The following is a 64,574-nucleotide window of genomic DNA, read 5'->3' as shown; positions in this document are numbered from 1 at the left end:
ATCCTTTTCTATGTAGCTGACGGCTGGTAACTGTGCAGGGGCGGGTCTAGCAAAGTGTTGCCCGGGTCCATGTAGGGCATTAAAAGGGGGGCACAAGGAAATACTTTCTTATTCTCATTTAAAATGTCTCACTTTTAAAAAAAAAATTATCTGAGTCTTGCAACAAACAATTGATAGATTGATACATATATACCATCAGAACAGTGTACATCACTGTCACAACAGTGTTTATTTTCATTCAAAGGCTTTATGGTTTTTCCTATAATGGTGGTCAAAATGCCCGGGACGATTTTTTTGTCCCAGTCCAGCTCTGTATGCAGCTCATCTGCAGTCTGGTGTTACCTACATCTTCCTATTCAGAAGGCAGAATTTCTGAGTTCTGAGTACAATCGAAAGCACCACGACTGCAGTTTTTGTGTTGGATGTAAAAAGCAGGCTAGGATAGAATCAGGCGTGGGATTTCTCTCGTGGAAATGTGCACATTATTTTTTCCTTTCTATTGGTAGGTGGCACAGTGCACTTGTGGCAAGTAAGCAAGCTAGAAGACTGGCACTCTGGCTGGGTATCCAGTTACGGAAGCAACACATTAACAAGAGCATTCTGAGTAAAACCAAAGTTACTTTCCCTAGTAACTAGTTACTCTGAAAGTAACGAGTAACTTGAAGTAACTGAGTTACTTTTGATAGAAGTAACTAGTAATGTAACTAAGTTACTAATTTAAAGTAACTTACCCAACACTGGTCTCTACCAGCTTTGTACATCTAGAGACTGAAATCTTTGCCCATTCTTCTTTGCAAAACAGCTCCAGCACAGTCAGATTAGATGGACAGTGTTTGTGAACAGCAGTTTTCAGATCTTGCCACAGATTCTTGATTGGATTTAGATCTGGACTTTGACTGGGCCAGTCTAACACATGGATATGTTTTGTTTTAAACTATTCCATTGTTGCCCTGGCTTTATGTTTAGGGTCGTTGTCCTGCTGGAAGGTGAACCTCCGCCCCAGTCTCAAGTCTTTTGCAGACTCCAAGAGGTTTTCTTCCAAGATTGCCCTGTATTTGGCTCCATCCATCTTCCCATCAACTCTGACCAGCTTCCCTGTCCCTGCTGAAGAGAAGCACCCTCAGAGCATGATGCTGCCACCACCATATTTGACAGTGGGGATGGTGTGTTCAGAGTGATGTGCAGTGTTAGTTTTCCGCCACACATAGCATTTTGCATTTTGGCCAAAAAGTTCCATTTTGGTCTCATCTGACCAGAGGACCTTCTTCCACATGTTTGCTGTGTCCCCCACATGGCTTGTGGCAAACTGCAAACGGGACTTCTTATGGTTTTCTGTTAACAGTGGCTTTCTTCTTGCCACTCTTCCATAAAGGCCGACTTTGTGCAGTGCACGACTAATAGTTGTCCTATGGACAGATTCCCCCACCTGAGCTGTAGATCTCTGCAGCTCGTCCAGAGTCACCATGGGCCTCTTGGCTGCATTTCTGATCAGCGCTCTCCTTGTCTGGCCTGTGAGGTGAACGACCTTGTCTTGGTAGGTTTACAGTTGTGCCATACTCCTTCCATTTCTGAATGATCGCTTGAACAGTGCTCCGTGGGATGTTCAAGGCCTGGGAAATCTTTTTGTAGCCTAAGCCTGCTTTAAATTTCTCATTAACTTTACCCCTGACCTGTCTGGTGTGTTCTTTGGACTTCATGGTGTTGTTGCTCCCAATATTCTCTTAGACAACCTCTGAGCCGTCACAGAGCAGCTGTATTTGTACTGACATTAGATTACACACAGGTGCACTCTATTTAGTCATTAGCACTCACCAGGCAATAGGGCTGAACGATATATCGCATTTGCGATAATATCGCGACATGATCAAGTGCAATTTTCTAACCGCAAAGGCTGCGATTATACTCTGGACATGTCCAAATTCATGGGCTGCATCCTCCTGAGGCCGCATTTGTAGACCGATTACGTCACAGCGACGCGCCGAAGGCTGTCCAAATTACTACCATATCCCAGAATTCATAGCGTGGCCCAGCCAAACTCCAGTTTCCAGCAATGGCGGCCGCTACTAAGTTTTAAAATTACTCATACTAATCTTTCTGGGTCACAAAATAAACTTTTAACATATTTTCAGGCGAGAAAGTAGTTGTGTAAACATCAAATATCTGCTCGGTTTATCAAGATATCCCATATTTGCAAAAGTGCTTCGACATTTTCAGAGGCGTCTGCTACCCACCAGCTCGACAGCTAGCCGGGAGCTCGAGGGTTACTGATGCGGCCGAGAACGGCACAACTCCCGGCACATCATTTTCAGATCACCGCGGAGTTTCGCTGCTCGGGTTAAACGTAATATATAAGTCACTTAGACAACCTAAAAATGTTATTGTTGGGCTTTTTTCAGTGTTTTGTTTGTTCGTGAGTAAATCGGTTTGGCTGAGATTAAAGTTATTAGATTAGATAAAATAAAACTTTATTAATCCCCCGGGTGGGTTCCTCCTTGGTTTTCACACAGCTGACTAAACGTCAAACAGAAAACTTATTAAACAGAAGTATGAGACAGTCGAGAATTTACACCAGTGTCTGGTTATATTTTAGATAGCAAGAAGCAGACGGCCGAGTTTATTAAACTCCACCGAGACAGCGGTGACGCTAATCAGAACTAGACCGTCCAATTTCACGCCTTTAAACTTTAAAGGCGTGTTTGTGTGTGTGTTTATACAATTGCTATTATGTTTGCACTTTATGTGTAATGTTACTGACTGCAGAGATCAGTAAGATGTGTGTATTTTTTATTTATTAGTTTTATTTATTTAATATTATTTTTTAATTGAATGACTGTCTAGTAGTTCACAGATGTCGAAAAACTGAGTGTGGTAAAGCCACTGATTTTTTTTATGTATATTTCTGCAATCTGCACATTGTACTGACTTTCATTTTAATGTTTACACCAGGGTTCCTTGTCAGCACTTTATGCTCAGATGTTTGTAAGCTAAAAATAAACTATTGTGTATGTTCAAATATACTGTTGTGATTGAAGAAGTTAAATAAAAATGTCAGTCATCAATTCATGCATCACCTCATGTCATCATAACAGAGGTCTGTCTTCCAGGAAAGAACAGTTTAAAATTAATGTAATATAGTATTGGCCATACTATATGATGTATTGCTTGTCTTTGTTTAATAATACAGAAGACAAAGACCTTAAAAAATAATCGCATATCGCATCGCAATCGCAATATTGGGGCAAAAAATCGCAATTAGATTATTTTCCATAATCGTTCAGCCCTACCAGGCAATGTCTATGGGCAACTGACTGCACTCAGACCAAAGGGGGCTGAATAATTACGCACACCCCACTTTGCAGTTATTTATTTGTACAAAATGTTCGGAATCATGTATGATTTTTGTTCCACTTCTCAAGTGTACACCAATTTATTCATGTTTGTGGCTGTAATGTGACAAAATGTGGAAAAGTTCAAGGGGGCGAATACTTTTGCAAGCCACTGTTTCTTCAAATCCTCTAGTCAGTTTAGTAACTCTTTTCTCCCACCTGCTGGGCATGAGTGGGTACTGTAGAAGGGGCTTCAACTCCTGCACTATCAGAAATGGATAGAGACAGAAAGCAATTCCCTAATACAATTGTGCATAATGTCCAGAACTGTACTTTATGGATCTATGTAAACATGTAGTTATTCTGTTATAATTATTATGTTTGTCCTATTCTATAGATATAGATTTGCTTTACTGTATACATTATGTTCTTAGTTGATGATATTTAGTTTGCTGTCATAGAGAACAGTGAATTTTCACATTTGGAAACACAGCGAAGAACCTTTTAAAATATGATCTTAATTGCTACTCAGATGTTTTAAAGTTTTACATAAATCAATAAATTATATTATGGATATATCGATATATGCAGCTAACTCTGTTTCAGCTTCTACCTGTTGTAACTATATTCTGAAGGAATATAAAATGTACATAAAAAACATGTAATTGTTTGAAACAAATGCGATAGAATAAACTAGGAGCAGTGTAAATCATTAATAATCTGACTTATTAAGTAGCTGTTGCACTCAGCTTTGCTGAGTCTTTTATTGCAGCGGTTTACGGTGCATTAGCATTTAATGGTGATGTCGCATTCAACATAAATGTATGCATGAACTCAGTTTGCATATGGTTTTCTTTGCCTTCCACAATAAAATTTGCATAGCGCTGTGCTTTATAATGTGTTCATGTAAAAATGTTTGCATTTTTGGAGGGAAATCTGCCAAGCTGCTATTATTGCTTATATGCATATTTTCTTGACTGAACGCAGGAATGATAAAGGGCTTTGAGCTATGTTTTAGTCATTCATCATTATTCAAACAGGTGTGCTGACAAAATGTAAGCCTGGAGTGCTGTGCCTGACTAACAAGCTTTCTGTCACTCTCTCCGAGGTGTTGAGTATGTCCTGCTTGGTGTTGATGCGTCCCCAAACCTTAGCTTTCATTTATGACAGCTGTTCTATAAAGTTGAAAAAAAAAAAACCCTAACTCTAATTTCTTTAATAAGCAGGTCTTCTACACACACAGAGATTCACTAGGTAAATTCTCTTCAGTTGTGGCTTCTTCTTAATTTGCTGATATGTAAGATAAGCATTTGAACTAAATATGGATTTAACAAACGAGCAACCAGGTAATTATCTTTGAAATTTGAAAAACTAAAGTACAAAACTTCCAATATCCACACTGCATGCGAAAGAGTATGTCAGATGACTCAGGTGTTTATGTTTGGGATAGTCTGTCAACCTGTCTCGGATGTACTAGGCCTCTGTCCATATGAAGCTACGCTTCAGCTCCCCCCAACCCTAAACTGAATAAGTGGAACAAAATGTATGAATGAGTAGATGTCATGCATAGAGGGAGCACAGAGGTGCTGGAGGCATTGTTACTTCAAAAGAGAAATTGTGGTTTGAACATCTCATAGTCAAGTTATATGTATGTTATATGTAATTCCATAGGTGTGAATGTGAGCATGAATGATCCTGTGACAGACTGGTGACCTGAAGTGAACCCTGCCTTTGTAATTCTGTAGTTATTAGGCAATTAAAAAACAGATGTCATCATCTGATGTCCAAAAAATGCACAAAAAGTCTAAATTCAATTCAATTCCATTTTATTTATATAGCACCAGACCACAACAAAAGTCACCTCAAGGTGATTCACATTGAAAGGTAAATACCCTACAACAATAAAAAGACATCCCAACAATCAAACGATCCCTTTTGAATGAGTACTTGGCAACAGTGGGAAGGAAAAACTCCCTTTTAACAGGAAGAACCCTCTATCAGAAATAGGCTCAGGCAGGGGCAGCTATCTTCTGCAACCAGTTGGGGATGAGGGGAGGAAGACAAGGCAAACGACATACTGTGAAAGAGAGCCAGAGATGAATAATTACTAATGATTAAATGTAAAGTCATCAGTGAGTGAAAAAGGTAGAAATACTTAAAGCATTATGGGAAGCCCCCAGTTCCAACCTTGTTGCAACATAACTAAGGGAGGATTCAGGATCACCTGATCCGACCCTAACTATAAGCTTTAGCAAAAAGGAAAGTATTATGCCCAGCCTTAGAAGTACAGAGGGGGTCTGTCTCTCAAATCCACTCTGGAAGCTGGTTCCACATAATGGGAAAGTGTGTGAATTAATTTAGTTAATATTTTACTAAATACGTAAAAGCTTTTAGATGCTGCTTCCGCTCTCAAGGTTCTTTTTTTTTTTAAGATTCAGATTATATATTTTCTATTGTTCTATCACAGACTAAGGAATGGTGTAAAACATACAGTCCAAAAACCATCAGTCTGACCTAAGTAAACTCAAGTAAAATTAATGACAAAGATATTCAAACTGCAAACTAAATTACCTTTAAAAAAAAGTTTAATGTGTTTTTTAATATTTAATATGCATTAAAAAAATTCTTGTGTTACATGTTTATGTATTCTATGTGTGGATACGTGTGGTAGTCTCCTTGTCAGTCAAATAGATTAGGCTCTTGGGGAAATGAGGGACATGTAATGTCTTGGTTACTGTTAGTCATTTTCTTAAAGAGACATCACTTCTATTAAATAAAGCAAGCATTGCTTCTAAGCTCTCAAGGTTATCTCTGGTGATTATAATTCACACTACAAATACCGCCTTAATGTGGTGTGATGTGGAGAGATCACAGGTTTCACACATCCCTATTCATTGTTTTTTATTAATTTGACCTCACGCAACATTTAACATGATGGTGTAAAGTCATGAAAAAGAAAAGTCAGACTAAAGTGGGAATTGTCATGTTTGTTAAACAAGACTATCAAACCACATTACATCATATTCAAGACCATAAAATAAACCCCAGTCAATTGACTTGTCTCTTATGGAAATTTAACCATTACGCTCTCCTTTCTCTTCCATGTCATTTTTTCCATTTCTGCTCGGGGGAAAGCCGATATCTTCCATCTCTGCGGATTACTGCTGCTCTAAAACTCCTCTGGAGGACACTCGACCCTGAGAGGAGCAGTGAGCTTAAACCCCAATGTGCCCTTTTCTGCCCTATTCCACTCCTCATTGTCCCCAAGGAACACTGGCAGTGAGTCTCCACGTCAGAATGAGTCATTAGCTTACTCTGTGAATGAAACCGGCAGCAATGTTTCCATATATAGAGGAGAAACACAAGAGCCAGGGATATTTATCTTTGGTAAAACAGCAAATAGGCCACATTCTGATCAAACAATCTGATTTAAACAAATAAATAAGCAAATAAATGAAGACATATGAACTGAAATCAGCTTTACACTCTTATGGCTGATTGGAAACCTGGTGTAGTGATTTTTATTTTTGCTACATTTTGCATATTGTCCACACTTTGCATTTTGTCCACATATAATGAGGTCAAACTTACATTTTCTGAATGTAATTATATTACTGAACAACCCTAATGCTGTTTTAATGCATTTTAAGTGCATTAAGACGGCACTTAAAATTCAGCATGCAGTTTCTTGCGTACAGCCCTACTAATACAGATATTTACTAAATATTTACACTTAACACTTTCAAGTATAACAGCGAGGGCAGGAGTACCTCACTGTGTAAAACATCCTCATGATGACACTGTCAGAGTGAATATGCAAAAAAGAAGAAGCTGACATTCTTTTTAACATTAATTGTCAGTAGAGATATAGAAAGAGATTGAAAACTATGGCTAAAATGACTCAAAGTCTTCAAATTTAGGCCAGCTCAGTTTGACTAGATTTTGGAAAATACATTCATTATAGCATCCTGCAGGTGTAGAAATCCACCGCTCACTGTGCTGGAAAGAAAAACAACAGAGCAATTTGCACAGAATTTCAGTCTAAAAAATATCTGTCAGGGCACAGCAGCCTGCCCTGGGAGAAAAGCACTGCAGTGGAAATGATTGTCCTCTCTGAAACTGTCTCTCTTGGGACAGAATCCCTGCCTCCTAAAAAAACAAAAACAAAACACAACATGTTAAAACACAAAATATTAAAATCTTCACTTTTATTTCAAAAATTGCATGAATGGTAACTTTTTTTCTTATGTTCCTAAATTTCCTAAAAAGAAGGACCCTGCCTTCAAGCTATTTAGGAAAATAGCTTAATCTGTTACTCATGCTAATGTGTGCAAGTACTGTTTGTGCAGTAGTGTGCTCTTAAAAAATTAGCATATGTTATACTGGATTACAGTTTTTCTCAGTCGCTTTGGTGCATTTCTCACAACAGAATTAAACATTGCACAACAGTTAGTTCAACCACCACAACATGTAGTCGTTTTGGCACAACCCTGTGGCGGTTTCACGTTCACTGCGTCCAAAGGCAAATGCCTTTGGACATGAAGCAGTTGAGTGAGTACAAATATCTAAAGAATGGTCACGTTTGACTTCCTATTCATCACTATCTCCTTTCTTTCATCATGAATGTCACAATTATTCATACTTGTACCGGCTGAATAGTCATTGTCCTTACAACTAATAGTCTTCATTGCATTGCTTGTGTCAGTGCACTCAAAATTGCTGAACAGCTTGTCAAACGATTCATACACCCATTTTGAAAACCCTATTTTGGAGGAGTTCCCATGAAAATCTCCATAAACTACATGTCTCAGGTGAACCTTATCTCACACTAATGAAAATTGGTGTGTGTCACTCCTACTTGCAACCAATGAAAAGCCTCTCCTACCCAGTCACAGGTGAACCGCGGCACAGCATCCCCCACTCCACAAGTACATATATACTGTAATGTAAACCAACAGACAGGATTGGCATGAGGTGCATACTGAATCTACAAAACAGCAGAACATGGAACGTCAGCCTCGTGGAAGAGGAGTGAGGATCGGTGGAGGACGAGGACAAAACCGGGTGAGAAGAGGCCAACCACATAGACACGTTCCTGACGAAATCAGGGCAACACTTGTGGATCATGTGATAAACCATGGCCTCACAATGGCCGAGGCTGGTCGAAGGGTGCAGCCAAATGTTGGGAGAACTACTGTAAGTTCTATCATCCAGACATTTCGTCGGGAAAACAGGTGAGCACACCGTAATCTAGTTACAGTATGCAGCACAAACTAATTTGCTCTGCACTTTCATAGTCATACAGGAGACTTGCATTAGGACATGACCTTACAGATCCTTACACATAGACGTACTGTAACTGAAGCGCAGACTTGGCCCAGGTGTGGCATAGTGTGCTGTGGTACAATACAGTAATGCTGTAAAGAAAGGAGTTTTGAATGATAGTCCTGTGACAATCACTGTAAGCATGTTTGCGCTTACATGTGTGTGTTTTCCCATCTGCATCTCAAAAAGGACTGCCAGACAACCTAGAGCAGGTGGAAGAGGTCCACTTATGACTCCGCAGCAAGAGGAAAGAATTTGTGCAATGGTGGCTGCAAACAACGCTTTGAGACTGAGAGAAATACAAAGAACTGTCGTAAACGATGACACCATCTTCGGAAATATTCAGTCAATATCAATTTCCACCATAGACAGAGTCCTCAGACGGAATGAAATGTCCATGAAGCAATTGTACAGAGTGCCATTTGAACGGAACAGTGATCGAGTGAAGGAGCTCCGTCACCAGTATGTACAGGTAACACATGTTCGCATATGTACCTCTGTTCACTGTAACAGTTTAGGCCATGTACTCAACCTACATTTATGCATGTTACTGTAATCCTATGTACAATTCCAACTGTACAATCTGTTCTGCCAAATGCACCATTACAGACCTGTCTGATTCTCATCCTTTGTAAAGCATATCCTGGAGTTGGAGGCCAGGGAACCCCTGCACATGTTTGTATATCTTGACGAAGCGGGATTCAATCTCGCAAAAGGCAGACGGCGTGGACGGAATCACATTGGAGAAAGAGCCACCATTGATGTCCCAGGCCAACGAGGAGGGAATATTACAATGTGTGCCGCAATCTCAGAGAATGGTGTTCACACCCATATTCCTCGTATTGGTGCATACAATTCACAACACCTGTTGGCTTTTCTGGATGCTCTTCATAGGGACCTGATCCCACAAAATGGAAGGGATGATCCTGGTGACAATCGGACAATGTATGTAGTGGTTTGGGATAATGTAAGCTTCCATCACTCTGCTGTAGTCAGGCAGTGGTTTGCAGCACACGACAGGATGCTTATGGAGTTTCTTCCTCCTTACAGTCCATTCCTGAATCCAATTGAGGAGTTTTTCTCTTCCTGGAGGTGGAAGGTATATGACAGGCATCCACATACCCAAATGACCCTGCTAGCAGCTATGGATGCAGCTTGTGATGACATCACAGCAGAGTCCTGCAGAGGGTGGATTCGACACTCCAGAAGATACTTTCCCCGATGCATCGATAGAGCTGACATACGCTGTGATGTTGATGCAAATATGTGGGCAGACAGACGGGAGCGTCTAGATATCAATGATTGATATGCAGCAGTGTCTGTTTTTCAGTTTGTTTTTTTTGAGTCGTAACTACTGCAGTGAGGTTTACTGTCTAGGTGAGTTTGTTTGCTGTAAAATGTTTGATTTACTGTATTTCCCCAGTTTGCACAATGCTGTGAACAGTTTCAATTAAATATTATCAAGAGTGCATATGGAGTGTCTTGATTGTCCTTTACAATTTATGGTTTTCAACATGCCATGCATGCGGTCCGGACTTGACATGTCATTGGGAAGCACCTACAAAGACATCCGTCACAATGGGAACATGTTCAGACCATGTGATTTTGTGACCAAAGGTGCTGGTCTAATGACTTGTAATTGTGACAGCCCTGACACTTTGTTTGGTATCAGTACTTGCTTTTGATGAATGTATTGTCTGTTTTGCTCAAGGGATTTGTTGTTGATGCATTGACAACTTATTTTGGACACCTGACTTTTCTTTTTGATGGAGTGACTCACTTTTGCAAGTTATCCACCATGTTTTGCAGTTTGCACTAATTGTTTTGAGAAGTGCCTTAGTAGTGGTGGAGAGTTCAATTCTGTTGTGAGAAATGCACCAAAGCGACTGAGAAAAACTGTAAAAGCATTCATGAATCATTGGTGTCACATAGCACTCACAGCGCTGTAAAAATACAAGAAAATGTAAATCAGCACCAGCTTACCTCGGTGTGCTTATTTGTGGTACGCTTGCTTCCACTCTCAAGATCATACAGTAAATATTTTGGAGAAATCCATACAAATCGGGTGACAGATAAACATAGTCACAGATAAAGTCATACTTTTGTCAAAGAGTAATAAGGGAAAAACATAGTATGGCTTATGAATGCCATACTAATATATATATATATGTATATCTATATTCTATATATCTACATATATATATCTATATATCTATATTATGGAATGCCCTTTAGGAAAATATTATATATATATTCCAACCAAAGTCTGAATATATAGAATGATCTTTTGAATATATAGAATGAAGCTTGAATATATAGAATGAAACTTGAATATATAGAATGATCTTTTGAATATATAGAATGAAACTTGAATATATAGAATGATCTTTTGAATATATAGAATGAAACTTGAATATATAGAATGATCTTTTGAAAATATAGAATGAAACTTGAATATATAGAATGAAGCTTGAATATATAGAATGAAACTTGAATATATAGAATGATCTTTTGAATATATAGAATGAAACTTGAATATATAGAATGATCTTCTGAATATATAGAATGAAACTTGAATATATAGAATGAAACTTGAATATATAGAATGATCTTCTGAATATATAGAATGAAACTTGAATATATAGAATGAAACTTGAATATATAGAATGATCTTCTGAATATATAGAATGAAACTTGAATATATAGAATGAAACTTGAATATATAGAATGATCTCTTGAATATATAGAATGAAACTTGAATATATAGAATGATCTCTTGAATATATAGAATGAAACTTGAATATATAGAATGATCTTTTGAATATATAGAATGATCTTTTGAAAATATAGAATGAAACTTGAATATATAGAATGAAACTTGAATATATAGAATGATCTCTTGAATATATAGAATGAAACTTGAATATATAGAATGATCTTTTGAATATATAGAATGAAACTTGAATATATAGAATGAAACTTGAATATATAGAATGAAACTTGAATATATAGAATGATCTCTTGAATATATAGAATGAAACTTGAATATATAGAATGATCTCTTGAATATATAGAATGAAACTTGAATATATAGAATGATCTCTTGAATATGTAGAATGAAACTTGAATATATAGAATGATCTCTTGAATATATAGAATGAAACTTGAATATATAGAATGATCTTTTGAATATATAGAATGATCTTTTGAAAATATAGAATGAAACTTGAATATATAGAATGAAACTTGAATATATAGAATGAAACTTGAATATATAGAATGATCTCTTGAATATATAGAATGAAACTTGAATATATAGAATGATCTTTTGAATATATAGAATGAAACTTGAATATATAGAATGAAACTTGAATATATAGAATGAAACTTGAATATATAGAATGATCTTTTGAAAATATAGAATGAAACTTGAATATATAGAATGAAGCTTGAATATATAGAATGAAACTTGAATATATAGAATGATCTTTTGAATATATAGAATGAAACTTGAATATATAGAATGATCTTCTGAATATATAGAATGAAACTTGAATATATAGAATGAAACTTGAATATATAGAATGATCTTCTGAATATATAGAATGAAACTTGAATATATAGAATGAAACTTGAATATATAGAATGATCTTCTGAATATATAGAATGAAACTTGAATATATAGAATGAAACTTGAATATATAGAATGATCTCTTGAATATATAGAATGAAACTTGAATATATAGAATGATCTCTTGAATATATAGAATGAAACTTGAGTATATAGAATGATCTTTTGAATATATAGAATGATCTTTTGAAAATATAGAATGAAACTTGAATATATAGAATGAAACTTGAATATATAGAATGATCTCTTGAATATATAGAATGAAACTTGAATATATAGAATGATCTTTTGAATATATAGAATGAAACTTGAATATATAGAATGAAACTTGAATATATAGAATGAAACTTGAATATATAGAATGATCTCTTGAATATATAGAATGAAACTTGAATATATAGAATGATCTCTTGAATATATAGAATGAAACTTGAATATATAGAATGATCTCTTGAATATGTAGAATGAAACTTGAATATATAGAATGATCTCTTGAATATATAGAATGAAACTTGAATATATAGAATGATCTTTTGAATATATAGAATGATCTTTTGAAAATATAGAATGAAACTTGAATATATAGAATGAAACTTGAATATATAGAATGAAACTTGAATATATAGAATGATCTCTTGAATATATAGAATGAAACTTGAATATATAGAATGATCTTTTGAATATATAGAATGAAACTTGAATATATAGAATGAAACTTGAATATATAGAATGAAACTTGAATATATAGAATGATCTTTTGAAAATATAGAATGAAACTTGAATATATAGAATGAAGCTTGAATATATAGAATGAAACTTGAATATATAGAATGATCTTTTGAATATATAGAATGAAACTTGAATATATAGAATGATCTTCTGAATATATAGAATGAAACTTGAATATATAGAATGAAACTTGAATATATAGAATGATCTTCTGAATATATAGAATGAAACTTGAATATATAGAATGAAACTTGAATATATAGAATGATCTTCTGAATATATAGAATGAAACTTGAATATATAGAATGAAACTTGAATATATAGAATGATCTCTTGAATATATAGAATGAAACTTGAATATATAGAATGATCTCTTGAATATATAGAATGAAACTTGAGTATATAGAATGATCTTTTGAATATATAGAATGATCTTTTGAAAATATAGAATGAAACTTGAATATATAGAATGAAACTTGAATATATAGAATGATCTCTTGAATATATAGAATGAAACTTGAATATATAGAATGATCTTTTGAATATATAGAATGAAACTTGAATATATAGAATGAAACTTGAATATATAGAATGAAACTTGAATATATAGAATGATCTCTTGAATATATAGAATGAAACTTGAATATATAGAATGATCTCTTGAATATATAGAATGAAACTTGAATATATAGAATGATCTCTTGAATATATAGAATGAAACTTGAATATATAGAATGATCTCTTGAATATATAGAATGAAACTTGAATATATAGAATGATCTTTTGAATATATAGAATGATCTTTTGAAAATATAGAATGAAACTTGAATATATAGAATGAAACTTGAATATATAGAATGAAACTTGAATATATAGAATGATCTCTTGAATATATAGAATGAAACTTGAATATATAGAATGATCTTTTGAATATATAGAATGAAACTTGAATATATAGAATGAAACTTGAATATATAGAATGAAACTTGAATATATAGAATGATCTCTTGAATATATAGAATGAAACTTGAATATATAGAATGATCTCTTGAATATATAGAATGAAACTTGAATATATAGAATGATCTCTTGAATATATAGAATGAAACTTGAATATATAGAATGATCTCTTGAATATATAGAATGAAACTTGAATATATAGAATGATCTCTTGAATATATAGAATGAAACTTGAATATATAGAATGATCTTTTGAATATATAGAATGATCTTTTGAAAATATAGAATGAAACTTGAATATATAGAATGAAACTTGAATATATAGAATGAAACTTGAATATATAGAATGAAACTTGAATATATAGAATGATCTTTTGAAAATATAGAATGAAACTTGAATATATAGAATGAAACTTGAATATATAGAATGTATGAACCTCATTTTTAGAGATGATGTGTTTCTGAATTCTCTGCCTTTACAAAATAGCATCAGCTGAACTATTTCAGTACTTTTTAGAGCTTGACAACTGTTTTGCGACAGCTGTTCAAACTGCAAATGGTAGAAATAATTTGAATTTATACTACGTCACCTTGAAGAACACGTTTTCATTATTGCAACATTTCTAGTGCTCATGAATAATGTTCAACAAAATGTTTCTGGGAGAAGATTATGCACACTTCTTGAGGGAATTTATCAATCACTGATGGAGATGTCAACTGAGCTAACACTTCGAGCAGAAGCTGAAGCACATGTTATGGGCTCATTATATCATTCTACATCTCAAAGAGGAAGGTCAAGGTAAGTGATAAAAATGGAAACAAATTCATTCATAATGTGTATGGCACTTGAAAGAGTCAAGAGATGGCAAACAAGATAATGAATGCAAGAAATAAGAAAGAAGTTAACATATTTCTTCTTTTGTTTCTAACTCTTTTAGGTACAACATACCAGCTACTCAGCTGACTGACATGCGAGACTTGGGGTTTAGTTGGATGGCCATATCTCAAATGTTGTCAGTAAATGTTGGAACACTGTACAACCACAGGATACAACTAGTGGACTATGGAAATTTGCAATTTGAACAGCTGTCGCAAAACAGTTGTCAAGCTCTAAAAAGTACTGAAATAGTTCAGCTGATGCCATTTTGTAAAGGCAGAGAATTCAGAAACACATCATCTCTAAAAAAGAGGTTCATACATTCTATATATTCAAGTTTCATTCTATATATTCAAGCTTCATTCTATATATTCAAAAGATCATTCTATATATTCAAGTTTCATTCTATATATTCAAGTTTCATTCTATATATTCAGAAGATCACTCTATATATTCAAGTTTCATTCTATATATTTAAGTTTCATTCTATATATTCAAGTTTCATTCTATATATTCAAGTTTCATTCTATATATTCAGAAGATCATTCTATATATTCAAGTTTCATTCTATATATTTAAGTTTCATTCTATATATTCAAAAGATCAGTCTATATATTCAAGTTTCATTCTATATATTCAGAAGATCATTCTATATATTCAAGTTTCATTCTATATATTCAAGTTTCATTCTATATATTCAAAAGATCATTCTATATATTCAAGTTTCATTCTATATATTCAAGTTTCATTCTATATATTCAAAAGATCATTCTATATATTCAAGTTTCATTCTATATATTCAAGTTTCATTCTATACATTCAAAAGATCATTCTATATATTCAAGTTTCATTCTATATATTCAAAAGATCATTCTATATATTCAAGTTTCATTCTATATATTCAAAAGATCATTCTATATATTCAAGCTTCATTCTATATATTCAAAAGATCATTCTATATATTCAAGCTTCATTCTATATATTCAGAAGATCATTCTATATATTCAAGTTTCATTCTATATATTCAGACTTTGGTTGGAATATATATATATATAATATTTTCCTAAAGGGCATTCCATACTATATATATATCTATATATCTATATATATCTATATATCTATATATCTATCTCTCTCTCTCTCTCTCTCTCTATATATATATATATATATATATATATATATATATATATATATATATATATATATATATATATATATATTGAGCCATAGGATTGTGCAAGCAGTATCCTGTTGAAAGTCATCGGAGTTAAATGATTCCGAGTTTCACTTTCTTTCTTGGAAGTGTCCTTTTATCACAAGATGTGTGTGTAGCACATATTAGCATGAGAACTTGAGCTATGTTGTGTGTTTTGTGGATCTGACTCTCTGAAAATCAGCATATCAAGGCAAGTTGAGGCAAGTTACAAAAAGAAAGGAAACAAACATTAAAAACTAAAATTACTCTGACACAGCATCCTACACATCACTATGTTAGCTTGGGAATATTACCATGTTGCATTAACATTTATCTCAAGGCACTGGGTATTGCAGTTGATATTTCATTATTTATTTATTATTATTTTTTAAATAAAATCATTGATTATGAGAAAACTGGGGCTAAAGAAGGAATATCAGCATTTTCTCTGAAGTGGGGCAGCAAATTTTGGGGGGAGGCCACCCCCCACCCCCCCTGGTGGCACCCCTGCTAACTAATCTGGCTTTCACTATGCCTCATAATCAATGAGTTTTTCATAATTAATGAGGCTTTCTGCCTTTTTTCCACACAAAAAGGCACCAAAACAGGTAGCTCCGTATGTTTGAGCTGCCAGATTTAAACAAAAAAAAATATCTCAGAAATCCTTCATACAACACATGGATTTATAGGAAGAGATTTACTCCTCTTTGGGTCGAACCAGGAATCTTTTACCTTACTTGATTGTGTAGACCGTTAAGCAATGCATCTCATACAGTGATCATTGCCTGGGTACAGTGAAAATAATTACTTTGGCCCCATTTGACACAAGGTGGAAACCTATATTGTTACCAGTTCCCTTTAATCCTATATTAACTTTTTGGACTACAGTATTATTCATCTACACAATCCAGTCCCTGTTCTTGTCAGATATAAGTATATTCTATTGCCATAGCTCTTGGGAGGGTAGGGCTTAATATATGATCAACATTATTTACCAGTTGTAAAATCACTTAATCTGCTGTTCAATGCACAGGTATAGTCTACAGTATACAGTGTAACTTATCTGAGCCTGTGAGCTGGCTGCTACCCTTAGCTTTTTTTTTTCTTTAATGCTAGGGCTGATGGAAGTCACTGGACCTAATCCAGATGGACCATTGAACCAAAATAATGAAGTGGCTGAGGGATGCATGGACCTGCAGACCAGCTGCAGTGTTGTAATACTTCACCTGGAAGGCAGTAATCTGATTTGGAGGTAATATCATCTATTATATGATGCAGACTGAAGGTGGCGGACTTTTTTTTAGTATTGTAGCAACTATAAAAGGTCAATTAGCACTTTATATGTAAACCCGGTTTCTATTATTTGATTATGTGCAGCAAAATGATTTTTATATGCATATGTATACATATGCATGTATACATATACAAAAAATATGTATACATATGCATATACTGCAACGAATGTAAGCTGTGTGTTATTATATATTTCTGTGGTTTACAAGCTACGTTTTGTAGCTCTGACTATCCTCTTACAAATGTGGGAATATTGTTGAAAATCAGCGTATCAAGGCGAGTTACAAAAAAATCCACAAAAAACTTCTATTAAAATTCAAAAGAAGGAAGCATATATTAAAAACTGAAATGACGCTGACAAAGTATAATATGATTGGGGAATCTGGTGAAAATGGCTCACAGAAATGTTTGGAAACTAAACTCCTGACTGTGGGAAAGCAAATGAAGATAAATGCTGTTTTAAATGCATAAAAGCACGGGGGTTTAGATAAACAATCTCCACTTAAATAGAAAATGGCTTCTTAAAGAATTACTTAAAGACTTTATTTGTGCAGTTCCTCAGATATGTATGCTTTAAGTACAGCAGACATTTTAGCATTGATGATTTTTTTCCCCCAAATATCTGCCTCCAGCTCTACCCACTTCAAAAGCAGCAACAGTCATATTTTTTGCAGTGATTGTCTATGAGACACGTTAAATTGTTTTTCTTTGCCTCTTTGTGAGTTACACTAGTTGATTTACAAGCACAGTAAAGGTTGGAAATGACACTGTAGAACTACTTGTCGAACCGCTTTAAAATGTAGCACTTGAATTTGCACATAGATGACACTGGTTTAATTCACAGTGAAAGATAATCTCTGATGTGGATATCAATAAAAATGTAATATGTGGTCTGCCCTGTTTAAATTTATTTTATGGACCCATTCCTCTTGTCTTCTAGGGCGTGGACTGTGGCTGCAATATTATTCAGCAGTACCACTTTTCAAAATTAGCAGGCCCCAGATAAGTACACAAACTCAGCAGAATGCTCCTGCACAATTTCTATTAGCCAAAGTTTATAAACTTCTTTTGTGTATAGTAAATTTAAGTGCAAATCTCTCTTTGAAATGAATCAAATCACGTATTACATTTGACTTAAGTTTAACTTAATTTTGCTGAACTGGCTCATGGAGAAATACAAACATTCAGAAATACAAACTCTCCAAAGTGTCTCATTACATTAAAGCACTGACATAGTACAGACTCACACAGGAGCTTTCTTCATAACTGACATGAATTCTGAAAAGTTCTCCTCCTGCACAGCTTGTACCTACAATCCAACCTGACAGTCAGCAGCTATGTGAGGATTTCAGCATATTACGCTATCAACATGCAGGGGAAAAAAGGCTAAAGAAAAGGCTCCAAAAAAAATCAGTTCAGTCACTTACCGACCACGTTCTCATACCAGATGACAATGTAATCAAGATGTTTAGAGCTAAAGTGCGTTTTTAGGAAAGCCTACCACTAGCTCCAATAATGTTAGCTTATAACCAGCCGTTGTTGTTGTTTAGCTGGCTTATTGTCAGATGTCCCGAGATGAGAGAGGGCCACATGTCTAATTGCTGTGTTAAAGCCCTGAAGATGAAACTTGAGCTGAGGAGGTAGAACTGAGGGAAGCAAAACAGCAGTGGTGGAGGAGCCAGACATAATGAGAAATAAATGATGAAGGATACATGCGCAAATATATAGTTTGAAAGAGCTATTTGTAAAAGTAACTTCTTAGGCTGGTCTCTGGCCACATAAAATGTGATTACATGGAACAGTGATCTTGACCAGTGTATGTATATATTTTTCATATAGCATCAAATCACAACAACAGTTGCCTTAGGGTGTTTTGGACAATCATATATTTTATTTATATATTTAGTATTTTATACCTTTATGCATTTTTAAGTCTGCACCTAAAAGTCAATGCAGAATTTTTGGGACTTTAAGTGAAAATTGCACCTTTGCATGTCGCATTACTTACATTTAAATGTACTGAACAGGGCTACTCGTACGAGGCTTCAAGGCTTTCAGAGGTGCTTTGAGCCCTCATTCCTTGTAACAGTGTTACACGACTTTCATTTTCAGTGTGCTTTATTTCTTCTTAGAGGGGTTTTTAATTAAATCCCGAGTATCGCCTGCTAAGAAGGTAATATCACAATCTTTGTTTGACATACTGCTCAAATAAAAGTTGCACGCACTCTTATTCACAAGCTTTCATCCAAAATTCCCCTCACACTTTATGAACAGTTCTATGAAACTACAAGGGTCTGTTTCACGTTGCTAGTTTGCTTTTTATGTCCATAAGTGTGTGTCCATGAGTGTGCTCATGGGTGTGTGCATGCTTCATTGCAGCCTTTCGTCATTTCATTGTTTTACTCAGAGACCTTTTATGAAGTTCAGATTGTTCGGGGATTTGGAGACCATCAGCACAATTGGCAAAGGCATAATGAATGCTTCTGTATTTTGTGCACCCTTGTGGCCAGTTTGCAGTTGTGAAAAGGTTTAGATGCATTGAACGTACATGTCCTAAGTGAAAAAAAATCTTTATTTCATTCATAAATGACCAAAAACAGTTTAGCAATTAGAATGAATCAAATTAACTAATTTATAGACAAATAAACAGAGGTTATATCAAACTACTTAACGGTAATTAAAAGGTAAAGCGACATTAAGCGACATTTAAAACAGGGAATATAGAATCAAATGCTTTAATTATAACAGTGCAAACAGAACAGAATCTCATGTACAAAATTAGATACAGAAATCTACATTTTAATGCAAGCATATTGACAAGAAAACATATTTAACTTGAGAAAAAGTGAAAATACATTTCTTATGGATGGTACTAGTTGAAGGTCACAAAGATCAGGTTCAAATTTGAGAAAATCCTTCATATAGGCTTTGACAGTGTGCAGAAGAGTGGAACTTTACTTGGGAAGAACATAATTCAAAGCAATCTCATTCCACAGGAAGAAAGGGAATAGTAAGAGTTCTCTGCAAAAGGCTTCTGCTGGTCACTTGTAACACAGGATAATGGCTATTAAACTGCACACAGGTACTGAAAAGAGTTCTAGACTTTGTGAGTTTTTCTTGGAAGCCATTTGAACAGAGTCTTGCACAGCTTTTTGCTTTTCAGCTTTGTCTTTGTTAAGTTCTTAATGACGACATTTTGGAGCAGGCTGAAGGTTAAAGGCTGGGATAGGTGCGCAGTTGAACGATTCAGAACCTCCAAGAAGCGTCTTTCCTGCTGCCTGAAGTCATACTCTACACTGGAGAGACACACACACAGCCCCAAATTAGTTATTCTCCACCTGAAGAAAACACACATTACAAAAAACAAAAAGTGTGTCAAACCTGAAAGCTTTCTCCGAAGATGCAAATGAATGTTTTAGTGTGTCGTATCTGCATTTCCAGCTCATTTTTACATAATGCAAAAGCTTTTCATGCCTCAAAATCACTATAAACTGTGTTGCTACATTTCACTTTGCTTTGTGTGGTCTCCTCATGTGGGAAGCGCTGTACTTGTCAGGTTTCAAAGTGGCTGATTGGTTTGGGCAGGTAGACATTTCCCAGCAGGATATCCTCTTTTTTTGGAGGGTACACAAGTCTGGTTTAAATATTCTTATCTTCCCACTTGGCCTTTTAAGGACCAGATGCCCACACACACACTCCACACACACACTCCACACACACGCGCACACACACTGGTCAGCAAATCAACTTATGTAACACTCTTTTTGTCATACAAAAGGGGTTTTGGAAAATAAGGAGATCAACAGGAATGTTTTGAATATTTCACGATGAAGACAATTTAAGGTTTTGCTTTCTCGAGCTTGAGGCGTTTTTGTTTTCCGAAAAGATGATGAGAAGAATTTTAGATTTTCCTCAGCCCACTTAGTAATATTTTTTATTCTCCATTGCTTCCACTTGATGCAACATTTTAGTTATTAGGTGCAAACTATACCAGTGTTGGAATATGAGAACTAACCAATATTCCATGATAAGTCTTACAGGCAAGGGATGCGAAAGCTCTTCTCAGACAGCAGACAAACAATTCCTTTCACTGCTTTCTTTAATAAAGTTTGCAAAGCACTGAAATGCAACCGCTACTGCTGAATTGCTGTCATGAAAACTAAGACAGTAATAGCTCAGTTTGCAATAACTACTTTTGATATATTCTCCTGCTTCCTACGAGTCATCGAATCTTCTAAAACATTTCATTTTAATACAGCATAACATCAATTAGTCTACAATCCAACTGACAATGCAAATTTTGACTTCATAAATCAGTATAAATCAGTTTTGTAGGCTGCTTGGACCTGACTCAGTTCTGTCTGCCTGCTTACATTTCCAAATAGACTATGCTACATAAAGCAAGTGCTTAAATTTGGCAGTTTTTCCATAAGATTTATCGTGTTCTCTGACAGGAAAATATAATCCTTCTGTTACTTCTGAGCAAGAAACTGCTTGCTAATGACAGTAAGTCATTAATTTTTAGAGAAATGAAGAGAACAGACTGGCCAAGAACTGGCAGCTGCAATGGCAAAGGTGCTGACCCATGAACTGAACTGTGTGCCTGAAACTGTAAATCTGTTGTCCGACTTTGTCCTTGAATAAACTGATACGTGTTCCTGTTACTGTGCATGCCATGCATGTTGATTTGGTTTAATTGGTTTCTTCATCTCTTTTATTGAATGAACACCAAAAGGGAAGCAAGTAGCAAAATTAAGGTGTATTAATTATACTGTAGCATTCTTATGGTACATTGCAGCAGATTTGATCAGTTATGTGTTCAGACTTTGCATGTAGGCACAACTGTCATCTCACCTGTATACAACACAAGCAGTTTTCTGACACGTTGAGCAGTCTTTGAAGTCCTGTCCTGTTTTGTGGGATCGCCGACTGGAATACAGATAAAGCACATTTTATATCACAAATATTGTGAATAACTGCTTAACTCTGTAACCCTTCAGTGCAAGAGAGTATGAGCTATTAAGAATTCTAACATAACTTGAATGGAAAAGGAAGGATGAATTAATGTATGACCCTATCAACTATCAGCAGCTTACATGAATCATTGTGTCTTATTGTTAATGAAAGAAAAATAAACGATGCAGCTGATGTAACAACTAAGGTATATGATGTCTTTTTAAGTCATGATAAACCATAAACCCGTCCTTTTGTGTTAACCAAATCATCCTTTTAGATTTACAGTGTAATCATCTTTCCTATCACTGTATCCATCTGAGACACTTTCAGTCTATATAACATAGCGTGTAAGACATCAGTAGGTTATTAGGAGTTGGTTTTTCTAAAACATGACCTCAGAGACAGTCACAGCTTATTAACACAGCACACTGAATGAGAATGATTGACAGAGACACGTTGCCAGAGGCCTGTTTTAATTCCTGTTATTTGTCCCAGAAGAATTGCGTGGCTATATAAATCTCTGCCCCCCTGAAATGCCCAAGTAGGTTTCTATCATACTCAGGAGCATAATCACGGACCTGTTTTTCAAACCTGCAACAATGTTGCAATGCCACATAACTACAATTCGAATCAGATTTTTTGCACGTTTGTGAAACAGACTTGATAACATGTTAGCAGTACTGCCTTCAAATTGATTTGTGCAACTTAAATCACAGTGTGCGAAATTATTTACACGACTGAAACTCGTTTGGTTCAAATGTCATTGAGGTCTTCCAGTGCAGATGCTGGAATATCTTTCTTCCTATTATTTACTTTAGTTATAGGACAGAATGGGGAAATATGTGAGAAATATGTGAGAAACACGTGAAGCTCTGTGCTTTTGAAAAAAAAACTGACCCTGTTTTGGTTACTGTACCCTTGCTTTTGTACAGTAATAGATAGAAACATCCTACATCCTGGTTTTCTGTATCATTTTTGTCCTTGGCAATACAGTAATTAGTAGCTAATTAACTGAACAGTGGGTGAGTAAAACATGTGTTTATAAATTTAACAAATGCACAACTGTTTTCAGTCTAAAAACAATGGTGTTTGCATTGATATTCAATGCTGCTGAGTGTTTCCAATCTAAGTGATGACTCACTGTAAAGCCAGAGATCAGCAGAAGCAGGAATGCTTTTAAAATAATTCCTAGACAGGATTCTGGCTGCTGTACCTGTACTGGACTGAATATAAAGTATTACAGCAAAGTATTTACAACTCATCTCTAACAAAGCATGTTAAGTATATGCCATTCACAAATATGTAAAGCTCTATTGTACTAAATATTAGATATTCAAGTAAAAAACTGATGATCCTGAAGTGATAAAGAAAGCTCAACACATCCCTTATTACACTTCCACACACACTCAGAGCCCAGACACACACGCACATTTACTTACCCACTGGTTGGAGCGTGCCATGTCTCTAGGTCATGGATAATGTTAAGCAGAGTAGTGATCCTGTCCTTGTTGGCTGCCAGGCTGGCCTCCACAGTCTCGAGTCTCTGCTGTAAGGCTGCTGATTTGCAGCACTGTGGGGAAGATGGCAGCAGCAGGGCTGCATCAGCTGGGTGGGAGTGAGCCAGGCTGGTGTCCTCTGGGCATGGCTGAGGAGGAGCGGGGTTGTCAATTGCCTCCACTTTCTTAGGCTGGAGGCGGAGATAGGATGCCAAGGGCTTTGTTGATGATAGCAATATGGAATTGCAATCAAGGCCTGTGTGCATACGGGGTTCTCTCTCACTGCTGCATGGGGCTGGCGCAGTGAAAGAACGCTCGGTACGTGTGAGTGTTTGTGGCGGTAATAATGTGTCAGAGTTTTGCTGGACTGAGGATTTGATGATGGGTTTGACATTTCTAGTTGAGGTGATGGGTCCACAGTTTGTTTGCACTGTTATAGAGGGTGTTGAGTTGATGGGATGTGTCTCTTTAACTACGTCAGTTTTAAGCTTAACATTTGCATGACTGGCTGATACACCCAAGGCAAACCGTTCTGCATTTGAATTCTTTTGCTGGGCTGTTGTTACCGGTGGGCATGTTGCACAGTGTCCCTCATGTTCGGTTTCTGCACATCCTTGATTATGTGCAGGCTTTTGTTGTTCCGTTTTTATGAAACCCTGCAGACAAGAGCTGTTTGACTTAATTAGGGAAATGTAATTCTGGAGGTTTGCGACCTGCGATGGATTTGAATTTTCATGGTCTTTTGACTCATGCACAATTAATTCATTGGTTAGATTAGCACTGAAGTTACTTTTATCAGAATGCAACTTCTCGCTGGGTTTATTGGTTGATTTAGGGTGATTAGTGCTAGCATCACTGCCCCTGTTATGATCTTTTGGCACAATTTGAGGCTTAGATAATGCATGCGGAAGTGCTAGGTTGCTTTCCTGATGACAAACAACACCACATTTACCAGGTTTGTTACTGCTTTGAGTTCTGATGTCTGGTCCTAGTGTGCATTGAGGTTTGCTTTTGTCGGGGGCTTCATTACAGCTAACTACCTGTGCTGTGCCTATTGATTGAAGCAAATTTGCACTTGATACAGAGACATTATTTTGTTTCTCTGTCAAGGCAAACAAATGCGTGCCAGCTGGGGTTGCAGATTTTTTCGAATTGAATGCTGTGTTCCTGAGAGCTATATTTTTGTTCAGGGTGCTGTTAAATCCAAGTCTAGAGCTGGAAGTAGTACTCACAGGCACCTTAACTTCCGAGTCTAGGAGATTGGATGCACTAGATGTTGTGTCTAGGAAAGATGTACAAGCGTGAAGCAGAGGTTCAGAATTTGAAGAGTTAGGGTGAATTATTTGTGCAGGCACAGACTTATCATCACATGCAATTTGATCTGAATTAGTTTTATAATTTAAAATGCTCAAATATAGATGCGGTATAGCTGGATGCTGTGGATTAGCAAAAGCTTGAATTCCAGTTGAGCTTATTCCTCTGTCAGTAAAAGGTATTTTAGCTAAAGATGTGCTAGCAGCTACTGTGGATGCCTTTTCTTGTAGTTTATGATGTTCAAGCAGAGCATGCGGTGGACCTGAGGGTAAAACGTGTGCAGGTGACTTTGATTTATGCATTTGGTTGAATGCATTGCTGGCCAGTGATAATGTGGGGCATTTAGGGCTAATTTGTTGGTTATTAGTTGTATTTATTTGACCCGCATGCTTGGAGTGTAGAGGCTTGTGCTGAGTATTGACTTTAGCAGCTATGCTTTCAGTGGACGTTGGTGCAGAATTAAAAACTGTGGTTGATATGAGTGTGTTGGTACTGGATGTATTTCCAGTCCCTGTGGCTACAGTATAGAAATGCGAAGGTGGTGACAGTGTAATCTCAGGTGCAGCATGTATAGACACACATACATTTTGAGATTCATTGTATTGTGTAGAAATGTGTTGTGTTGTCTTAATGCGCTTGGGGTAAGTGTGCGAATGTGGGTTGTTGGCCTTGGTAGCTATGGCCAACTTGGGGGTCAAAGGGAGAGTTGTTGGACGAGAGAGCTTATGGTCCTGTGGAGGTTTAGCACCAAATTTTTCACTGGAAACATCCTGTCTGGTTTCTATTGTTGCTTTTGTGATAGTGATGGTTTTAGCATGTAGGACGGTTGTAGGTTGGATTGATGTTTCACTTCTGGCAGGATTTATATTTGACAAAGTGACTTGATTGCCTATAGAGTGGACCGGGCATGCAGGGTGTGGTGTTTTTCGATACCTTAGTTCCTCATTAACGTATAATAATTGTGGATTGACTGTAATTTGGGTCCTGTTGTCAGTATTATTAATGCTGTCGGAGAGTTGTTGGTTTGCCGTAGGGTTTTTTTCAGTGTGGGATATTTGGAAAGGCGTAGAGGTCGAGAGTGAGGTGAAGGATGAGTTTAAAGAGTTCCCTCTAAGGAAAGCATTGGGAGTAGGAATTTTCTCCCCTATAATAACAGCTTTGTTGGTTACAGACTGTCTCCCTCCACAGTGGTTGCATATTTTTTGAGGCATACCAAAAGGTCGGGCAGCAGATAATGGCAGCGTCTTCCTACACAAATCTGTATAATGACCTTGCAATCTGGTCCGGTCTCCTCCACGACAGGTTGCTCCCTTTACAGGCTCGGCCTCATCATTGTGTACGGTAATCCCACCGATTGCCTCTGAGTCAACCACACTGCCATTAGTGTAACGGTTACCAGATTTACAATTAGACCTGGCATTCCCTGCAATGTGTGGATTTGTCTTGATTGCCCTGGTATAGCAATAAGTCCCTCTACTGTTCCTCTGACAGCAGGCCACATCCTTTGAGGCCTCACCTCCAAGTGCTTTGAAAGTCACTTCCTTTTTGGTCTTGGATTCGCCACTTTTCTGTTTTAGAATAGCCTTTTTCTCCTTGTCACTCTTTGTTAGTAGTATCTCCTTGTCTTCCGTTTCCTTGGTAATATAGCTGTTGGATGTTTGACTAATGTTATCTGAGAGTGTATCAGTTAGCTGGGTAGGAGGTCTACTTATCGCAGGGGATGTCTGAACACCAACACTGCACTGAAGTCCCCACAGGGCTCCTCCGGATCTGTCTCCTCCTGTTGCCTTCCAACCACGCACGCCAACCAAGGCAGGGACTCCTAAAACCGGAACCGAAGTCGTCAGGTCAGCTGCTCGTCTCCCCATTCCTCGACTGGTCGACTCAAAAGTCTGATAATTCAAAAAGGGGGTCAGCGTTTCCACATCATTACATCCATCTAAAAGTAAAAGAGGAACACGTTTAAAGCGAGAGACATTTTAGATGGCACTGTGAAGGAAATCCATGAGTAAGCAGGAAACAATGCACAGAGCTTGGGCTGAGACAAGGAAGCGCTTTAATAGTGCAAAAAAAGGAGGATAACTAGAGTTGTCAAGAATTGTGAGGATTGTGCTCTTACTTTCTTGGAATAAGACTGGAAAAAGCAATGACAATGTGCAAATGCTGATAACAAGAGAAGTGTTGTATATTATATCAGCACTTTGAACATAATGCAAAGATCCCACCCACATTAATGTTTCAACATAGCGCCTGGAGTAAACTCTAATGTCTTCTTTCATTACAGTATTTGCCATAGAAGGCAGCGTTCACCCCATTACCCTTCACGTTCAGCTCACCTTGAAAAAGAGTACCATACACTAATGCTATAGCCTTAATTAAGGTCTGTGTGCATTTAACCGCAACACCATTTCACGAAGGGGACAGCCTGTGTAAGTGTGTGTGTGTGTGTCTATGCGTGCACACAAGTTTTCTCATGTGTAGAGGAGGTCATTTTAATGATTTATGCAACAACAGTTCACTTGTCAACACCAGGGTGATCATGTGTGGATTTTTCAGCAATTCTTTATTATACAGTTAAACACAGAGTGTGTGTCTATGTTAGCGCTTGCATGTATTCATTCATGACAAAAAAAGAACATGTAAAAACATTTTGGTAATGCTTTCTTCACTTTCTCCTGGCCTTCATACCCCTCAAACTCCTTTATCCAGATATGTCTAAATTGCTAGACGAACGTTAGTCATCCACAGGGACTATTATTTTGGTTCTCGTGTCAACTGATGTTAGTTGAGCTAGGTCAAGTGACCCACGTCTGTAGTTGCTGTCTAATAATAAGTGACAACTGTCTTGTCCTGTTAATACACCATAAAAAAGCAAGCAGAGAAAAAACAAGCTATTGAAAAGCCGCAAAATGTTTACATGCCCTCAACTTAAGAATAAAACACAGACATACCTCAGTCTTTGTATGATCCTGCTGCAAGTCTTGGCTCCAAATGAGTTAGTTTTACGCACTCTCTTTTATGTCCTCATGGATTCTCAAGGTTCTGAGTGACTTTATTTTCATATGTTTTTATCCCTTAGCTGCACAATTCAAACTCAGTGCTGTCCACAGGCAGTCATCTTGGTAAAGCAATGCTGCTTAATGAGTTCTCTTCGTAACTGCTCAGATTCTGAACTAATCTACCTTTTATTGATCAGGCATAAAGCCAAGCTGTGTCCTCACTGCGCCCGCTTCTTGTTTTGGTCCTGCTGCTCCACACTGCTCCATAGTATGCCACAGTATGCTGTCCTCCAACACACTCTGCCCTATGCCTTATCTTTTTACCTCCTCTTCTCACTTACTCTTTCTGCGGTGCTCCCTCTCTGCTCTTTCTGCTACTGTCCTCCTTCCCAGCATTCATGTATCCTGGTCTATAGCTGGGTGGAGAAAGAGAGCAAGAGAGAGAAAGAGAGAGAAAGAGAGGGAGAGAGAGGAAGTGACTTGCATCAGTGGGGTAGGGACTGTGTGTAAATTACCATACAAGTTAAAAAACAGGAAATGTAAATGGCAGCAAATGTATGTAAACAAAGTTGTAGCAGTCTGAAGAGGCGGTAATTACAAATTAAGCCTCTTTAACACTATTACTAATTTGAGTCTCTAATTTCTTTAATGTATGTGGTTTCTTTTACAGAGAAGGCACTTTTATTCTAGATCGGGCTTAGTCCAGGTAGAAAATAAGCATTCATGTATAGCTAATGTTTGATTTTTCACATTTTGGGCACACATCCTTTTATTATCAGGATGTGTGGCCCCATGTCTTCAGTGCTCTGGGGGGTCTTCGGATGCCCTGGGTCTCCTGGGCTTTTCTCTGTCTGCATCTAGTTCCCAGAGGCCATTGTTTCAGCTTCTCACTGCTCATTATGTACATTTCATGACCAGTGTTGGGGTTGTTATGTACGTATTTCACATTACTTTTCTTAAAAGCAATCAAGTACTTTCTTAATTACTCACTGGAAAAAGCAATTCAATACACTAAACATTACTTTCACTTTATTCCAGTAAACAATATATACCATAAGCTAATGTTCTACATACCAACACAAATCCATATTCTAATGAGGACACATCTTTGAGGATGAGGATCTCTCTTTTAGTGATTAGATATGAACACAAAATCGACAGCACAAAGCAAAGTTGAAAACCAACCCAAAGAGAATTCAAAGTGATCGTCACAGTGATTCTACTTTAGCATGTAAAGACAGAAATGGAGGCAACAGTGTTTCAAGCCTGACTCCTTATCACTTCCTCTGTTATGCCACTGCCTCTGTTGAAGTTCAGGGTCCAGTTGCAGGTCTGGGGCTTGGAATCACTCAGCTTCAACATCACTCTGGGTTTTTTTTTTTTTTGCCAGCTTTGCATTAGCATGCTGTCTGTGCAAATGTTCGCAAAAAGGAGCCAAAGTTATGTTAGCAGAATAATACAGATGTTTCTGTCCTGTACACAGTTTGCATTTCACCATCACACCCAGGTCCTTTGGCACAACAGTGGATGTAGACCATAATTCTGCTTGGACAGGACACCCTTAAAAAAGTACTTGTAATTAACATATAGTATTTCTATCGTACAGTGTACTTTTCTCCACATTGGCATTTAAAGCACTTCACCACATGTGTATTCTTACTTTTATGAATATTAATTACTTTTCAGATTCAGATTTTTTCTTGTTTTTGCAACTTTATTATGTTGTTGTGCAAAATTTTTGATGTCTTCACAAATAAATAAAAATAAATAAATAAATACATTTAAAAAAAATAAGCTTTGAAGGTTTTTTCCTGCTGCTGACATTAAAGCATGGTTTCTACCTTTATCAAGTACTGCAGTTAAGCCCTGTGGAATTCTTTTCTTTTGGCAAATTTCTTTAATTATAACAATAATTTGAATATTGTCTTGGGATAATGGAAAAAAATATTATTTTCCATAGCAAACATGCAACATTCAAGTACATGTTTTAAGTGAATAAAAGTTTAATTTAATATCAATTAATGTGTATTTAATGTGTATTTTAAAAACCATGTATTTTTACATCTGACAAATAATTGATAAAACATCAAAATGTTTCTCATTTATGGATTTTAATGTGTCGTATATAAGCCCTTTGATGTATGTCATTTAAGTTTATGGACACTAGAGCCCACAGCCTCTAACATAATTTATTACTGTCACGGTCCGGGGCAGCGGCCGTGTGGAGAGTGGAAGGAGGACTCAAAGCGCAGCACTCATTCAGGTGTGAGGGTGATTTATTGATAATAACAAACATAAAGAGGAGATGGCAAAACAGAACTACGGATGAACTAAACTGGGTGAAACCACACAAAGGAGTGGCAAACCTGAACACGAAGGGAGAACAGCAGGGAGAGCACGCAGAGGATTTCACAGGGTAGATGCAGAGTACGCAGGGTAACACAGAGGATGAACACAGGTAGGAACACAGACGACGCGACGAGGAGCAGAGGAAATCACACGCTATAAATACACAAAGAGACACTGGGAAATCACACACAGATGGGGGAAACAGCTGGACCTGATTAACCTGACGAGACAGGGGAACACTAACACCAGGGACCAACAGAGGGAGCACAAACCCAGAACCCAGTGTCTAAAATCCCAAACACAAACCATCCCAAAACAGCCATGAATAATAATGAAAGTAATAACAATAAGTACATAAACATAAAGTCACTGAGTCATGGTCGCAGGACCATGACAATCACCATGCCTGCATCAACAGGATATTCATAGGATATATTGAAATTATGAATAATCAAGTATGGTAATGTTTATATTTGCTGTCAAATAAATCAGGTTATGCACTATTATGGACATCATAATATTGATTATAGTCAAGTGATCTTTGTACAATCTCTAAATAATATATTCCTAAAATAAAAAGATAAGAATGAGTTGTTTTATTACTGTATGTTTTGATGTTCATGATTTTTTTGCACCTGAAATGATTTTTTTGCATCATCTCCTACAATTTTATTACTTTCACAAGATTAAATCTTCAGCCAGCATTAGACAGCACTGCAAATTAAAGGAGAAAAGAAAGGATAAATTAGACAGGATGAAGAGGATTGTCATGGATGTTAAAACCTCCAAAAACGTTAAATACAAAAACAAATGAAATCAAACTAAGAATATTCTAATACTTTAATGTTTTATTTTCATACACTAATCTATTAAAATAATGAAAGTCCTGCTGCGCAAGGAAAATGCATCCATTCTGTGACTCTATATAGCATAGACTGGCTGCTGACTAATAATTTGGTTGGTAGTCAGCTCCGTTTAGACTGGAAAGATGAGAAATATGATGTGTAATATAATTATTTATCAGACTATTGTTATCATCAGATATTAGCAAATTTGACTATGGAAACCAGGCTGTGTGTTGACTTCTGATTTCAAGAGATTGCACTCAAATTCCATCACTGCAGCTGTAGGGAACATGAGGCTGACTTTGTGAATAAAATATTATCTCATAGCCTCGGGGCAATTACACAGTATTGTATCAGGGAAAATGCCTACAGTGAAAACGGTTTAACTGTCACTGTAAGAGTTTTGTGTGGTTTGCATTTATTCATCATAACAGTTGGTTATGCTTTAGTGAAGACATTTGAAAAGGAAAATCGCTTTCCTTTAAAAAAAACTGATAATTTGACAAGTGGGCTTCGAATATTAGATGTGGGTCTAAGAGATGCACATACATTTACATTTTACTAAGGCTCTTTCTCTTTTTTTCAAACATGTTTCCTTTAGGCAAATATAATGACATATTAGAATAATTATAGCCCATCTTTTTAAACCATGAGAACTCCTGATAATAGTCTGTACATGTGAATCAGAGAGAGCGACATTATTAATCCTTGGACTCTTGTTGTCATTTGTCACAATGCAATATGACTATCGAGAGTTTGGTTGTAGTTACCAATTAAGTTATACAAAGGTGATGAAGTGACATGGCTTGTGACTCTGTCTGGATCATATAAGTCTTTTGCAGACCCGTTAGGGTGTTTCTTGTAAGTCTAAAGTTGTTGCCCTTGCCATCAAATATTTGAGAAGTTACTGAAAAGCTGTATGCAATTCAGCAGCTTCCAGAGTGCTATATTCTTGTTGAGTCACAATGGTGAAAACATATTTTAGTGAGGTTCAATAGCGTGCCATACAGCTGTAATATGAAATCCAAACACTTAAATTAGCAATTTTGTTTTTCATTTTAAAGCTGCATTCAAAAAAACTGCCACAAGAGGGCAGATAAACATTAATTATGCCCCTTCACTGTTTCTTCCTCTTCTATTTTTTTTACATCACTGACAACATGTCAGTATGACTGCTAATTATCATCAGTCTGTTGGAAAGGGACTGACATTTATGTAACATTTTTTCCATCATACTGACCACTCAAAGCAATTCAGACATACCTAAATCACATTTAACCATAGATTCATGCACTACATTGTTCTATGCACTTTAACCACGTTATCTACCTCACACTAATGAGTTAAAATCCCCAGTTAGACTAACATACGTGCTTTTAGGCTTTTAGGTAGAGTTTGATGTCTTTAGATATTAATTCCACAAAAAGAAAGCCTTTTTCTATGAAGCGCCTTGAGGCGACTTTTGTTGTGATTTGGCACTATATAAATAAAATTGAATTGAATTGAATTGCCAGGAAGTACCCAGAAGAAAGCCAGCAGGCCTGGTTAGAATGCTAATACAGAAAAAGGTGACCATGAGGTTTGAAGCAGGGACTTTCTTGTTAACCACTGCCCCCCTGTGCTACCCAGGAATGGAGGAAAGTCACAATCCTATGTACAAGTGTCTTCAGAATGAATTGTGTTAGAATAAAGTCATCTTTAAAGTAGAATTTGATGTCTTTAGATATTAATTTGACAAAAAGAAAGCCTTTTTAGTTATTACATATGCTGCAAACAAAATGCTTATTAAATATGAACAGTATGGGTCGGCTGCAGCAAGAAAGCGGAGGAAGGGTGGTGTGCATTAATTACTTCTCCAGACAGATGGAGCCAGTGCAATGAATAGATAAAGGCTTTTCCTATTTTCCTAAAGAAAGACAAGTCTTTGTTCAAATAGAAGGGATGTTAAAGTCCCACGTTAATCATCATCCAGTCCCCTTTTCATGGCTTTGCCAACTTTAAAATGTTGAGATCTTGTTGACCTCGGATACTAATGCTGTATTTTCTCATTTCCTGCATTCCCATATTTCAAAATTCCACTGTTGCAAAAGTGGAGAGAAAAAAAGGGCGTCACAGTCTACTGAAGGAGAAAATAAGCTGTTAGTTCAACTGAATTCAAAACACTGTTTGAGATATTTAAGAAAAAAAAAACTTTATTTGTGACGTATTAACAAAACACATTACCAGATTGATTAAATCATAAGAATCACTATGATCACCTTTACAATGATGAGCAGGTGTACAAAAAAGTTATTAACAGATCTGCACTGTCACAGTCGACTGGTATGTGCCACTCACCGCCACACCCAACGACTGAGGAACATTCACTATACACAAGCAGAGAATACATCAACTTTATTTTTTTTTATTTCATTTTTTTGTATTTTGATATTTTTTTTCTTATTTTTCTGCCTTTTTCTCTACTGGGCAAGGGAAAGGTACAGAGGGTGAGCAAAGTATATAATTTCACAATAGTGTCTTTTTGATCATCATTTCAAAGTTGAACACAAGTTAGTTTAAGGACTGATTTTCTTATCCATGAAAATCATATGGGTAAAAACAGAAAGAAAAAAAGGCATTTCATAGCATAACACAATAGCATTATGTATATCTAGAAGATTAAATTTATTTTCAACATGATAAGAAAATGTGTTTCTTTTAGGTTTTTCCACAAATTGCTGCTGCCATGTCTGTATTTACTGTATGTTTGTGTCTGTATGGAGAGGTGTGTGTATTGTCTTTGAGAATGTGTATCAGAGGTATATGTAAATATTCCAATACGCATTTCCCAGTGGAAAAACATATCTATGTATATATATATATAGTATCTATATAGGATCTGTTTCCTTTGCTTATAACATGCAAACAGCCACTTGGTGATCTGACAGCACAGAAGTACACCTGAAGAACAGGGCAGGTGAGGAGGGAATAGTGTGCATGGGAAGGACTGAGCAGCACCTATATACCCCTATAGTGATCGGTAATATGGTGGTCTAATAAAAGGAACAGCGAGGTGAGATTTTATGACACTTTCAATCATGTTGACGCTGCTCCCATTTCTACCACACTATGTTTATACACAATATCAGTGCCAAAACTTCCCAGCAAACTTTTTCCCCCCATATTCATGTGGAGCCATAAAGCAAAAAAAGGGAAATTTTAAGGTGATGCCAGGTGAAGCCAATGAACTTTTGTCACCTTTCAGTCACAATTTTTATTATAATAGTAATTATCATAATTTGAATGCAGCCTCCAGCCTCTTTGTACTGCAGCTGAACTGTACTTCCCAGTCAGTGTTAACTGCAATACATGTGCTTGTGCAAAGGAGAAATGACTTGCCCAATAGTTTCTTTGTCTCCTACACTGTATCTACACAATGGACTACTATGACTACTATTTTCTGACTCTCACTCCATCTTGCCTCATATCTAGCACAGCATAATCTCAGTTTCTGCTAAGCTCTCAGGCGTCTTCGCAATTCAGTGCATACAAGTCATGCGAGAGATGACAGAGCTGTCAACAATGAGCAACCAGAGGAGACATTCTGGCAGAAACGCCTAAACTCAGCTGAAGTTGAGACAAAAAAAATGTCTATGAGAGTGTGACATGTGTCTATATGTCTATGTGTCTGTATCTGTGTAAATATGCAAATACACACATGTTACTGTTGTACAGTTCATTGAAGCAAAGTGGAAAGATGTCCAACCATGTTGATTTGAGGAAACAGGAGTAGAGCGAGGAAACAGGCGGCGGGCAAGCACATCCTACAAGCACTGAAGCAGGCGAGGCAGTGGCGCAAGGCTTAAAGAACAACTATTTAACATTCAAAGACAGAAGAGGACGGATCGGAACAGAAATGAAGCGACAAGCAGCGTTCCTGCTTCCTAGCCATATAATACACTCCCATGTTAAGGGTGGCATTGGCCTTCAGTTTTTGGAGTTTCCACAAAGGGCTGCGTATTCTTTTCGTGTATTTTGAATTTATGTGTTCATGTGTGCGTATGTTTGATTTGTTGGATTGTGTGTAAGCGGCGGAGAGAAAATCAGTGTTTGTGTACAGTAATGTGTCTTTCAGACTGGGTGTGCTAATTCAGACCCCATTAACCTGTGTCACATTCCAAGAGAAGAAGCCATGTCAGGGGCTGGTTGCATCAGCTGCACGTAGGTTCCCTAGTTATGGCCGAAGTCGCCACAATCCCATTTCAGGCATTGCTAAAATTACAAGCGGTACCACTACAGAAATCTGTCCAAACGTAACCTTAAGTAAACGCTAAACATATTAAGCAAGCAATAAAGCAGGTGCAAATGATACAAGTCACACAAATGCACTCACTAACAATAAAGAATCTAGTTTTCTGCACGCAGCATTTTTTTTTTCTTTAGCAGTTCCCTGCTGTTTTGCAACTTGAAGAGCCACAGCCATGATTTTGAATGTTTCTGTCCATTGTCTACACATTGCACAAACACTTTGGGCTATTTTCAACTATTTAGTGTGTCATTCCTTTTTTGTTGGCATTAGATTCCATGGAATGTGAAAAATAATACGCTGAGACTCGCCTTAGGTACTGTACCTAATCTGGTTAATTGTGTCAGTGCAGTAGCTACACTATAGTGTGATGAAAATACGGCTTAAAGCAAGGACAAAATTCGATGTGTTCAGTGTGAAACAGTTCCGAGTCTCAGCTAATGCATTTTTGTGCTATAGTCTATTAAAAAAAACAGGTAAAAAAAAACCCCAATAGAATTTCCAAAAACAAAATGATGTGCTTTAGAAAATGATTAGCCTTAAAAATGACTGGTAGAAAGTGGACTAAAACATTCAAATACTAGCATTTTCCTTTAAAAGTCAAATGAGAATCGGCCATGTTTTATGCCAATCTAGTCCCAAAACCATCCAGTATATTGCTATTACTTATTTGCTACTCATTCTAACTTTTAATAATATCAAAAGATCTCACCTTTGAACTCACGTCTTAATACCTACTCTATCATTGAATTTAGCGACATGCTAATTGCAAAGGAATTAGCAGTTATGAGGCCACCACTTTATACCCTAACCTGGGAACAAACTTGCGCATAGTTGGTGCAACCCAGTCCAGGTCCTCAGCCTCCACAATGTGCTATGTTACACTGAAACAGAGCTCTTTATTGAGCGTGGTCTAACTTCTTTCAGGCACCTTGTAGTCTCAAAGGTGCTAATCCTATGTTACGCATACTATATGCTGTTGTCTTTGCTCATTTTATTATATTTTTTACGTATTTATTTTTTATAAAAGCCCACATTTTTAGATTTTCTACAACGCCTCCATAATTCTGAAGACAATAGCCCCGTTTATTATTTTTTTTAATTTTAAAGTTATTTCTTTTACTTTTTACTTACCCTTGAACTAGTCAAAAAGGAGGAGGGCCAGAGATGTCATCACAGGCAGCCTCAGTGGACAATGGTCGTTACAAATAGTACACCTTTTTTGGGTGCTATTTTTGGTGTTGTTATACAAACTGGGGGGGGGGGAAGGGGTTGGGGAAGTGGGGGTGGGCAGCAAATCACAAAGGCTAATCTAAGACAATAAATCATTTTCTGGTGTAATTTGGTCCATTCTTTCGATAAAGAGCATTTGTTTAACAAGTTCGCATGACGTTTGGAGCCAGGCCTGGTCTAATGAGGATTTGGCCACTATACAATGTCTATGCAAATATGTCGCAAGGAGGCTCCCTTGGTTCTACAATATGCATTTGGCTTATTTTTCTGGCTCTGAAATTGGGTAGTTTGTTAATAGCTTTGCTGTCATATCACCACTTCTCTAGTCATCACCGCTTTCATCTTTTCCTTTCTCCTTCTTATCTTTCTTGTCCTTCTTCTTCTTTTTCTTCTTCTTGGCGTCCTCCTTCTTGCCAAAGCTTATGAATTCACCCTTGTCATCCACAGGACCTGGGTCGTGGCGGATAGAGATGATGGCTGGAGATCCAGGAATGATGAAGGCTTCAGGTGGAATCTCTCCTGGTTTCAGGGGCTGAGGAAGGCCATAGCCTTGTCCAGCGCCGTATCTGAAGTGCCAGCTGTTGCTGTTAACTCCAGCGCCCACTGGAGGTGATAGCTCTCCACCACCTTCTCCATCTACACACACGTGATTAAAAAATGGAAAAGAACAAAAAGGAAAAAGAAAAACAATGAAAAGAGAATAATTCATTACATTTTATTTATTTGTTAAAGGAACTGTTTAAAATTTTAGGGAATCGATATACTTAGCATTCTAGCTGAGAGATTCTGATTAAAAAAAGGAAAAAAATATTAACTTTTTAAAAACATCACATTACCTGGTACCCAGTTGCACCATAGAGATGCTGGTAAGCAGACTTAAATACCTTTAATGAGAGTTAGGCTAAAGCTATCCATTTGTTTCTAAAGCTTCCAAGCTAAACTATCCCAAAAGCCAAATAATGAAAAACTCAGCTAAATAAAATAAATGCAATATCACAGACCAAAATAATTTGGAAATCTTAAAGTAAGAGCAAAGTTAAATTGAAATGACAAAAAAGGAGAAAAGAGCTGAAATCAAAGCTATATAAGATATATTAAGGAAGTAAAATCTCAAATGAAAGCATCAATTGTCGAAAGAAGTGGTAAAGATGTGTAACTTGACTGATTTTGACTGATATCAATTTTCCATTAATCTTTTATCAATGAGGTGCATTTTGTTGGTACATTTACACATACGCGTTGTATACTCTTTCAATGCGGCCTTAACACGCAGCGATATTTTGATCGTTTTGCTTGTAAGTGGTAGAAGCATGATATGATACATTTGGCATTACAGGGTTAAATGTTGGCCTGACAATAGCCAAGATTCATATACTTTAAGGAGAGCAATGCAACCCAGTTCACTGAAGGGGACTGGAGGGGACTAACCTTTAAACCACAGGGATGTTTAACTTGGCAGTGCGATTTGTATTTGGATGATGGCTGCAGCATAATCCTACTCTCATTGGAAGCCAGAGACAAGGATTCAACAGTGCATGGATGTGAAAGATTAAGAAACCCAGATTGCAAATTGACAAAAAAATAAAAAATGAAGAAGGGATCTATAGCCTATATTGAATAATTATTTTGAAACGTGAGAAAAGGACCCATCTATTGAGGTCAAGGGGTCATACATTTCGTAATGCAAAAAGAAAGCGGATGCTAGATGAGATGAAGCCGGAGAGAGAAGGGAGAGAGAGCGTGAATGAGAGAGAGGCAGTAAGAAAGATGGGGGTGGGCGGGTTTTGCAGACACGGCGCTCTCAGGCTCACACCAGTTCCCTCTGCGCTGACCTACTTTCAGCCTGGATAATATTTAGATCAAAAACGGGCCCCTACAAAAAGATTCTGTTTGATTTTTCTTTGTAGGCTATTTATGACATTGCTGGAGTGCTGAAATGATTTCAACCACTGCCCCACTGGGAAGTACACTATTTTGAAAATGTGCGCTCTTCAGACGCACAGTGTCCCACAAAGTCCCCACAACGAGTCCATTGAGTATAAAAATATATAACACGTACAGGCTACAATGACAGCAGATGTAATGGTCTCTACTGAACTGGTCAGTCAGTCGCTCTGCATTATTGTGCTGTTTAACCTCAGTGAGCATATAAAGTGTATAGGCATTCTTCATATATGATTTATCATTGACTCATTGCAAGTACATTAGATATTAAATAAAGAAACTACAATGCCAGAAAGGGTCATTGATTTTAATATAGAAGGAGTAGTCAGATAAGAGAGAAATAAATTATTAGTTCGAATTAGTTTCTGCTTGCAGAAGTGATCATTTAATTATTACACATGTTTAACATTTTATAATTAGCACATAGAAGACAAGGTGATGGGAAAAAAAGCCAAAATAAAACAGAAACAATGGGGTATAGCCAGGGGTCAAATTGGGATTTGGCAGATGGGGGAACTGGAAGCTTGGGTGTCGCAGTGCAACGTGGGGGAAAGAATTACTTCGAAATAAGTCAAATAATAATTTGTTTAGCAAGCTCAGTAGAATTTTCTTTGCATGTAGACTGCGATCAGCTGACCTGTGCTGCTAGTCCAATATTCACTGCTTTAGCCAAACGAATTCAGCAAGATTTAAGGTGATATTTAATGGGGTAATGAGGAATTATAAAAGGTAGATTCAGTGAGTGAATCTAATCGGCATCATCATCTTAAATATACATTTCTGTGTGCTACCCTTATTGTAGTATAAGCTAGTAATAGTACCCTAGACGTAACCAGCCCAGCATAGTGCATCACTATATCAACTATATGTTTTACCGATGTTTAAAATGAATGAGGGTATAACATGTAAGATTCAAGTTTCTAGTCTATAAAATTTTACTTGCTGAGCAGTCCTTTGAAAATGATCTCCTTTCCTCTCTTTCTTACATGTTTCTCCATCTCTGACAGTGTCACACATTAACGTTTTATTTTCTCTCCGTGGGAAATACCGCAATTATCTGATGGATGCATTTTGTGACAAACTGTGCAGAAAGCGTTTGTTTGTTTGCTGATATTTGTTGAGCTGTTTGAAAAGATACATTCGAGTTTATGCTCCCTCCTGCTCAGCAGCTAGTTAAGCACTTCTACCAACTTTACGTCTGCGCCGTGAACGCATCACAGGGAAGAGAAAGGAAAAACGGGATGTGTTGAAAGTGTAAGCGCGCTGTGGGATGTCATTATTTTCTTACCAGTGAGCAAATACCTCCAGGCTGTCACTGAAAGCAATGCTAGTCTGCAGCGCATGAAAATGAACTCATTCAATAGTAATAAGCATTAACCTGCCTATCAGATTTTATAAGTCGCCAACTGTGGGAGCTGGACTGCTGTTCTAGATCCTTCCAGGCCACATTAACACCTGGGTATCACTACTGAAGGCATGCAGAGTAATCTGGTTGACCTTTTTTCTTAAAATTCACACAACTTTCTGCATTTTTTTTGTTTCTTTGCTTAAATAACCAGCTTCTTAGTAATTATTTAGTGTCAGATGCTATTATCTCACATTAACATTAGTGGACTTACTACTAATAAACTCTAATGCCAGTCGTTTTAGGATTAGGATTATACCATTTGACAGTCTGTTAGCATATGTTTAATCTGTGCTCAACAAAGTCCGATTTAACTGATTCCATTGCTAAAGTGAGAAAGTCCACTTCTCATGTGGAGAAGAAAGAACTTTAAGTAATAAAATATGAAAAGATAGCTGCTCAGATGCACGAAAAACTGCGGAAGAAAATATAGTGCACTTTACTGCTCTATACATAGTATACAGTTCATTTTTATGTAACAGACACACCATTTCCTGTTACCTGATAAGTCCTCTTAAAGGAAGGTGATTTTTTTGCTTAAATTTTGGGAGTTCTAAGTAATATTGTCTTATCTGATAGTTAAATGTTCACAAAGGGTCTTTCCACATTTTACATTTCATTTTTACAGGTTAATGTATGTAAACATGCAATGTGAAAACACAGTATTAAAATTAATTTGGGGCAAGCGTTATAGCCTGCAGTTTACTTTTCACCATAAAATTACACGTGACACAGTAGTTTGGACAGTAGTGGTGACACAGTAGTTGAGAACAAGCCATTAAAAGGTCATTAAAATTTCAACCTCGTGTATTATGTATAATGTAGTCGGTGTAATTCGATGATTACCATACGAGTTAGAAACATTTTGTGTACTTTAAGTTTGTATTCTGGTGGTGAAAGGTCAAATTAGGAGTTCATCTTCATGGAATATCAAGTTTATTTAAATACATTTCAGGTGCCAAGGAAAATCCTGAAGTTCACCTATAGACTGTATATAAAAGAGACTTATCCATGTGATATGTGATGTCACACTGTTTGTGAATTCCTGTTCTGAAGGCCTGGGGTCCGTTCTTCGTACCTCGCTAAGTAGGTTAGCTGGATTTGATTGTTGACGATTTCGCCTGATCCTGGATCATTTGGTTCCCCGAAGCTCATCCGGGACTTGCTGTCATAGCAACAGAGCCGTAAGCGTAAACCTGCTCGGGAGCAGGTTTACTTTATGTAAACAGGATTAGATCGCGGCCACGCAGGTATGTCCGCTTCATTTATACGAAAGCAACAGCGATATTTTACCACTGTTTCACCATAAATAAATATTATCAATGTAACTAAAGACAATGCAGCACCTGATCCATTTATTGATGTCACACAGATACATACAGGTCATTTCCTAAAAAAGGGAAATGTACTATTAACATTCTATTACATGTATGTGATTATTACAGATGTAATTCATATTTCAGAGTAGCAATTGCAAATTACTTTGTGTAATCAAGATGAGAGACCACGGCTATAAAAGCGAAGGTGGATTTGGGAAGCCTGTCGCAGCCATGTCCTGTCCGTATACGCGAGCAGCCCATTGCAGAAGGTGCAAGATTGATAAGGAGAGTTTTCAGAATTCAGCGTATATTGCGGGACAGACAGGATCCTTTAGCTCAGCGTGACAGTGTGCTCATAGAGAGATATCGATTTTCCCGTGAGGGTATTATTTACTTAACCAACTTGTTGACGAGGGGGTGCTCTGCCCTTTTCTTGGTTGCTGTTATAAACAAACAGATTATTCCAGGGTCTCTTTCCAAGAGACGAAAAGCAATATAAGTGATAAATATTACCATTCTGTAGAATATTCTTATATTTCACTTGTACTTGTTCCCATGTTCAAGTGGGTCCTGTTGTGGCTCTAATGTGAAAGGGGATATAATATAACATATTATAATATAATGTAATATAATATTGGATAATATAGTGTAATATAATAAATCTACCCTACCGCCTACTGGTGTTGGCCAGAGGGGCCGATGGCGCGATATGGCAGCCTGGCTTCTGTCAGTCTGCCCCAGGGCAGCTGTGGCTACAACTGTAGCTGCCTCCACCAGTGTGTGAATGTGAGAGTGACTGAATAGTGGCATTGTAAAGCGCTTTGGGTGCCTTGAAAAGCGCTATATCAATCCACTCCATTATTATTGTTATTATTAAATTACTTACTAGTTTAATTTGTCAGCAACTTTCTGCCAGCCCTCTCTCCTTGCTTTTGCAGCCTTTGCAGTGTTCCCTTGCGTTCTGATTAAACTCTGAAACTCCTGAAATCCCTCACTCAAGAGTTCTTGCTCTGCTGCCGAAAAATACTGAGCCGAGCGCGCTCCGTCGACATTTTCGCCGACCAATCAGAGGGTTGCCGATCAATGTTTCCACTATCGATGCGTAGCCCCTTTTACGACACCCAGTGATGTCACATTACTGCGTCCAGCTGTACTAATCGTCAACAGCAGGTGTGTTCGGGGAACCGGAATAGCGAGCTCACGGTTAGCGCGATGGTTTGGTCTTGGATGTGTCATTTGATCTTGGATGTAGTGAGCGACGTACGAAGAACGGGCCCCTGATGCCTGCATGGCTTGTGTTCTTTTGTGTGTGTGTGTGGTGGTGGTGGTGGGGTTTGAACAAGCAGTGAGCATATTTGGATCAATGGATATAAAGATATCAGTTGTCAAATATCAAAACTCAAGCAGAAACTCTTAGAAGGTCTATACCTCACAGCAAACCATACTATTTGTTAGATAACTACACTAAAAATACTCCAGAAGGTACCAGAGAGACTTCCAGTTAAGTGACTCAAATTAGCTGAGGTAAAGCTTAGCGTCTACCTATCAGTCAAAGGGGCCATGGGCCTAATAATACATAGTGTTAAGCCTTTAAGCAATTTAAACAGGTGATCTCAATATATTAAAACTCACTCTAGAGTTCCCATAAAGGCCAAATAATTTCTGGTCTCCATAGAGGCTGTAAAAACATTTATTTCTGCTGTCTGGCAATTTACCATTGGGAGGGAGGGATTGGCTTAACCTTTGAGCCAGCGCTGCTTAATTTTTCATCCTGAAATGTTGCTACTTGCGTTGGTGGAAACATCTGGATCTATAATCTGTAGTAAATAAATGTTTGGATGATCTTTAGATTTTCTACAATTTTAATTTTGATTTGTAACCATGTTACCATTACCTGCTTAGAGTACCAAATGTGTGTGGATATAGTATACACAGAGCAGAGGTCAAAAAGTTTGTATTTCTCTGCATGATGTACAGAGAAGTACAATATCCACTGACACAGCATACTGAAACAAATGGGTATCGCCTTAGTGTCTTGGAACATTCTAGGGCTTCATGCACTGCTTGAAAAAAATCCAGACCTCTGGCATTGTTAATTTAAAAAACAACCCACGTTTTAATTCAGACATTTCCTGTTTAGGTGTATATAAGCTCTTCATGTCACAGAGTGCAAAATTTTAAAGAGCTTTGCTGCCTTTGTGCTGCTGTTTATCTAACATGCTCCAGCCAGTGTTTCTTTTTAACAGCCTATACTTCACAGCAAATGGATTACACTGTAACTGCTAGTGAGCAGGGAAGTATAGCGAGGAGCATGTAGTGGCACCTGATGTGAAAATATAAGGGTGTCGGAAGCCTCATTTGGTGTAACCTACATTTAAAATAGGCTACTCCGAGACACGGTTCCATCTGAAATGAATCCCTCTGATGGTTTGTGGCACACTGACATGCGACAGTCACAGTGCTCGTACATATATGTGACATGTACCACATGTATTCTGCATAGGAAGCATAAACTTTGCTTTTCCACCTGATATCCTCTAAAATGCCTTTTCTTTCTTTCTTAAAACCATGATTTTGCCAAGTCCCCTTCCCCTTTACTCCTCTGTTTTTTTGTCTCTAAATATTCCATTCAGAGATATGACCGGTTGCTATGGAAACTGCCTTCGCCCACTCCCTGCTGATGGAGGGTGCGGCTGCTGCAGCAATCTCTCAGTTAGACAGTGTTGCCAGGCAACAGGTCACATGGTGTTCCCTAGCAACACCACTACTGCAGGAACCTGCCAATCCTCTTAACCTTTCTCTCTCTGTTTCTCCATCCCCCCACACCTCGCTTTTTTTCCCTCCATCCCCCTGTGCGTCTCTTCTGTTCATCTTCTAATCACAGTTTCTTTAAATGTTTTTTTTACGGCACTTTCTTGTTTGTGATAACAGCACATCTCCCCCTCTGGCATCACACAAATGTCTCCTCATCTGCACCAAGGGTCACTTACATAAACACAGTTTTGAAGGTGCCACATTTAGATGCATCACAGCATGTCGGAAGACTTCATTGTGATAAATCGCAGCAAAGATTTCTGGCACAACTTCACCTATTTCCAAGGTGCATGGAGAGGATGAAAGAATTCACAATGCAGGAACTCCAGCAACACTTGATGGAAGATGAAGAACTTTAATAATTGGCCAATTATTAATAATTGGTCAATTATTAAAGGCTTCATTGTGATAACAGTTTGCTACAGATGTGAAAATGTGTCACAATAAAGGATGACGTGTAACAGAGAGGATAAACTTGTCTGTGCTATTGCACTAAGCCACTTCTAAAAATGTATTTCCTAATGCATCAGCAACAACTGGAAGGACCGCAGTATGCTGAGCACTCCGCTTAAAGATAATATTTGAGACAATATTTGAGTCTTTATAGGGGCGGAGTTGGCCAGATGGTTTCCATCTGCTGTAAGTAAAAAAATTGCACATTTTTTGCTGCACTCTGGCAGAGGGGAATACACTAGAACTGGGAAATGATGCAGCTGGTATCTCAAACAATTTCCCAACTTCCTTTTATACAGAGAGAAAAAAAATCTTTATTTATTCATGTTTACTGACAGGCAGTAAATTCATACTCTGTCCCTGGTTTGCCAAGTGATTTACTGTGATGCTACTCTTCACCCTCAAGTGTCTACGTATGTCCTAATTCCTGAAGCCAGACAGAAAATCAATGAATGGAAGCGGGGGTGGAAGAATAGGGGGACGGTTCACAGTGCTGAAACATGGTTTTGAAATCTTGCTTACCAAAGTCTTCCAGCCTCTGTGCCCTTGTAAAGTTCCACACACAAACTTTTAAGCATTAGCTCTAAGACACACTTTCTGTAAAGCACAGGTCTATGAGTCCAGCTTTCTTTACACATCAGTTGTGTTGCAACATTTTTCAGCACTGTCACCCACTCACTAACTCATTCTTATAAGAGACAGCTGCCTTTTCTGATTTCTAGCTCTTGCTTGCTGCTGTTGTGGAAAGTGACAATATTCTAGGTATGAAAGTGCTCTGCATAAGGGTCCAACGGCTCTGGTGGCTATCTGACTATGCATGTTGCTTGGCCTATGGAACTCTGCATACATGCTAATTTGTTTGTTTGCTGACAGTTACATGATGACACAAATGTCAATTACTTATTTATGGTAAATATTAATGGTGGATAAAAAGTTATAGATTAGGGTGCTGGTTTAGCTGAGTGGGTGAGCAGGTGACTGGTTCACCTGCTCAAGTCTGACCCGTGGCCTTTTGCTGCATGTCTTCCCCTCTCTCTCTCTCTCTCCCCGCTTTCCTGTCTACCTACACTGTCTCTATCCAATAAAGGTTAAAAGGCCAAAAAAATGATCTTACAAAAAAAGTTGCAGGTAGAGATTGAACACGGGTTCTTCTTCAAAAGAGGAACCTGTCAAAATTAGGAAAAAAATCTTTAAGATTTTGGCATAAGGTGTTGACCTTGGCAGTGGGCTTCACTGTTCAGCTGCCCTTCAAGTTATATCATGATGTAAGGACAAAAACAGCTTCTCATCCATCAAAAAGTAGAACTTTTTCCTTTGCTTTATTTTATTGTTTTGTATTTTATTTTATTTTATTTCATTTCATTTTATTTTGTTTTATGTGTTTTGGATTTTTAGTCTACTTTTTCTTGGGACACTTTTTTCTAATGTACAGTACTTTGGTCAACACTGTTGTTTTAAATGTGTTATATAAATCAACTTGACCTTGACCTAGATGGTTTAACCCAAATTATATTTTGGGCATCTGAACTATTTCTAGCTAAATATTCTGAACTACATCTAACTAACACAAAATCAGTTTAAAAAAATCTTCATCCTGTATCCTGATTCCTACATTTCCACTCACCTGCAGCACTAGATACAGTGGGCCAGTTCTGAACCAGCATGCCCTGGGCTCCCTGCATCACAGAGGACTCCTCCATGTGGACGGAACTGAAAGGCAATCACATTTAGTCAGTGAAAAATTTGCAAACATTCAAATATTTAAAAATAGGACACATTTTCCTTAACATTCGGAGATTTTGTTATGAAATTCAAATGATTGTTGGTGCAGACCCTGGAATCCATCCACAACTGAGCAATTTAAAATAATAGTCTAATAAGATGACATTTCTGTTTAATATAAGGCAAATTAAGTGGTATTCAAATAGCTTAAAAACTTTCAAACAGCAATACTGATTATTTTAGACATTGACAGTGGCTTTCTGGCTCTCCAGAAAGAGAAATTGTGGATACATTCATGTGGTCTTGTTGTAAGTGGGTACAGCCCCCCACCCCCACTTTAAAAAAAAAAAAACCCAAACCCAAACCCAAACCATCCCACCCTTCAGGCTGAATACCTGTGCTTTGCCTCATATGACAGAATATCTAAAGACTCAGGGCTTTTGTAATGCATTTAAATTGGTCTAGGAATAGCTATGAAGAAAGACGGAGCACATAAAAGAATGAGCGACTTTTCACAGAATAGAAATATGCATACTGACGACTACTGTAGGACTACATGAAGTGCTCTTTAAACTTTGCTGCTTATAATGGAAACTGAAAATAGCTGTTCTGTCCCAGATAACCAGCTGTTTTATGTGGTTGTGTTTGTGGTTGAAGTTGACCAGGATTAAGAACCGCTAAAACAGTGCGCACCAGTATACACTATAACTACACTAAAATACTATAACTATGGCCAAACACCTTGCTACATGAAAACAGTGCCACTTGCAAAGAATAACAAAGGTGCACTGCAAGTCTTCATTTTCATTCATTTTGGAGCTTCCATGTAAAATATGACTTGACGGATTTCTGCACTTGTAATCGTTCCATAGCTTTTGAAATTTATAAGCATAATGAACTATCCTGATCCATGCTCAGTGTTTTGAATAGTAATTGAATATGTCTAAATGACTTTGATATCACAATAGAATAATGCATAAAATGCATATGTTTCATTGTGTGCCTTTAAAAAAAAGTAATTCAACACTTTAAGTGACAAATACTTTCATATTCACTTTGAAATAATAGCATAATGTAGGTTAATGTAGTTGTTACATGTTTATACAAATACATAAGAATACTACTGATGGCAATAGTATATATAGAGCTTTTCAAATGTAGAGCTTTTTAAAAAGATCAGTTAAACCAGTGAAAAAGTCATTTAACAGTCTATCAATCAAATTTTTTACTAATTACAGATTTAGTACAGTGTGAGACTTTGTTTTGCCATCATTTTTGGGTGTGCTAGCTTTTCATCTTCCCTGTGATCTTTGTTTCACCTTGTGTGTGTTAGCAGGGGCTGAGCTATAAGAAGCACAGTAGGGGAGAAACAGGTGAAGTGAAGACAGCAAAACTATTTAAGTTAAAGAGCACTTGGTACTTTTCTACGAGTGCAATAAGCCTACCAACAAATGTTAATCCGTTTGCATCCAAGGATGAACAGATGTCGATCCCAGATGTCTGAAAATCAGGCCAAAAATATCAGCATTTTCTAAATCAGCCAACCTGAATCTGCCAGCAGTAACAAGGTTGCTAGAAGTTCTCCTTCTGATGATAGGAAAGCTAGTTCTGGCCAGTGCCCTAGCAACCCCCAAACAAGAGGAAGAGATCTGGCTTTCACCTACACTGGCTGCTAGAGAGAAAGACTAACAAGGGTACAATTAGGTGCAAAAATAGGAATTTAACTCAGTTCTGAGAAAGAAAAACAATTATTTTAGTTTGTCCAATTTTCTGAGTGACTGAGCAAACCTGCCCCTTTCCATCCTGGTCTCCAGTTTTTAAGCTAAGGGAAGCCAACTGACAGCTTGCTTTATAGCGTTATCTTTACCACGCTGACACCGTGGTGTGAAAACAATCACATTTGAGGAAATGCATTTGGCAGAAAGTCCAAATATTTGACTAAATATGAGTGTATGAGCTTATATAAAACTGACACACCCACCCTAGCAAAAAATCTTTTCCCTCATCCATTTGTTATACATATATAGTTAATTGTTGTTGACTAGGTTTTTCTGCAGCACATTAATACTATCATCTGCAACCTGCATTATCTTGATTTCCCCATGAAGAAAAAATGACCAGGTGTATTCTAAGCAGTTTGATGTATACGAATATGACACAGAAAGTACTGATGTACTGCACTTCTGTCTACACTCAGAATATGGGTCAACAGTGCTGGTGTTACATGCTGTTACATTACAGCACGCCTGTGTTGTGGCTAAGTGTTGATGTGAGCCATCTCTGTGTCTCTGTGTGTTTTACAGTCACTGTCATTTAAGAAGTGGCAGCGGCAAATTGCAGTGATGATTTATCTGAATCCATGTCATGTAACAGTGACTTGATGACAGAGTGCACATGATCCATACAAATTAACACTAATATCCAATTAAATCAACTTAGACTAAGAAGATGACTTCACAAATGAGCGGTAAGCACTGGTACCATGAAATTTGGGAGAGTTTTGCAGAAAGCATAGGCGTGTGAATAGTAAACACATTAATTCCTGATGTCCCTGCTGTTTTTAGATCAACTTATGGGGAAATAAATGACATTTTCTGACATAATCATGGGAAAACTGTTAAGTTTTGTTTTTGGGTAGAATTTTTTCTAATCGTTGGTGCTTTTTTCTATGATCCTCTTCATTTCAGTATTCTCTGATTTGCAGCTAATGACACTGCTTAAAGTGTAGTGCTTCATTAATTAGATATATGTAGGTGGGAATACTCGAGCAAGCACACTAAAATCACAGCAATCTATTGTTGACACAATACCTAGGAGAGGTTTCAAGCCCAAATCTTAGAAATCATGATTTTAGGAGAGGATAATCATGGCTAGAGTACTACAGTGTTTGTAGACTTAAAACAATTCAAATGTTTTAGTTTAATATGTCTTTGGAGGTGTTGTTTTGTGTGGATTTGGTCTAACAATAAGAAGTGGAAAAACTTAGAGATGTAAAAAAACATCATCTTTGCACAATAATATGTGATACACAGAGAAATGCAAACGCATGCATGGGGTGGTGGTGAGGGGCAGTTGTACATGCAGACACTGAAGCACATGTGCATGTGATAATCTAGGAAATGTCATCATCTGCCTGTTTGTCCTTCATGCTTCCAGCTTAAAGACTGCAAGTGAGGGAGTGATGCTCAGAATGTAGATGACCTATATAGTATTTCACTGCAGAGGACCAAGGCTATGAATCCAGTGACCGAACCGCAAAGGCCTTTTCCCAAAGGGAGAGGTTGAGGTTAAAGGTTCAAACAAATGCTTAGGCGCCACTCACAGTCATTTCTGAAAAGCTACAGCATTAGTGTTGCAGTAGCTTTTTGAATCATTTCCATAGAGGTGTAGGGATAAATGTAACTGTAACATGTGAATAAATCATTTGCTTGGGGAATCGTATATGCTATAGTTGCAAGAGCAAAATGAGGGGTCTCTCTAATGGTGCAGACTAGATGGCGGCAGGATGAGTAGAGTGGAAAGGTGGAACCTTTTTTGAGATGATAAAAAGTTGCACAAGACTTTAACGTGGAAAATGCTTACCTCTGCACCCCTGCCCTCAAAGATGCAGAATATCTCCAGTCAGCATTCGGGGCTTTGGGCTGAGCGAGCAAGAGGGAGAGAGAGGTTGCGAGAGAAAAGAAAATGAAGGAGAGAGAGGTAGAGACAGAGAGGGAGGATGAAGAGAGTAAGTTTAGCTTGATCTCATACTGTGCAGAGCCATGGCCTCATCAATTAATCATGATACGCATCCCAGCTCTGGACGTGATAGGAACACTGCAGTTGTGTCACTGATTACAAGCACAAACACACACACTTATGCACGCATGCACGCGCGCGCACACACAAACACACAAACACACACACACGAAAGGACTTTAATAAGGACAATGACTGCAAGCCATATTGACAGCTTCTGGACAGTCTCTCATTCCACTGTTCTGTAAATGTGTGAGCTGGGAGAGTAATGCCCTTTAAAGGAATACTATGATGACAGTACAGACTGATGCGTATGTGTTTGTGTGTCACTGGAGTAAATCTGTCTGCTCCTGATGAACCTAGCTGAGTGCTTCAAATTCCCAGCAGCCCTCTGGTAAATAATTGCCTTTAAACTCCAATAAAAAAGAGAGACCAGCCACATCCACTATCTCTGGCCTGCATTGGTCCTTGCTATATTAAGATACGGCTATCTCAGCTATCAACACATAGTATTTATAAAAGTATTTCCTCTTTACTTGTGTTCCTTTTCTGAATATCTCATCTAAAACATTAAATTATCATTAATCAATGGTAACTGTATGGACACATTTTAATAGTACATAGCACATTCTATACTTGCACTGAAAACCTGATAAACAAAATTCCACATGAGCACAGAAATTTAAAAAGTATTGGTGAAGTTCAGATCTGGGGCTTGAGGCTATTCACCATTGAAAGCCTGCTAGGACTCCCAGAAATAAGTGGAAGTCCCAATATGACTTTGGTCATTGTAGATTTCACTGATGATTCTACATTTAAGTTCAAAGAACGTCCCCCTCTTTGCAATATAAATGGCATAGAGGGGCAAGTCATTGTTTTAATGAGCTAAAGCGCTATATAAATACAGGCCATTTACCATTTACAAGTTAATGCTTCACAGCCATTAATTATGCCGGACTCTTTCATAATCATGTTCTTCATGAGTAGGCACATGCACAACGCTGAATTTAAAAAAAAGCTGTGTTTAAGAAACAAACCTGCGCTGGCAGCAGCAAGTGTCCCAGATAAAGAAAGCACATCATGTTCCTTAGTTCATATCAGGGGGGAGTATTTTTTGCTGGTAGACCCAGCCCATTTGAGTAAATTTAATTTGCAAGGTTGATGAACACAGTGTGGAGGTTAATTTCATTTACACTGCTACACTTGTCTTGATCAGATTTATTTTTAAAATAACTAATTTACCAGAGACTGCCACCTGCTAATTAAGACAGGGAACTCGTGGAAAATCCAAACCTTCAACATCATATAAATTAAAAAACAACAACAACAAAAAAGCAAAAAACTAAAAATAACTGAAAAAATGAATATTTGCATCATCAGCAAGCATTAGTGATAAAAGCAGAATGTGTCACCCCAAACTTTTTTGCAAGAGTCATTTAAGACATAATCTAAATGACTTTAGAATAACTTTAAAATAAACACAAATGGAAATAATGTGCTCAGGAAATCACATAAGCCAAACCCTTGATTTTAATATTGCCAGTTAAAAAGCTCTATTATTAAATGAGGTTAACTCATTAATGATTCTCTCTTTTTTAAAAAAAAATCACCCAGAAGTCATAAATGCAATACAGCCATAAAAATAAACCTCAAAACTAACCATAATCAGAAATCAAGTCAGGAAACCCCAACTGCTCCTATGTCACTGCCTTACTCAACACAACAAAAACACAGACAAATCAAAACTGCATGCAAAGAGGGTGACCAAGTAGTAGGAATGATACATGACCTGTTCCTGGTGTAGACGTGATGACAATCTCAAGGTGAAACACAAATCTCTGAATCATCAGAAATAACATAGGACCCTTGAAAAGCATCACAACTGACACTAATTCGGTGTGAGTGCTGAGCTAGGCTACACTGAGTGAGTTTGCAGTGCAAGTGGGAACTAAACAAAGAGACTGAAGCTTGCAGGGATTCAGTTCAGGAGAGGGTAAAAACCTGATGTGCAACATGTCATCTCCCTGCAGCAACAAAGTGACAGTGACAGAGAATATGGTAACACTGCACACTGGCACCATATTGGAATGAAAAGTCCGGTTTGGTATGTTTAAAAGTGCCTAATACTGCTTACACCTTGGTCAAATTCAAGACACTTTTTAAAACTTGAAGGTTCCTGACCTTCCGGCTATGCGAACAAAAGGTAAAAATAAAAAATTCATGACCCACCTCTGGGCAGATTTGGAGGGAGGCATCGGGCATGCTGAGTCTGCGTACAAATCCACTTCCACTGGTGAAAAAGCGGTCGGCACCGCTGCCCCAGGTGCCGCTGATGGGTCGTCCTGTGTTGTAGAACATGAAAGTGTCACTGCCAGACGTGGCAGTCAGGCAGGTCTTGTAGCAGTAAGTCTTCGTTAGGGAGCCATTCCCACGTACTTCGATGTAGTGAGGCTCCACTTTAAGGTCTCTCCGAAGCACCACATTGTTATTAGGCTGGCCTGGAGCTCCACTGCTGCCACCTCCGCCAGCACTCACGCTGCTGTTCCCACCATCTGGAGGGGGTTTCTGTGACACACAGCATGGGGAACAGGACCCAGGCTGGGTGCAGTAGGCGTGGCAGCGGACAATAGCCAGCACCACCACAGTGACCAGGAAAACAAAGGTCGTGGCACTCAAAGCCACGGTCAAGTAGACGGTCACTTTGGACAAAGGGATTGGGCCTTGAGGTCGCATAATCCTCTTGGGATCAGACACCACTTTTGGTGGCACCTCCATGACTGCCACGTTAATAGTAGCAGTGGAGGAAAGAGCAGGCTGGCCATGATCCTTTACAAGAACAGTTAGAGTGAAGGAGGTGGAGTTGTCTTCCAAGATCCTCCGAGTGGTCCTGATCTCTCCGTTGTGTTCATGCACCTTGAACAAGTCCGGGTCAGTGGCTGTCTCCAGCACATACCCGAGCCAAGCATTTGGACCAGCGTCTGCATCGTATGCCACCACTTTGGTCACCAGGACACCAGGTTCGGCATTCTTTTGTACCGTCTCCAAGGAGCGCGTGCCATTGCCAGGGGGGTTGACTATCAGTGGTGCATGGTCATTCTGATCCATTATATAGATGTAGACTGTGGCGACGCGGCTGAGCGGAGGAATGCCCCCATCTTGGGCTTTGACCTGGAAGTGAAACTCTCTCAGTGACTCATAGTCAAAGGCTCGCAGGGCATAAGCCTCCCCTGTATCGGCCTTCACAGACACATATGAGGTGACAGGAATGCCGTGGTTGTTGTCATTGAGCACTGTGTAGGTGATGCGTGCGTTCTCTTTGATGTCGGCATCTCGAGCTTTCACAGTACACAGAGAGGCCCCGGGGGCATTGTTCTCAGCCACATAGACTGTATATGAGGTCTGTTCAAATCGTGGAGGGTTGTCATTAACATCTGCCACATCCACCTGTATAGTCTTCTGGGAGGATAGGGGAGGATTTCCTCCATCTGTGGCACTCAGAGTGACATTGTAGGCATCAGTGGTCTCACGGTCCAGAAAGGCTGAGGTAACCAGAGTGTAATAGTTTCTGAATGACTTGATCTTGAATGGAAGGCCTGCTGGGATCTCCAAGTTCACCTGCTTGTTAGCTCCAGAGTCTCGATCAGTAACACTAATAAGGGCCACAACTGTGTCTGCACGGGCATCCTCCCTCACGGGGCTCGACAGAGATGACAACACTATCTGAGGGACGTTGTCATTCACATCCACAACCTCTACTACCACCTTACAGTGTGCTGCCACAGCACCGGGGCCCCTGTCCATTGCCTGAATGTACATCTCATAGGAGTTAGTCTCTTCATAATCAACATTGTTTCTCACTCTTATCTCTCCTGTATTAGTGTCCATGCTGAACATCTGCCTCACTCTCTCCGGGGTGTAGCTGCTGAAGGAGTAATAAATCTCCCCATTTGTGCCCTCATCCAGGTCAGTTGCATTCAGTTTGATCACCAGGGTGTCTTTGGGGGAGTTTTCTAACACTTTCACTTTGTACACTGAGCTGTCAAATGAGGGAATATTGTCATTTGAGTCCAGTACCCGGACACTGATTTTAGTCGTCCCCGTTTTTTCCGGCGTCCCACCATCCACAGCACTTAGAATTAATTGATGGTAAGGCGTCTGCTCGCGATCAAGGGGCTTTTTGAGCACAAGCTCGATGTGCTTTGTATTTAGAGAGGGTTTGTTAGAAACCAGCGCGAAATGGTCGTTTGTGCTAAGCTGATACATGCGAACAGAATTTGACCCAGTATCTGGATCTTGAGCGTTTTCAATTGGGTAACGAGACCCCGGTAAAGCAGACTCTATTATTTCCAATTGATACTCGTCTCTGGGGAACTGCGGCGCATTGTCGTTGGCATCTACAATCTCCACCTCGACGTGGTGCACTTCAGTGGGGTTTTCAATCAGCACCTCTAGATTAATGAGGCAGGTGCTGGATAAATCGCACAGTGCCTCCCTGTCAATCCTTTCATTGACAAGCAATTTCCCATTTTTGGGGTTGACAATCACATTGCGTTTGCCGCTGTTGGAGGTTACCTTGATTTTTCGGGTGGCGAGCTTTCGAATATCCAGCCCCAAGTCATGCGCTAGATCACCAACCAGTGCCCCATTTTCTAGTTCTTCTGTAATCGAATATCGTAACTGTCCAAATGAAAGGCCACAAAATAATGAAAATATCACAAAATAAAAAGGCACATTATTCCCTATCCGGTTGCACAGCCCAGCCACAGCCATTGCAAGCTCACAGGATCCGCAGACGGATTAAATGCAGCCTTCCGCCTTTTTAGCTTGCAGTATCTCGCATCCCAGCACCTCATTAAGGTGGGCTAATTGGTGTCCCGGTAAATGAAACAGAAGCGGCTCATCCACTGTGATACCCGGCTGAAGCGAATCCTCTCCAGCGCATCCATATTACCTTTGTCCGTGAGGCGCTTTTTTTGTCTCCAATGCGCGCTGCTGACGGGTGTGTTTCCCTGTCGCTGGAGCCGTCAGATAATCAAGGCAGGCGAAGTTTTACCTTATGGAATCGGAAAAGACTGCTGTCCCTTTCAAAATAAAATTATAAGCGGTCTGTGCCCAAGTTTGCTTGCACTAGAAGAGAAGAAAAAACGATTTAACCAATCCAATGTGTGGGATTATTTTAGGCGCTGAAATAAAAGGAAAAAGGTCACAGCTTGGCGAGGAGTTCTGTAATTCCTTACTTACAAAAAAAATTGTAAAATTTTGAACCATTATGAATAATAATTTGTTCATAATCACATAAAAATTTGTGATATGTCACTTAACTATAACCATTTTAAATAGTTATTTTAGTATTGATTAAAGACTTTTATGTGAGACGTGATGCTTGAAATGTATTACATTTTTTTTGTGCCTCATGTTGTATGACATGATTAAAAAGTATTATGTTTATGTATTTAATTTAGTTTAATAAATGGAACTATGAACCAAGCACTACGGATCAAATATTTACACAGTATGTTCTGTGCAAAAAAAGCAGTGCAGTCTGTTCATATTAGGTTTATTTTGAATGGATAACCGGAACTCATAAAATTCAATGTAGGTGACTTGACCTTGGAAGGACACTATCCGCCCTAGCGCGCACTCAGATTTCAGCTCTCTCCTCTCCGCTGTGGCGCAGCTCCCCGCTTCCCCCTCCACCCATTTCTCTCCTCTCATCCCCCCATTGCGATGTCGGTGTAAGGTCTGTGAGCTAACCACATATTAAAGCACCTCCAGAAAAAAAAAGAATGGCGACCACACAAAAAGACCACATAAATATTTGGCGTATGCATCCAGTCTCACCAGACTTTCATCCGGTAATTAAAATTAGCTGTGCAGCATGTGGCAAAATATTAATCGCAGACTTACAGGGAATTGATGATATAACGTGAATATTTAGTTAAAATGTTTTATTTGGCAGATTCTCTTGGATTCACTATTGCGCAAGAAGTGAGGGGCGGTGGTAATGAATGGATCCGCCGAAATTCTCAGCGTAATAAAATACAAACGTGGGGAAACGTGTTCACAAACACAGACACATGTCCGGGAACTGGCTCATATTTGTCGTCCTTTGTCTGCTCCGAAGTCGCAAGGATGGTTAATTTGCCAGTGGCGATTCTGCAGCGCAGCCTACCGCATGGCGATCATTTAGGCAAGGCACAGCAGCAAGAAAGCATTGTACTGACAATCACAAGCTCCTCTCCACATGGATCACTGTCAGAGGCAGACCTCAGACTGTCAGGTCACATAATCGTATTAAAGAAGCCCCATAAAGGACCCCATAAAGCAGAAGTCTCATTCCTTGTATGAAACGTGATATACGATGTACAGGTGAATGATGACAAAATGATGACTATATATATATATATATATATATATATATATATATATATATATATATATATATCAAATCAAATCAAATCAATTTATTTATATAGCACTTTTCACAGGATAAAAACCACAAAGTGCTTCACAGTTATATAAAACAGAATACATTAATAATCAAACATACAGCACAAATCTAATTAAAAGCCAATCTAAATAAATGAGTCTTAAGCTGCTTTTTAAAAGAATAAATACAATCAAGGCAACGTAATGATGGAGGGAGAGCAGTCCACAACCACCTCTAGTCTTAAAACGAGTTCGTGGGACTACCAACAGCCTTTGATTAGATGATCTCAGGCTGCGAGAGGGAGCGTGGGGTTCTAAAAGATCAGAAATGTAAGCAGGGGCATCACAATTCAAAGCTTTAAAAGTCAGTACCAAGATTTTAAAATGAATTCTAAAATGTACTGGAAGCCAGTGTAATGAACGTAACACTGGTGTCTTAGTTAAAAGCCTTGCGGCAGCATTCTGGACTAACTGGAGACGGTCAAGATTCCTTTTGCCCAAACAAAGAAAAAGACTGTTACAACAATCTAAGCGAGATGAAATAAAAGCATGAATAACCATTTCTAACTCAGACTGCAAAGTTCGCAGTTTGGAGATGTTTCTTAGCTAAAAAAGGCAATTCCTAAACAACTGGCAAGAGTGTTGTTCTAGGGACATGGCAGAATCAAAGATCACACCAAGGTACCTGAGGCTCAGGTGAACAGATGAGCCAAGAGAACCAAGATGCTGTTTGATTAGAGATATCTAATATAATATATGTGTGTTTGTGTGTGTGTGTGTGTGTGTGTGTGTGTGAAGGGGGGGGGGGGTGTAGTACTAAAGGAGCAACAGAATCATAGGAAATGATCATAAATCACAGAAAACCATGACAGAGGTTTGCTAGGTCAGTAACCATGGCTTGGGGTAGAGCCAGAACATAACACCTATCACACTGTGAATACAAAGGAAGCTCTACTGATTACACATTATGAAGCTCAGAGCTTTATGGTGAATAACAAGGAAGAGTAATAGCAATTTGAGGTGAAAGCTAGCAAACCACTGGAAAAAAAATGACTTGTATCATTTCAATGTAAAAGGGCAGCATTTTGTTTCTGATTAAGCTAAGGTCTGGGAAATCGTTCCAAATCAGGAAAGCAAAGTCGGTCACAACAGCTGGCAAGGCTGTCCTGATAGCCTTAAGCAGAATAGATCACTGGATGAATGCATCCAATGGAGGAAAGCCATAATGTCTTCTTTGGCTATTTATGCACAGTTAGCTGGACCACTAGAATGTGTTGCAATAATAATCAAAGTTTTATCAGTATTTCTGCAACAAAACATCACTTTAATGTCAATGCCATATGCTACTGAGATATCATGAATCACCACATAGCTGAAGTAAAGAAAAAATGAGGAGAAAATAGGTTAAAACAGCCATCGATGTGTTTTTATTTAGTACACAGAAGATATTTTGCTACTTGCACAAAGCTGTTTCCCATCCTGCCCTAGAATTAGCATGTCTTTAGTCCCTAATTTGGATTTTTACAAGCTATTAAATTTCATCTTGGTGCTAATGCAGGGTTGTGATAGTGAAAAACAACAGGCACAAAAGAATTAAAGGTTTACAATATTAAGTCTCAGACCTCCTGTGTGAACTCCACACAGTTATGAAACAATATAATGATATGATAATAATGTAATAAAAAATATAATTAAGTAATTATTGAATATCGCCATATATAGAGAGGAGATAGAGGAGGTGGTGGACAAAATGGTGGTGGCTAACCAACCGGACATAGTGGTGGTAGACAAACATGAGAAGACGGCTGCAGTGATCGATGTAGCGGTTCCGAATGACAGCAACATCAGGAAGAAGGAACACGAGAAGCTCAAGAAATACCAAGGGCTCAGAGAAGAGCTCGAGAAGATGTGGAGGGTGAAGGTGACGGTGGTCCCAGTGGTAATCGGAGCACTAGGTGCGGTGACTCCCAAGCTAGGCGAGTGGCTCCAGCAGATCCCAGGAACAACATCGGAGATCTCTGTCCAGAAGAGCGCAGTCCTGGGAACAGCTAAGATACTGCGCAGGACCCTCAAGCTCCCAGGCCTCTGGTAGAGGACCCGAGCTTGAAGGATTGAATGCCCACAGGGGCGAGTGGGGAATTTTTATATATATATATATATATATATATATATATATATATATATATATATATATATATATATATATATATATATATATATATATATACGTGTGTGTGTGTGTGTATGTGCATGTTATAGATAGACACATTTTTCATTCAGATATTCTCCTTGCTGTTCACCTGGTTATAGGAACCATTTTGCATTTGTTGCATAAGACTTCTGTTTCCATAGCAACAGCAATTTGATGAATATGTGAGCTAAATTGGATGTGCTGTCCTCACACAGATCTATGCTTATTTATATTCCAACATAAAGAAAGGTCCGTGTTACACTTACCAACAAAGAAAGAAGTGTGGGAGTACACCTTTCACCACAGAGATTTTTGAACTGATCTTAACTTTGCCTGCTGTGGAAAGTCTGTGCCTGTTCATGTTAATGTTCGATTTAACACAAGCCTTTTGTGACTTCTGCGACAGACATGGCCATTTTGCCAAACTGCACAGTATTTAATGGACTCCTGCTTGCATCTAAAACAACCAGCAGACGCATCATAAATGAGTGCAGCAGTAACCCCATGGCAAGGGCAACCATGCACATAGAAAACCGGCCACAGGCATCACTCAAGATGGAGCATAAGTCACACTGCACTTCACTCCATCATAGTACATCCAGAAGATTACCCTCCAGTTCAACATTCACTATTTCCATCACTGGTCTCCCTGCGAGTGGGAAGCTTGCTTATTGGTATCCTGGTTATTCGTGTTTGTATATCCACATCTTTAATATTCAATACATACAACAAATTACAACAAACACACCAAAATAGACAGATTTTGTCTGTGGAGATCTAGTGAAATAAACGGTAAATTTTGTAGATTCTGCAACAGATTTGTATCAGTGTCTTGTCCAGTGTGTCTCTCTAAATCAGAGTGACAGCCTGGTCATGTCCTTTTCTGCAATAATGTAATAACTGTTTTATCTTTGTCACACAGCCTCCTCACAAAATCAAACAAATGACAGGGATACTTTGCAGGAAACCTCTTTAGTTTTCTTTTAGCTGTAGTGAAGACCAAAGCTCTAGGTGATAAGACTCATGACCCCATTGTGCATGGGCTCCAGCCAGGGTATCTTGGCTGCTCATCTGACTCATGCATAAATGGGTCAAGTTCTCACATGCTGTCTGACACTTTGACCAATAATGCTGCCAATCTAATAGCAACATGGGTTCCTAAATGAAACAACAAGGGTAAGCTTGTGTAGCAGGTAAAGCTGCTCTGATCTGACCTGATTAAATCAAGCATTTAAAATTGTTTTTTTCTGAACATCATATCCAGATGACAAGTGTGATAACTATTTTATACTGGACGATCCAGCATTGCTCCTCTTCCATCCTCAGAAGTCAGACTGACCCAGTAACTTCTTGCCAAATCTGAGTGATGTCTTTATTATCCGATTTTAACAAATATGGGTCAGGTAAACCTTGTTTAACTCCGCCGTTGGAGGAGTTAAAGGAGGAGGGTTGGGCCTGGGGTTAGCAACCCCACCCCAGAGAAAATCTCAACCACTACAGGAAATGCCAATAAGAAAAACAGAGACTAACTTTCTGGAAGATGGAGGACCCCCGACAGTTCAGGGACGAATGACGCTAGGTGGTGAAAGCCGAAAGGAAGCCACCGAACCGATTCTCCTTTCAACCAGGAGAACCACTCTGGAGATCTAACTTTGGTGGCCCATACCCTGGGAGTGGTGACGGCAGTAGTAGTAGAAACCTACGGTAGTTTAGAAAAAACTGTAATGCTAAGTTGGAGTAGAGATTCCCTGCTAAAGGATAATCTTAATATTGCAAATACAATAAGTCTTAAGAGTGCACACATTTTACCATTGTTCACATTGATTAAGAGTTTCTAAATAATATTTTTGCCAAGGTTATCTGACTTTGCCTGAGTGTTCTGGTAGTGTAAGCGTCGACCTCACAGATTTTTGCCAAAAGTATTTGATTGTCTGCCTTCACACACATATAAACTTGTGTGACATCCCATTCTTTAGGGTTCAATATGATGTGGGTCCATCCTTTGCAGTTAGAACAGTGTCAACTCTTCTGAGATAGGCTTTCCACAAGGATTGGAAATATGTTTATGGGGATCTTTGACCATTTTTCCAGAAGCAAATTTGTGAGGTCAGACAGTGATGTTGAATGGGAAGCCTGGCTTGCAGTTTCCGCCCTAATTCATCCCAAATATGCTCTATCAGGTTGAGGTCAGAACTTTGTGCAGCCCAGGCAAGTTCTTCCACACCATTCATGTCTTTATGGACCTTGCTTTGTGCACTGGTGTGCAGTCATGTTGGAAGAAAAGAGGCCATCCCCAAATTGTTCCCACAAAGTTGGGAACATGAAATTGTCCAAAATATCTTGATATGCTGAAGCATTAAGAGTTCTTTTTACTGGAACTAAGGGGGTCAACTAAGAGGGGGACTAAGGGGGCCTCCACACACCTCCACACCATAATCCCCCACTCTACCAAACTTCAGACAAGTTCTGCTCTCGTGGCAACTGCCAAACCTAGATCTGTCCATTGGATTACCAGACAGAGAAGCGTGATTTGTCAGTCCAGAGAACACGTCTCTAGAGTCCAGTGGCGGTGTGCTTTATATCACTGCATCGGACACTTTGCATTGCAACTGCTGATGTAAGTCTTGCATGCAGCTGCTCGGCTATGGAACCACATTCATGAAATTTGGAGGTCTGTAGTGATTGACTGCAGAAAGTTGTCGACCTTGTGCACTAACCCCGATCTGTAATTTGATGTGCCCTTAGTTGCGGTTGTTCCCAATCACTTTGTTACACATCCACTAACATCTGACGGTGAAATATTTAGCTGTGAGGAACATTCACAAGTGGACTTGTTGCATAGGTAGCATCCTGCAGTTTCACACTGGAATTCGCTGAACTCCTGAGAGTGACCAATTCTTGTTTGTAGAAGCCGTCTGCATGCCTACATGCTTAATTTTATAGAACTGTGGCCGTGGAATTTATTGGAACATCTAAATTCAAAAATCTGGATGGGTGAGTGAATACTTTTTGGGAATATAATATGGGCTTATATAGAGTTATCTAGAGTGGACGATCCACAATGTAGGCACCAGATGTCTACTTTATATTTTAGGTATAATATTTGGTCACTGACTCCTTTTTTGAACTTCATTTATTGGAGAAAAAAAACCCTGCTTAAACATGTGTTTAAAGCAACTAAATCAAAATCACATTAATTCATAAAAAGGAGAATTGTTTTAGGTTGATTATAGTTAATGCAAATCCACACACTGAAGCTGATCTAAAGCTGATCTAAAAGAAGCTTTTACAGTGGCCAAAATATAGACTTGAGTCAGTCCAGATAATCTGGTAAAAATATGCTTAAGCAGCTTCCCCAAAGCTCTGTTTTGAATATTGTATCTCAGTACTGAAGATTAAAACACACTGCCACACTTAACGGATCGATATAGTGCTGTGTGATGAGCTAGCTGCAAACAAAAACATTTCTTTTTACTGTGAGGCAGATAGATTTTAAAATGATTTATAATGAAGCCCACACATTAGATATGGAAGCACTGCAGCATTGCAGAAAAAAGTGGTGATGATGTGTAATGGGGTGCTTAATTGCATACCTCTTCAGACCACAAAGTTGTCTGAAAAAAAACCCCAAAACAACTTCTACTACATTACAGATTACAGCAGAGAGGAGTTTGTTTTTTTAAGTGCTGCTGCTTCACTATAAGTGCACTCTGAAAACACTTAACCTAACCTAACATCGGTTTGATTTTCCACATTTGCCTGCTCTGTTTGGGTTCACGGTGGGACAAGAATCACTGAACAGAGCACCCTGGGCAGGTCACCAGTTTTATTGCATTGAAACTGTGTGGATCCCTAAACAGATCAGAGCTGGGTGGCTAGACAGTGCTGCCCTAAATACTGCAGCACAGTTATCAGAGGTTTTGGCTTCCAGATTGAATCATGACAGTTTATTTTTTACTGGTGGGAACTGTTTCAGTTTAGTCAGGATACAAAATCTTTTCTTTCCTCCTGAAATCTACTTTTTAATTTGTATTTACATTTTAGATTTTGGTTTACCTTTTAATTACAGTATGATGACCTTGTGCAGTACAGTACTTATAAACATTGTAAAACAGTTAAACATTCTAGGAACCAGTGTGATTAAAAGTACCCTTTTGAACTGTAGTTGCACTCTGCTCGTGTTTATCACTGGTGGGTTGCACAACAATTTCAATAACATGGACTGCGTTGGTTTAAAAAACGTAGCTCTCCTGAGGGAAGAGTTGGCGGGAACAGCACTCAGCACATGGGATGTAGCCACAGTTGCACTGCTCATTTGCACTGACCTACTTCAGGATCTTTTAAAGCACAAGTTACTTAAGAACTTTTGGGCCTTCTCTATAGTATTGTGTAATTTTACAAGGTGCTGTATTTCTGAACTGACCAGCATACAGCTGAGACACAGGACTGTTTCTCAATTTTATTATCCAAATCTACTAGATTTCAGTCAATACTATCCTTAATAGTTTTATTATATACAGGTATTGATTTTGTTTGAAAAGCAAGCCAGATCATTACTGTGAAAGACACTGTAAATCACATCAATCCAGGTATGGAAGTTGTTATTATTTAGCCAGATAACAGATAGAAATTTGCTGTTATTGATAGCAGTGGCAATAGCTAGTGATACAAATTCACAGTACTCTCATACATGAGTCTGCCATAGGACTACAAACTAAAAGCCCTGTGTGGCCACAGCGAAGAGCAGACTACTGCAATTTGGCTCATGGCTTTTACTAATCCTGACAAAGCTATTATTTGTCTGCTTCTGTGATTTGAACTGCAGGCGCATCTCCTTTATTTAGTTTTCAATTTCCAAGAATTAGTACAGAGCGTTATAAAGAGAAACTGGGTCAAAATGTGTGTATGTGAGGGAATTTGAGAGAGCAAGGAAGAGGGGGAAGAGAGAACATCATATTGAAGAAGTCACTTCTGATCACTTCAGCTTCATTCTTCATTAGAGAAACAATAGAAAGACAGATTAAAAAGCTTTATTCAAACTAGCATGATCAGGCAGAACATTTAAGCCAAATAAGCAACATCAAAATCTGACAATTGACTAGACTTGAAAACAAAGCAAGACCATTCTCACCCATACTGTCTTTGATTCATTAAATGGGATGGAACTGGCTAACATTTGATGCGACTCTCAAAGCATACTGTACAGTCTGACTGGCAAATAAGTGAGAAGGAGAAAAGTAAAAAAAAAAACTGAGCTGTGTACGCATGAGAATTACTCACGTTTACAATACTGAGCACAAGCACCTCCTGTGCCATTCAGTCACAGTGAATACAGAAAATATCAAAAAAGTCTACTGTAGAAAAAACAAAGTACAAAGCACTTCATTTTACAGTAAATGCATGTTTTTTTTTGTTGCTTTTTTTTGTTTGTTTCTTTGTTTTTAACTGAAAACCTGCTCTGAAACCAAAAGGCTGAGCCCCACCCAACAAGAAATTCAAGGTATTGTATCATGGGTGTCAGTGTAATTTGTAATACTAGTGGAATGCCATTATTTCATTCATCAACAGTCATGTTTATTTTTTACAATGCAGAAGGCACACAAAGAGCTCATCGTATGTGCAATTCTAAAAAAAATCATTTTAAACACTGTTCGAATTGGTTCAGGCATGAATTAAACATATAAAACGTTCTTCACAGCGAGAAATCGTTTATTACGTGACATCGTTAGCCTGACAGACAGCCAGA

General features: G+C 38.1%; 3 protein-coding genes across 5 annotated transcripts; 1 reads left to right on the top strand and 2 right to left on the bottom strand.

Moving 5' to 3' along the window:
- The first annotated feature begins 7,720 nt into the window (after positions 1 to 7,720).
- On the top strand, positions 7,721 to 10,122 carry LOC113030533 (uncharacterized). 2 transcript variants are annotated; one of them, XM_026182053.1, is made up of 3 exons: positions 7,721 to 9,123; positions 9,289 to 9,596; positions 9,702 to 10,122. In XM_026182053.1, exons 1-3 carry the CDS (start codon positions 8,794 to 8,796, stop codon positions 9,955 to 9,957), a joined length of 894 nt encoding a protein of 297 aa, XP_026037838.1. In that variant the 5' UTR covers positions 7,721 to 8,793; the 3' UTR covers positions 9,958 to 10,122. The 2 variants fall into 2 exon arrangements, with proteins under 2 accessions (XP_026037838.1, XP_026037839.1); XM_026182054.1 differs by having other exon boundaries at positions 9,289 to 10,122.
- A 10,024-nt stretch (positions 10,123 to 20,146) lies between these two features.
- LOC113031259 (uncharacterized) lies at positions 20,147 to 28,514 on the bottom strand. Of its 2 annotated transcripts, none has more exons than XM_026183288.1 (4): positions 28,054 to 28,514; positions 23,732 to 27,041; positions 22,191 to 22,265; positions 20,147 to 20,632 (listed from the first exon to the last, which is right to left on the bottom strand). In XM_026183288.1, the coding sequence occupies exons 2-4, from the start codon at positions 26,968 to 26,970 to the stop codon at positions 20,434 to 20,436; spliced, it is 3,513 nt and encodes a 1,170-aa protein (XP_026039073.1). In that variant the 5' UTR covers positions 26,971 to 27,041; positions 28,054 to 28,514; the 3' UTR covers positions 20,147 to 20,433. The 2 variants fall into 2 exon arrangements, with proteins under 2 accessions (XP_026039073.1, XP_026039074.1); XM_026183289.1 differs by having other exon boundaries at positions 23,732 to 26,994.
- A 4,946-nt stretch (positions 28,515 to 33,460) lies between these two features.
- On the bottom strand, positions 33,461 to 55,249 carry LOC113030459 (protocadherin alpha-C2-like). The gene is made up of 4 exons (XM_026181941.1): positions 52,438 to 55,249; positions 50,053 to 50,111; positions 46,373 to 46,458; positions 33,461 to 37,449 (listed from the first exon to the last, which is right to left on the bottom strand). The coding sequence occupies exons 1-4, from the start codon at positions 54,976 to 54,978 to the stop codon at positions 37,136 to 37,138; spliced, it is 3,000 nt and encodes a 999-aa protein (XP_026037726.1). The 5' UTR covers positions 54,979 to 55,249; the 3' UTR covers positions 33,461 to 37,135.
- Between the last annotated feature and the right edge of the window lie 9,325 nt (positions 55,250 to 64,574).

This window comes from Astatotilapia calliptera, chromosome 10 (genome assembly GCF_900246225.1).
Source record: "Astatotilapia calliptera chromosome 10, fAstCal1.2, whole genome shotgun sequence".
Classification (NCBI taxonomy): Eukaryota; Metazoa; Chordata; class Actinopteri; order Cichliformes; family Cichlidae; genus Astatotilapia; species Astatotilapia calliptera.
Note: the sequence above shows the minus strand (reverse complement) of the source record. Positions and strands in the feature narration are given on the sequence as shown.

Bases quoted from the DNA above. Each gene is read 5' to 3' on its own strand.
- LOC113030533 (XM_026182054.1), top strand. From the start codon at position 8,794: ATGTTTGCGCTTACATGTGTGTGTTTTCCCATCTGCATCTCAAAAAGG. The intron at 9,124-9,288 runs GTAACACATGTT...TCCTTTGTAAAG, and splicing joins TCCGTCACCAGTATGTACAG to CATATCCTGGAGTTGGAGGC.
- LOC113031259 (XM_026183288.1), bottom strand. From the start codon at position 26,970: ATGGGGAGACGAGCAGCTGACCTGACGACTTCGGTTCCGGTTTTAGGA. The intron at 22,266-23,731 runs GTAAGTAAATGT...TCTGTATTCCAG, and splicing joins TGGCACGCTCCAACCAGTGG to TCGGCGATCCCACAAAACAG. The intron at 20,633-22,190 runs GTGAGATGACAG...GTGTCTCTCCAG, and splicing joins ACTGCTTGTGTTGTATACAG to TGTAGAGTATGACTTCAGGC.
- LOC113030459 (XM_026181941.1), bottom strand. From the start codon at position 54,978: ATGGCTGTGGCTGGGCTGTGCAACCGGATAGGGAATAATGTGCCTTTT. The intron at 50,112-52,437 runs GTGGGTCATGAA...TTGCTCGCTCAG, and splicing joins CCCTCCAAATCTGCCCAGAG to CCCAAAGCCCCGAATGCTGA. The intron at 37,450-46,372 runs GTGAGTGGAAAT...ACGTGTGTGTAG, and splicing joins CACTGTATCTAGTGCTGCAG to ATGGAGAAGGTGGTGGAGAG.